The 55,261-nt window shown below is 42.2% G+C and overlaps 1 protein-coding gene across 1 annotated transcript; it reads left to right on the top strand.

Annotated features, from left to right (window-relative positions):
- The first annotated feature begins 7,994 nt into the window (after positions 1-7,994).
- On the top strand, positions 7,995-44,172 carry LOC121574022 (gamma-aminobutyric acid receptor subunit alpha-6). The gene is made up of 10 exons (XM_041886535.2): positions 7,995-8,254; positions 8,394-8,524; positions 8,993-9,060; positions 10,378-10,598; positions 10,874-10,956; positions 11,053-11,196; positions 11,571-11,723; positions 15,558-15,811; positions 17,422-17,675; positions 41,866-44,172. The coding sequence occupies exons 1-10, from the start codon at positions 8,220-8,222 to the stop codon at positions 41,876-41,878; spliced, it is 1,356 nt and encodes a 451-aa protein (XP_041742469.1). The 5' UTR covers positions 7,995-8,219; the 3' UTR covers positions 41,879-44,172.
- The last annotated feature ends 11,089 nt before the right edge of the window (positions 44,173-55,261 follow it).

The following is a 55,261-nucleotide window of genomic DNA, read 5'->3' as shown; positions in this document are numbered from 1 at the left end:
AAGGACCGTGTGTTTACAGATCCACGTGTTGCCTAATTACTCATTTTTGTTATGACACATTTTATCGTTCCAGTATGCAACTAATATGTTTTGTTTTACACTTTTCAAAGGGACGTTGTTACATGTAACTACACAGGGCCAGTAACACCAATTCCCAAAGTAGTCCCAGGGTTGATATGGTCTTGTGGAGCTTAATAGACTAGGAACTGGTAACAATATTTGGAACAAGGTACACCTTTCCATTAACAACAGGTTATTTTCAGTAACAAGTTTATTTCCATGTTATCACTTGTGTCAAAGGGTATATTGAATAGAATGTTATGTAAATACATTGTTTTTTGCAAAAGATACACGTGTAATTATAATGTACCTACTCAGGAGCAACTGATTGTAAATTGGAGCACAATAGGTTTAATCTTTTAAATTATTAGCTAGCTTTTAAATTACAATAACATCCTTTGCAGACGATTCTATTCTAACCAGGGGTGTATTCACACACACACACACACACACACACACACACACACACACACACACACACACACACACACACACACACATAGACACAGACACACACACACACACACACACACACACATATAGTAGGCTACATAAAGTGTAATACATAAAAACAACATCATCACATGATTATTGAAAGCAGTATCCAGAGAATGTGTGGACAGACTGGATTATTTTTTGATAAACCTAATGTGGGGAGTTTGCACCTGGTCACAGATCAGTGTATAGACCCCCTGTGGACATCTGACATGGCCAGGTACCAAAGTGAGATGGCGACGTGGCAGGATGCCAGGGTGGCACAATGAGGCTAGATGGTACTCATATCTTTTGAGGAATAGTTTTAGAAAACCCATCTTCTGAATTATAATCTTGATGTTTGGTGTATATACCTGTAGTATGTACAGTGCGTCATGTATCAACATTATAATAATTTTAAAAAACACAATGAACAGGTTTTGTGTATTTAAAATGCAGTGAAATGATGACTGCACTTACAGTGCTGAGTAGCCCTTTCTTGCGGTCAATGACCAAAAGCGCCCTCTTTGGTCTCATGGGTGGAATGTTATTGATATTTTTATATTTTTTTGATATTTTTTTTTAAAACCTATTTTTTTGAAAATCCAGTGTTTCTATGTCAAACAGTTTTGTTATATTTCAGTCTTCTGTGGTGTATATAAAGTGTAATATTGGGATGCAAACTCAAAACTGAATACATTTCAACTCTATATCTGACATGGTACAGGTGTCTTCTTTATTTAAGCCCATAACCATGTGTGTGAGGTGTATACTTTTGTTTCAAAGTGGATTTGTTTAAGACTTCCAAGAATCACTCTGTGTGACCTTGATTTAGCCCACTGCAGTAAAAGGTTATGTGTCCCTATCTAAATAGAGGGTCACAATTAAACAGCCCTAAAAGGTACATTTAAATAATGCCTCTCTTGACAAGATGTATAGTCAAAGTAGTCTTATAGTGATGAAATCAAAGAGCTTGACCAATTAAAATAGATAATCAGAGCATAAAAACTCAAAAGGACATCTGGTACTCTAAGGATCAATCATACTTGACTCATTGAATAAAGTCTAATTTCCAAAGCAAGTTGTTTTCAATATGAACTTGATGTTTCTCAGAACTGTTTCTCATGCCAAAAGATACATTGAATAGAGTAGCATATACTGTATGTACATGAACGTGCTGTTTCTAAAGTTGATTTGAAAACATTTGAAGAACTTCAATTATTGACATCAAAGGTTTTTGATATCTATAATATACATACCATACATCATAAAATGTATAGTATCCAAAAATGAATATTAGCTCCAAAATGGAAATGATAACCCCAATCTTGACATCTGTTAACATTCTTCAGCAGCCATGTGGTTTCCCCCCACTGTGACACCAGGTTTATTTGGCGATGACTATCAACAGTTTCCTTGCCAATGCCAGGAGTGAGCTACATTTTGAAAGTGTGGAAAACCAGTAAAAATGGAGACCATCAGCCATCCTCTATGCCTCATTAACTGCCGCCAATAAGAGGAGGCGCCACCTGCTGTTTCTCAAGGTCACAGCGCCCTTTACACTACACGACAATGGACACCATCGCCAAATCTGGGTTGAGTGTCTTGGGGTGAGTGTCAGCTTCAGCCACAGTTGGGAAGTATATCTGAGCGACCTTGCCAAACAGTGCCTTTTGGTGCCTTGGCTTCAAATATGGAGATTCCAACAGAGTGACAGGAGCTCTTCCACCAGCAGACCTCCCACATGAGATCCTCTTGTCAACATCTGCTCCTCACTCCTCCTATGTCCCCCCTTTTGCCCCCTTCTTTGCCCCCTCACAGAAGAGCCTTGCTAGGCTTACCTCAGAACAACCACTGCCGACACACACCACCTCTGCAGACTCTCTGACTTTGACTTGACTCACTGAGTTAATTTTTCTGTAACAGCAAGCCGTTACCAAAGATACTGTGTAATAAAGCACAATTGCCACATCCACTGTTGGTGGTATGTTAAATATAATACAGCACTACAGAATTGCTTCAGATTTTGTTAAGTATTACACACATACACTTTATACAGTTGGACTAAGATGTCAAGGAATAAAAACTTGGATTAAAAGTAGACATTGATCTAATCGAATTAGAGAAAGGATGTGATCTGGTGTTTATCCGGAGTCGATGTAAATAATTAAAGAGGTGATGCAGTAAGCAGGGGATATATAGTGCCTTGCAAAAGTATTCATTCCCCTTGGCGCTTTTCTTATTTTGTTGCATTACAACCTGTAATTTAAATTTTTATTTGGATTTCATGTAATGGACATACACAAAATAGTCCAAATTGGTGAAGTGAAATGAAAAAAATAACTTGTTTCAAAATATTCAAAAAAATAAATAACGGCAAAGTGGTGCGTGCATATGTATTCACCCCCTTTGCTATGAAGCCCCTAAATAAGATCTGTTGCAACCAACTACCTTCAGAAGTCACATAATTAGTTAAAAAAAGTCCACCTGTGTGCAATCTAAGTGTCACATGATCTGTCACATGATCTCAATATATATACACCTGTTCTGAAAGGCCCCAGAGTCTGCAACACCCCTAAGCAAGGGGCACCACCAAGCAAGCGGCACCATGAAGACCAAGGTGCTCTCCAAACAGGTCAAGGACAAAGTTGTGGAGAAGTACAGATCAGGGTTGGGTTATAAAAAAATATCAGAAACTTTGAACATCCCACAGAGCACCATTAAATCCATTATTAAAAAATGGAAAGAATATGGCACCACAACAGACCTGCTATGAGGGCCGCCCACCAAAACTCAGGGACCAGGCAAGGAGGGCATTACTCAGAGAGGCAACAAAGAGACCAAAGATAACCCTGAAGGAGCTGCAAAGCTCCACAGCGGAGATTTGAGTATCTGTCCATAGGACCACTTTAAGCCGTACACTCCACAGAGCTGGGCTTTACAGAAGAGTGGCCAGAAAAAAGCCATTGCTTAAAGAAAAAAAGAATTAAACACGTTTGGTTTTCGCCATGTGGGAGACTCCCCAAACATATGGAAGAAGGTATTCTGGTCAGATGAGACTAAAATTGAGCTTTTTGGCCATCAAGGAAAACGCTATGTCTGGCGCAAACCCAACACCTCTCATCACCCCAAGAACACCATCCCCACAGTGAAGCATGGTGGTGGCAGCATCATGCTGTGGGGATGTTTTTCATCGGCACTGACTGGGAAACTGGTCAGAATTGAAGGAGTGATGGATGGCGCTAAATACAGGGAAATTCTTGAGGGAAACCTGTTTCAGTCTTCCAGAGATTTGAGACTGGGACGGAGGTTCACCTTCCAGCAGGACAATGACCCTAAGCATACTGCTAAAGCAACACTCGAGTGGTTTAAGGGGAAACATTTAAATGTCTTGGAATGGCCTAGTCAAAGCCCAGACCTCAATCCAATTGAGAATCTGTTGTATGACTTAAGGATTGCTGTACACCAGCGGAACCCATCCAACTTGAAGGAGCTGGAGCAGTTTTGCCTTGAAGAATGGGCAGAAATCCCAGTGGCTAGATGTGCCAAGCTTATAGAGATATACCCCAAGAGACTTGCAGATGTAATTGCTGCAAAAGGTGGCTCTACAAAGTATTGACTTTGGGGGGGGTGAATGGTTATGCACGCTCAAGTTTTCTGTTTTTTTGTCATATTTCTTGTTTGTTATCTTCAAAGTGGTAGGCATGTTGTGTAAATCAAATGATACAGACCCCCCATAAATCCATTTTAATTCCAGGTAAGGCAACAAAATAAGAAAAATGCCAAGGGTGGTGAATACTTTCGCAAGCCACTGTAATTAGTATTGAAAGAGACTAACAGTCAATGACAAGAACATGTCCCAGAATAGCTGGCTGTAAAATAGGACATTCACTGGGTCACAAGCTGGGTACTGTAGTTTAGTGGAGAAGGGCCTGCTCCTCAGTCTGGTCTTTTACTAGCTTTTATTAAACTCATGAAATGCTTTGACTGCCTCTTAGTACACCACAGCACTAGCTAACCTTCTGCTGCTGGCCATGGTGCTGAAGTTTTAAAACTGCCTTACTTAGGTCTGTAGGATTATGCCACTGTCCATGGTGCTGAAGTTTCAATTGCAGTTGGTTGCCTTACTAGGGTATGTTAGAGTTGTGTTTCTGACCATGCTGTTGAAATGTACACTACTGAAGTTGATGGGGTGAATAAAGTTTTCCTTCATTCCATTCCACAATTATGAACAATAACATTTCATTGTATAAATATGTGATTTTTCCCCCTGGAGATGCTGAGTATGCCCACAACAGAAGTTGTTGTACTGACCAAAACAAAGTATCAAATGTTCTATTTTCCCAGGCAATTTGGCAAAGGTCTCTTTTACAAAGGTCAGGGAGTTATAAAAATGTTTCTGTGAAGCAAGAAACTGCAAGGCACTGAGAAAGCTGCTTGATTGAATTAAAATACTTCAAAATCAAGAGTTATGTGCGAACACTCAGACATTGTCAGAAGCTTAATGAAGGTCAGTTTGTCATCTCTGGAGTGACTCAGTTATGACACAAGTCATGTAAAATATTTGTATCTTCAAAAATGGAATGGAAAACCCTCACCTGTTGATATGTGCGATATCCTGGCTCAAAATGGCTACAGTGCAGAAATAAACATTGGTGATGGGTGTAGTTACCCCTCAAGTTACCCCTGTGCAATATAAAGTGCTTTGAGAGCTGTATAATGCACAATGTTAATATAATCCATTATTATCATTATTAACATGTACGCAGTGCAACTCTTAAGATTCAAGTGATCTGTTCAACGATCCAGTGATACCTTTTATTCAAACAATGCATATTAAATGTAATGAACTAGAATGAATGCTTCCCAGAGTAGGATATATTGTATTTGGACAATTAGCAATTAGGCTCCACTTGTGGGCCAAAATGCCTTTCAGTGGCACTATCTCTGACCATTTGGCACTTTATGACAGAGATGATGCTCCAAAGACCAGCACAGCTTAAAAATCACCATATCTATCTCTGCATCAGTGCACTCTGGGTCACCATCATGTGTGTGTGTGTGTGTGTGTGTGTGTGTGTGTGTGTGTGTGTGTGTGTGTGTGTGTGTCGGCCAGAGAACACGCCTCGGCCGCTTCAACAGAGATATGATGGTCATGGTTCTACCTCTTCTTAATGATATGTGGTTGAAGCCCCTGCTGTATTGCCTCCTGAACAGACCCCTAGTCCCATAATGGATGACATGGCTCATGTGATGAATAATGCTGTGCCCATTGCACGGTGCTTAAACCTCACTGCCATGGAGGTGGATTAGGGTAATGGCCCTGTGTCATTTCAATGGTGGCATTACCTAGCATGCCAAGCAGATTCACACCAGTGAAATCTGAAATAAGCTCCCTTCCTAAAAGGCATCTTGGCTCAGAGCATGGCTTCCATTAATGCTAAATGAATCATATTACACAGTAATGTTTACTATAATGTTGATTCAACCACTGCCCTTGCTGCCATCATTTCTACAGACACTCTCATCCAGAGCGACTTACAGTAGTGAGTGCATCAATTATGATACTGCCAGCCCCCCATAGGAATTGAACCCACAACCCTGGCATTGCAAGCACCATGCTCTACCAACTGAGCCACACAGAACCACCATCATTATCATAACTGTCACTACTATCACTAACAGTGCTTCTGCTGCTATCACCAGAGCCAGGAGTTTTTGCTGACCATGTGACCTTCCTACGGTCAAACTCAGGTCTCCTGCATGCCACAACACTGTGTTAGCCTGTGGAGCTAAAGCCTAGGCATTAGCTTGGGGAGCTAACGTAAGCCTCCAGGTCCTTACTATGATTAAAACAACTATATTATTGTCATACAAACATACACTGAGTGTATAGAACATTAGGAACACCTGCTTTTTCCATAACATAGACTGACCAGGTGAAAGCTATGATCTCTTATTGATGTCACCTGTTAAATCCATTTCAATCAGTGTAGATGAAGGGGAGGAGACAATTTAAAGAAGGATTTTTAAGCCTTGAGACAATAGAGACATGGATTGTGTATGTGTGCCTTTCAGATTGTGAATGGCCACGACAAAATATTTTAGTGCCTTTGAACAGGGTATGGTAGTAGGTGCCAGGCGCACCGGTTTGAGTGTGTCAAGAATTGCAACGCTGCTGGGATTTTCATGCTCTACAGTTTTCCGTGTGTATCATGAATGGTCCATCACCCAAAGGACATCGAGCCAATTTGACACAATTGTGGGAAGCAACATTGGCCAGCATCCCTGTGTAATGCTTTTGGCACCTTGTAGTCCATGCCCCGACAAATTGAGGCTGTTCTGAGGGCAAAAGGGGGTGCAACTCTATATTAGGAAGGTATTCCTAATGTTTTGTACACTCAGTGTATATTATCATGACTATTTCCTTGACCGCCCCCATTTAACACGTTTTATCATGTCTACATAGCCACAGCATTACCCACTGCACCACATCTTGAAGAAGATGAGGTGGGTGTACACCGTTCAAAGTGCATTTAGAACATTATATAACTTACATATTGAGTAAAATGAGACTAGGATTGTGGGGATTCATTGTATAAATCATTTATAACACTTTTCATGCTTTTTTAGAAAATATGTATGTCCGTCAGATAGATTATAAATATGGTGAATATGTTATGTAAAAGTTAAATGTTATGTAAACATTAAAATCTGTCTTCCATGTTTTGTACAGACTAAAACAGTAGAAGATAAGAACAAAAGATGTCTCAAATGTTAACAGAAAATCTAAGTAGAGATTGTGGCAGAGAACTTATTTGAACTAAATAGCATATCATATTTGACTGCACAAAACACTTTGTTCTCACATTTGCCTTTGTTCTGTATTAAATATTCCCCAATTTGAAATGAGACCAACTGTTACTGTACTTGTCAGAATAAATGTGTCCATACAGCTATGATTCTATCTAAGTGGTATAAAACAAGTAATACTTTTTTTTGTAACAGTCAAATTTGTGACAAATCCAAAATGAACTGACTTGGACAATGTCACTGCAGGTCAGTGAGAGTTTGGAGCCAGCCAGCCAGCAAACCCCCTCCTACTCCTGCCTTGCCACCACCACCACCAGCACAATCACATACACCATCCTAGGTTTATCTGCTTTGTATTTATTTGCTAACCCATGCAGAAGATTTGAACAAGCATACACAGACTGTTACAGCTAATGGAAAAAGCTGTTTGACCAAGGTCAAACTGTTATCTCCTCAACTTTGTTATGAATTAACATCTGTAGAATGCTCTCCACTACAAAAATGTAAACCATCTCTGGTGTAATCTCTTGCAGCAGGACATTTGAGCCTTTTCCAAATCTCCAAACCGGTCCTTGCTAATTCCCTGCCAAAACTATCAGTTGATTTCTTCCTTCTAATGTCCCATAATGCCTTATTCGATTATTGTCAATGCCCTCCGTCCCTGCTCTTCAGTCTCTTAAAACTCTTTAGTTTTTCAACTGAGCGAGTCAGATGAGGCGCAACCGCACTGGGGAAGTAGAGCAGGACTGGCGCAAAAACCCTCGCGCTTTACACTAAGCCGTGTGATCGGTGTTTTAAATGGTTTTAAATGATGGAATATGCAAATTACAACAGTTGACCAGGGATTTTAGGCTGTGAAGTGTTTATGAGGCATGGCTTTCGTTTTCACTTTCTTTTTTCTGTCCTGGTGAGTACAAGTTAACTATTCTTCTCCGACTTTACCATGTTAGGATGTTGATCGATGTAAATTATGCAACTTTGATGCAGTAACAAGTTGTACCGAGTAGAATAAGACACCAGATAATGAAGATGTACTTTGTTTACAGTGTGATCAATGTTTGGGGAAATAATCCGAAATCGACAGAGACTGATGGGAATATCTATTTGGATAACATCACGCGTATATTGGATGGATTACTAGATGGATATGACAACCGACTGCGACCTGGATTTGGAGGTACAGTAATGCACATTTTAGAATTCTAACACGTTGTTTGATAAGGTGTTAAATTCCAGTCTTCTCACTCAGTAGATAAAGTTGTACTTTCCACAGTGCTGAGGCACTTATGTTCCGGATATACCCTAATTCTTGGTCACTATCCGATCGTTGGAAGCTGCTTTTGGTGCACTTAATATAACTGTCGAATTTGTGCCCTAGAGTGTCCAGGCAATTCATTTACCCACTGACCTCAAGGTCTCTTTCATACAAAGGGCCAATCATACTAAGGGATGTTATTGTGCTGACTTGTGAGAGGAATATCCAACACTTCTACAGGTCTAGTAACTGTAAACTGGCAATGGGATATCATTAACAATAACATCGTTTTTATCTTGTCGATATCTTACATGCTTCCTTTTGTTTTTAGAGTGAAGATGTATGTTTATTTAGCTATGTCTTATGCCAAAACAACACTTATCTTTGTAGGTCCAGTTACTGAGGTCAAAACAGACATCTTTGTAACCAGCTTTGGTCCAGTGTCAGATGTTGAGATGGTATGTGGCCGCATTACTACTTTATCCAGTCCACTTCAATAACACAAAACTCCAGTGTTGCCATTTATGGATAGTTTAATACACACTTGTGTTATTACAGACAGATAATTGCTTGTTGCTCTCAGTCCTAGCATGTCCCTCCACAGTCTCAAGTCATGTTCCTACCAGCCTTCATTATTCTGGCATTTGGGCAGAATGTCATTAATGCAGCTTAGAGATTTTAATCTGGTTGTCAATCTCTGTCAGTGAGGGTCCCCAGCCTGCTGAGTGTTTTATTTCCTTTACAGACTATACCATGTGATACTACAGGCAGTATAGATAAGACCCTTCAGAACAGTAAAGCCATCCATTTCATCTAAAAGCATTCCCGGATTGAAAAAGCCATATCCATGGTTACCGTTTGGATCTTCGGTCATTTTTTTTCATGTAGAGGAGTTGAGAAATATGGACATGCACAGTAATTAAACAGATCACAAACAACACAGAGGGGATACTTTAAAATATGAAGTTTCTTTCCAAAACACTATATATCCATTTTCTGAAATATTGGTAAATTAACTTTTATTGATTAAAGAACTTGTTGTGTTTTTTCACTATCTAATCATGGCATGGCTTTGTTCAATGACAGACATGTATTTGTTTGAAATCTATCACTTGATGGTTTCATTTCAGAGACAAATAATCATAGTTTTTTGCAAAACGCTATATATCCGCCTCACTCTTTGAGAAATAAGTAGTACTACTAGGTTTTACACAGTCAAATGTATCAAATAACTACATTTTTCTATAAATAACTGTACAAATCATAGATTTGTGACATCAATATAAAAAAATATTAAACATTAATCAATGCTGTAATATGAGAAAACATTTACATTTGACATTTTAGTCATTAAGCAGATGCTCTTATAAAAGCGACTTACAGTTAGTCCATTCATCTTAAGATAGCTAGGTGAGACAACCACATATCACAGTCAAATATACAGTATACAAACATTCCATTCCAGCTAAACAATTGATATATAGCGTTTAGCAAAAAAAGCTACATTTAATACACACCTAAAATCTATTAATAAAAAATCTGAGAACAGTAATATTTAAACACATGAAGGTATCCATAAGCAATCATTTCTGGGAAAAAAAACACAAACGTGAAAAATAAACTCTTCATTTGCATAAATTAAATACGTTTACCTATTACTGACATTTGATAAAAAGAAAATGAGGTCACTGATATGCTGTTCGTACTGTACAGTATATGCCATAATTTGCATATTAATTGATTGCTGATTTGATTTCCAAACTACCATGTTGTAGGAGTACACCATGGATGTATTTTTCCGTCAAACGTGGATTGACCAGAGGTTGAAATTCGAGGGCCCCATCGAGATTCTGCGGCTCAACAACCTCATGGTCAGCAAGATCTGGACACCAGACACATTCTTCCGGAATGGCAAGAGGTCCATCTCTCACAACATGACCACTCCCAACAAGCTGTTCCGCATCATGCAGAACGGAACTATCCTCTACACCATGAGGTACTAATGAGTCACACAGCCATCCAGGTCCAGAATAGACCTGCGTAGTACTCTGTGTTCTACTGGCCAATCTGAGTATCATACAATCATGGGTATGGTTGAGCTATTTGTGCAATACACACAAACTTGACCAGGCATATTTCTATGAGTATTGCTTTGTTTTCAAAAGATGGTACTACCTACTGTATGCTGGTGTGATTAGTTATATATGATCATAGGTGAGCATTACTACTGTACATAAGGTGTGTCCAATACTCTTTGCCATTCCATTGCAGATTGACTATAAATGCAGAGTGTCCCATGCGACTGATGAACTTCCCCATGGACGGCCATGCCTGTCCTCTCAAGTTTGGTAGCTGTAAGTTGTCTTGATAAGCCTTAGTCAGACAGATGGTTCCACCAGGCTAGCTGGTGATTACAGACTGACTACAGAATCTTTATTTCTGCTGTCCAGATGCCTACCCCATGAGTGAAATTGTGTACACATGGAAAAAAGGACCACTGTTTTCTGTGGAAGTACCAGAGGAGTCCTCCAGCTTGCTACAGTACGATCTAATAGGACAGACTGTGTCCAGTGAGAGGTTAAAATCCAACACAGGTAAGAATGTATTCATTCACTCAATGCTTTAGTAATGCTTACAGAAATAGGCCTACAAATATAACTATGCTAACTAACAGTATGCATCCTGTATGCATATGGCTTTGCATGATTTCAATCTAAATACATGTTTTAATTCTAAATTGAATTTTCATCTGAATCTCCGCTTGTTTGGTACACATTCAAACTGGGGTATTTGACATGTGCTACAGTATGCATGTACTGTATGCAAGATGTCTCCCCCATGATGCTCGCTGTCTGATCTGTTATCTGTAACACAAACCAGTATTGTGCCCTGTGAATTGCTGATTTAACAACGTGTCTGTTACAAACTCTCTGCGTCACAGACAGAAATGTAATTTGTTTTCTGACAGGTGAATATGTAATCATGACTGTTCACTTCCACCTGCAAAGGAAGATGGGCTTCTTCTTGATTCAGACATACATCCCCTGTATCATGACGGTGATCCTGGCTCAGGTCTCTTTTTGGATCAATAAGGAATCGGTTCCTGCTCGAACTGTATTTGGTAGGCCTCCTGATCTCCACCATTACTCCCTCCATGTCTTGATTGGCTTGTCCACCATGCTTACATGTTGCAAGGTTACCCCTAAAGGTCACATTATAAGTTGAAGTTCCTTTGGAGTGATACAATAGAGCATATTTAAGATAACAAAACAACCAAGCTGGATAATACCAATTCACCACTCATTGCATGATCTATTCTGTATCCTTTTATGTAGATTGGGTGAAGATATAGTATTTTAATGTGCTTTTTTGGCAGAACTTGGTAATAGCTTGCATTCTATGGAGTGCTTCACTTAGTGGAGTGGTACTAGAGATAAAAGGCGGTAGCTCTTACTCCTTCTACCTCATGATCTTTATTTTCTCCAAAGTGGTGGAGCTGAATTAATAGTAAATAACTCCTACTCTGAAATCGGTCCTACCGAGAGGGTTGGGGGGGTGATGCTGTTTACTTGGACTCGTTCCGAGGACTTGCAGGTTCCGCTTGTTCCCATTACATCATGCAACACTTGTTTCAGCCTCTAGCCTCGGGAGCATGGAGCTCCTAAGTTTAATTTGCCATACATTGGATTTTCAATTTTAATTTCCTCAGTTACATTTTCATGAGCAGGAGTAGCAGCCTTTGTAGATTATGGCTCTGTTTGGAAGCTCGTCAGCATTTTGAAAAGCCCACACAGAAGTGAAAGATACCAATCATTAGTACGCGTTCAAGTTGGGCCCCACGTGAAACGCACATATGCGGAAAGTCATTAACCTCCCACATCCCACTGCTTTCATTTCACACAGTAGCGGGGGAGCGAGTGTTTTTAGTGTGAACATGGTGTGTCCTTTAGGAGGCTGTTGCATAAAACATATTGGATTTTCCAATATGACTCTAAGAGCTGAAAGTCCCCAGAGTTGAAGTTCCACAGACTTAATTGAGTGGGCCTAATTTGTACCTTGCGTTTATCCTTTAAAAGCACACGGATGCCTCAAGCTCTTCATTTCTTTCCCCTTCATTTTCTTCCTCCTCCTCTTCCTCCCTCTCTCTCTCTTTCTCTGGCCTCCTCTGCTTTATTTCCTGGCACGATTTCTCCCATATCCCTCTTCCCCAGTGTGATTAACAAGTGCATGAGTTTGACAGGCAGTGTTGGCCATTGGTGGGGGTTTTATAGAGAGTTGGTACTGTTGCTAACTTAATCAAGAGTTGTATACTGGCTTTCAGAGCTGAAGCAGCGCTTAAATACAGTGAAACCTGATTACATCCACTTAAGTGCCCTTTACATGTCCCACTTGTGCAAATGAACTGTGTAAATATCTAATTGATAAGAGTATAGCAGGGCAGTGGCCAATGGACCTTTTCTTTTTGACTGTTTTAGCTTGATGAAAACAATCTCTGGAAAATTATAGCTGTACCCTGTTAATGGACCATTATAGAGCATGTCCCTTTTGTGAATTAATAATGACTTGTAAGGGCCTCGATAGTGTGAGCCCAGTGATTCAAACTCGCATTGAATAAATGTGATGAGATTTATTACCATGAACACATTTTGTATCGATGTATGCATTTGTGAATCTCCACAGTGTTATTCACTGCTCAGATATCTGTTAACACGTTAAATGCAACGGATTGAGGCACAATTGCTTTGCCTGTTGTTGCTATTGTTGTTGTTATTGTGAACAAGATCCAATTTGTGAATATAAACAAATGCAGCCAATCAATTTCCATAGTAGCCCTGCCTCAGATGAGGTGCCTGACCATAATATTATTTAACACTCTCAATCAATGGCAATTAATTTTTACTCCCTTGAAACATAACTTGCAGTGAACCACTTCAAATAAGCAACTCCAAAGGTTATACAGATTGAAATTCGCAATACATTTATTTCGATATATAGGTTAAGTAGTTTATGAAAACTTTGGTAATCTATGAATATGTTTAGTCTCTTCCCAATGTTATGAGGAGATAAGAGTGTGAATTCCTGCACGTCTAGACAGTCCTGTCGGTGAAGTCACTTGGCAGTCCAATGAACCTTATCCAATACAAGTAGAAAGTATTTCAGAAGACATTTGTGCACACTGTATAGCACAGTAAATTACTTCATATAATCTGTGGACAGGACAGCCTTCATCAATTCATCTGTGTCCCATCCTTCTCATCATCATTACTCTCCTGCTCCTCCAGGCCTACTTGCAACTCAGTCATCCATTGTCTCCCTGAGAGGAAACTACACTACCCTGGCATCTCATTCCAACCCGCATCCCATTGATCACAATGTGTCTAACTCTAACCCATGGAAGTTGTGGTGCTCTGGAACTATCATCATCATCACTAAAAACAGGCCAACCCATGAACAGTAAACACCGTGGCTGGTATGACAAACTTAATCTACTCCAACCCTCCTCTGCTTTTAGAACCAAGTAAGAAATACCCTGCTGTGATTTCAAATGGATGTGTCCAAGTAATAACAGGAAGAGTAAAAGTTGACCCAAATGAAAAGTTTACCTCATTTATATGGATAAAAGTCAATTCATCTATTGATCCTGAGAGTCAGCAACCAAAAACATGGCTTAGTTTCCTCAGCTTAAGCTTAGTGTTAGCATAGTTGCGTGCACTAATCGAGTCCTGTGATACCATGTTTCCAAAGAGCATGCCTATATGACCTGACTTAAAGTTGATTTAAGCATGCTGTTAGGAACATACTGTATTAGCACAGGCCCTACCACTCCTGCGTTTGCATGCAATGATGTTAAGGCTAAGCTGTGGGTGAGTAAACTAAGCCATTTTTGTGGTTGCTGCCTCTCAGGATCAATAGATCATGCTGATAGTACACTGTGTTACTTTGAAAACCCAAACGTTGGTGAATATGTTATCCTGTATGACTCGCTATTGGTAAAGCGAATACACTTGACATAATAACTATTGATTTTCTTAAAGTAAAAAATATTATACTTTTTTACATTTCACTGGCCACTTGTTTACTCAAGTCTCCAAGATAAATATTTTATAGCTATACAAGTATCATTACTTATCAATAATACCAGAGCACATTGGTTTCTGAGAGATAGACATTATAATCAACTTTGTATAAAAACCAATTATGACCCTCCATCCAAAGGACAATGAAGACAAAGTGTTTAGCATTGAACTTGGACACACCATTTTTGAATGTAAGAGCAAGGTTAGTGGTTGAGTAGTGCATGTCTAGTCCTGTGAACTTGTGTGAAAATGAGGCTAGAGATTAAACATCATGCCCACAAATTCACCCTCTGGCCAAGTAGGGCATCAATTACCATCTAAATTATCAATGGGCTCTGAGGATTTTGTGCACTGTAATGCAATACTAATCTTCATTTTGTAGGTTGCTATTGATGAAGTTGTTACAGTATCTTCCGTTATTATTAACGAGACAGCCTAATCTGATGAACCCAAGACACTATTTTTGCTCAAAATGTTCAGTAATGTTAGATCAGTGTCTTGAGAATTACGGCAGAAATAATTTCATTCTCTGAAAATATATGATAAGATTTGATCTATTGGGTTCATAGAAATAACCATTTTCAGGCCAAATGACATGCTTGAATAGACTCTTAACCATTTCCCCTTAAGCGATTCCGTTGCATGTAAGCTCATGTGTGCTCACATTAAACAGCTTTAACGCAAACCACTGGATGGTTTCTTGTCAGACTCTCCAACCCCCTCCACTCCATGCCCTGACAATCACTCAACAAGATGATGGGCCTGGTACCCTGGAAGCCCAGCCAGTCAACCCTGGGGCTCTGGGAGACAGACAACAAAATGTATCCTCTATCCAGTATCTCTGTCTAACATCTCTCTATGTGCCCTGTGTATCCCAGGCATTACCACTGTGCTAACCATGACCACACTCAGCATCAGCGCCCGCCACTCTTTGCCCAAGGTTTCCTACGCCACGGCCATGGACTGGTTCATTGCTGTATGTTTCGCCTTCGTTTTCTCAGCCCTCATCGAGTTTGCCGCAGTCAACTACTTCTCCACGCTGCAGGCCAACCGGGAGCTCCGCAAGGCGGCCGCCATCAAGGCAGCCCAGGAGGCTGCAGAGGCCGGGAGGAGCGACGGGGAGTCCTCTTCGGTAATCCACCCCCCTCCTCCCTCCCTCCTCATCTTACACTCCTCCCTCCCTTTCCCTTTCCTCCCATCTCTATGTCCCTCTCAACCCCCGCCTCCTAGTCTATGATAACAAGAGCATTTGACGAGAAGAGACAGCCAGTGGCTTCATGAACGCGGTTGCAGCAGATTATGTAAGACGAATAGATTAAGGGAATATCCAGGCAGATCATTGGAGGCTCACGAGAAGCCTTCATGCTGGAGGGGAAAGGCAAGCCCAATGCTTTGCGCTTCTGTGGGAGAGATACTATTATTAGGTGGCTGCACCAACTACATGAAGACCTACATGTAGGTTTTCACGTAACAAAATTACTAAATAGTCAATCGGAGAGGAGCTCTATCTCGCCATCTGTCACCATTTTGAATTACTATCTCTCTAAAAGGCAGCCAAATCTAAATGACCTGTTTAAATGTTGACTGTTTATGACTGGTTGACTGGTTGTTGACTGGATAAGATGTTGACTGGTTATGACTGGTTGACTGGTTGTTGACTGGTTAAGATGTTGACAGGTTATCACTGGTTGACCAGATGTTGACTGGATAGGATGTTGACTGATTATAACTGGTTGACTGGTTGTTGACTGGATTTTGGTGTTGTTGACTGAGTCTATCAGCTCTTCCTTAGCTGAATACTAAGGACTGTTTATATTATACACTGATTTAGCTGTGTGTCAGCATGCTAACACTCCATTTGTTCACCTGATTGGTGAAATTGGATTAAAGAGAGGACACAAGCAAAATTGATAGGATAACCTGTGTATTATGTTGCACTATAAATCCTGCATTTTTCATCTCATGAAAAAAAAAAATATCACGCGGTATTGACATTTCATGAGGTATCCCATCAAGCTCTAGCGATATTAAGTCAGTATGCAAAACAATGTTATATAGTGTATCTACTGTATAAGAATTTGCTCTGATCATTGTGGGATTTGAGCCTGAGAGCCAGCAGAGGATTCAAGCCTGTTGTCATTTCAGAAATAGCTGCAATATTAAAGCAGCATGAGCCGCATGCTCCCTGCGTGATTTCTCACCTCCGTTGGACTCACACAGCATTCAGCAGCTGACATTTGCAGCTCCAAACTGCTCTGTGATGGAAGCCAGTTAAACCAGTGCCAGCGCTCTCTCTCTACCCCACACCACCTCTCACAACCCTGCCTCAGTCCCTCATCCCCAGTCCACACCACCCAACCCTGCCTCAGTCTCTCATCCCCAGTCCACACCACCCAACCCTGCCTCAGTCCCTCATCCCAAGTCCACACCACCCAACCCTGCCTCAGTCCCTGCTCCAGTCACTCTGCTGCACTACAGTAGCCAAATGCTATTAAATATAAAACGTTGTATTGATGAATGAATCAATGACTGTATCTTTTATGATTTTGTGCATATGCCATACGGCTCTGTGTTGTTATAGGAAATGGGTTCAATTAAAACTGCATTATGCCAAAATAAAACCCAATTGATTTCCTATTTTAATCTTAATTGCCAATGACTTACTGTTGTGCTGGTCATAGATTTACTGTGCAGACCTGTTCTCTCACTCACCTCCTCCACCCACCTTTATGCACTATACAGGATGCCAGCAGTATGCTGAAGAAGAGGATGAACTCCACGCCTCACTTTGAGAGGCCAGCAGAGGTGTTCCCTAACCCTCCAGTGAATGCCCAGGCCTTCCTCCAGCAAGGCTCAGCCATGCCATCCAACAACTTACTGACAGGCACCAGCATCATAGACAAGTACTCACGCATCCTCTTCCCTCTGTCGTTCGGGGCCTTCAACCTGGTCTATTGGATAGTCTATCTTACCAAGGACACCATGGAGATGACAAGGTAAAGGTGATACATTTTCTAATGGCTACTGTAAATGTTTGGAAGCTTGCTACAAATGACGGGAAAAAGACAGTTTGAAGCAATTTCAAGTGCACTGTAGACAGTATGTTCAGGTAGGCCATTTTGATGTAAGAAGTAGGATCTATTATAGCAGGATGATCTATAGCAAATCATATGACCTTTTCTGTAGCCCACTCATTGTGACATGCATGTAGAATCCATGTGCTAATAGTTTCAGTTTTATGTCATATTCTTGGAACTGGGGAAGGAATATAGTTAAATTGTCCTATTATATGCATATAAAATAGAAAAGACAGGGCTACATGATGAAGAGGGACAATTTCACGGTAACAGAATTACACTGAGACTTTTTACTTTAGCATGTATCCTAAACAAAAACCATTGATTACAAAGTTTAACAAACCATACAACTTTATGCACAAGGACTACTTTGAACAATTTACACAGAACATTTCACAAAACACATTTACTGGAAGAACTGTGCAGATGCAAAGTTTGGTAAGAGAATTATGGTAAAATCTCCCTCAGTTTTTTATGTGACCACGTTTTCCAAAAACTCTTAAATATCTGCTCCGAATTAAGATTCGGCACTGCATCTGGGACCGAACCCAGATGCAGTGCCTTAGACCGCTGCGCCACTCAGGATGCCTAAGGTGAATAGACTTAAAGTGAAACGTGTAGCTCTCGTCAGGGGTGCAACTTTAGTTTTAGAAGTGGGGGGGCCCATTCTTTTTATTTTTATATATATATTTTTTTTCAATCAGATAAACACTCCAAACAGCCTACCAGACCGCTCGGAGGCGTCTGCATGGTCCTAAAGTACACCGTTGCCTTGTTTTGTATCACATTCCAATGATAAAACTGAGGGAGACATAAATGCAATTTCAAAATGTCCTCCCCGTCCCCAGTGAAAGTTGCACTCCTGGCTCTCGTAGTCGATAAACTGTACATTGATAACCAACTGTTCCGAGACACCAAGTCTACTCCATGGCTGTTCTAAATAATACAAAGTTCCCATAGAGGAGTCATTAATGGAACACTAAATACCATCCATGTGATTGTAGAAACAAAACAAAAAAGGAAAACAATAAAATACAACAATTGATAAAGAAATAAACTACAAATACACTATCCCATTCATATAATTAGTATTCAACTTTCTATTCATAGTATTTATAAATAGATAAAAGACAGCATTAGAAGAAAGGAGAATTACTGAAAGAATACATATTCAAATATAAGGAACACAAAAGTACTTAAAAGCCCGAAATTAGGTAGGAATCAACATGGTAGGGATAAAAACACAGCAAACAGAGGACATAGAAGACACAGTATGTGGGTATGTGCGGGTGTATTGTGATGGAAGATGAGATGTGTTTTCTTGTGTTTGGAAAAGTCTGGAGTTAAGTAAAATGTGTGTCTGTGAGCAGGAGTTGTGACAGAGAAAGCTTTACATTTTGTGCAGAAATGTGATATACATTTTAAAATAGATTATAAATATAGTTTATTTATTGTCTTATCATGATGGAGCTGTCCCCAACCCTGTACCTTAGACCCACCTGAACGACCCACACACTAAGGAAATCCTTATCTGTTTTATAGGCCTACTGCAAGTAGCCTATATGCAGCAAAGACAGAAAGATAAACGCAGTCAGAGACCCACTAAAGCAGCACCGCCCACTCAAGATTCTGAGCCTGCATGGCAGGGTTGAAGTGGACATACTCTGTATTCATATCCCGAAATAAAGAAATGATCTTTCTAAAATACATTTTAATAGAAAGTTGGCAAAAATAGATAAGATCTTGCTACTGTGGAAAGGAAAATACCTGTCTATTTGTGGAAGGCAACAACTGTTGGTGCAATTATTAGAAAATGGAAGAAGTTCAAGATGACGGTCAATCACCCACGGTCTGGGGCTCCATGCAAGATCAAACCTCGTGGGGCATCAATGATCATGAGGAAGGTGAGGGATCAGCCCAGAACTACACGGCAGGACCTGGTCAATGACCTGAAGAGAGCTGCGATGCTTTATGCTATAAACAAGCTGTAAAATACCTGGGAAAGACGTGACTCCGATGCATATGGGAATATCATTGTTTTGTTTCTTTGACATTCGGAGTCTGACTTTGCTTGGGAAGTAATCTAATTCTGTCACAATCAATTGAATAAGCTATTCACTTTCTGCACAATAGAAGATGTTTAAACCCAGACAGCTTTTAGGGAAACACTTGTGACATTCTCTCATTGGGTTAAGCCGCGGAAGAAGAGTAGCTAGCTGTTAAACCTTACATTTTTCTGCGTCGGTAGGCCTAAGCTGTCTGAGGTGGAAAGGTAGGCCTATCTTCTGAAAGTACCATGCTCAGATTCCTAATGACGTCTCAGATTTCATTATTTACAAACAGGGACAGTTTCGTTGCAAAAAAGACACACTGATCTGGCATTGGATAAATTATATATCTCTGTCCATTCTTAGCCTGTAATTTCAGTCAATTGTGTGGTATTAAAAAAAGATTCTGCCAATATGTAAGAAGAATTATAATTGCATGAAATGTTTATAAAAGGCATTTTTTTCTCGGACCTGCACATTTGATGATAGATTCATGCAATGCTTTTACTATAAAGGAGACCTTTCCACTCCTACTCTTGTCCACGGTGGTCTGTGAACCCACAACCTTCTGGCCCGCAGCCCTGTGCGCTATCAAAATCCCCACGTAGCCATATAATAATAATAATAATAATATGCCATTTAGCAGACGCTTTTATCCAAAGCGACTTACAGTCATGCGTGCATACATTTTTGTGTATGGGTGGTCCCGGGGTTCGAACCCACTACCTTGGCGTTACAAGCGCCGTGCTCTACCGGGACGAAGAAGTGTGTAATCACAATTCCCATGTAGCCATGTAATGCTTACAGGACGAAGAACAGTTTCTAAAACGGAATATCTAAGGCTCTGGTCTGTCCAGGAAGTGTAGGTAAAGGCTATCCACTTTGTTTTAATTATTATTTTGGGTATAGGGGAGGTTCACTTGTATTTTTTTCAAGCGTTCAGGGGTGGTTTAGGTAAAATATATTTTCTCCATGTAAACCTTATTATAAATAACATTCACTTCCTTACAGTAGGCAAATATAGTTGGCAGGGGTCTTTACAGTACATCTACATTATTGTGTTTTGATGTATTTCTTATACCTTTTAATACTTTTTCTGGTATTTGTTTTCTAAGACCCCTTTTCCATCTGTTTGACCTGAATCAAAGCCTTTATGTATGCCATTTAAAAACATGGAAAATGGTTGAAAAATGTATCTATGCCTTCATTTCCTCAAAATACAGTTGAAGTCGGAGGTTTACATACACTTAGGTTGGAGTCATTAAAACTCGTTTTTCAACACCTCCACAAATTTCTTGTTAACAAACTATAGTTTTGGCAAGTCGGTTAGGACATCTACTTTGAGCATGACAAAAGTAATTTTTCCAACAATTGTTTACAGACAGATTATTTCACTTATAATTCACAGTATCACAATTCCAGTGGGTCAGAAGTTTAAATACACTAAATTGACTGTACCTTTAAACAGCTTGGAAAATTCCAGAAAATGTTGTCATTGCTTTAGAAGCTTCTGGTAGGCTAATTGACATCATTTGAATCAATTGGAGGTGTACCTGTGGATATATTTCAAGGCCTACCTTCAAACTCAGTGCCTCTTTGCTTGACATCATGGGATAATCAAAAGAAATCAGCCAAGACCTCAGAAAAAAAATGGTAGACCTCCACAAGTCACTGCTCCAAAACCACCACAAAAAAGCCAGACTACGGTTTGCAACTTCAAATGGGGACAAAGATGGTACTTTTTGGAGAAATGTTCTCTGGTCTGATGAAACAAAAATAGAACTGTTTGGCCATAATGACCATGGTTATGTTTAGAGGAAAAAGGGGGGGCTTGCAAGCCGAAGAACACCATCCCAACTGTGAAGCACAGGGGTGGTAGCATCATGCTGTGGTGGTGCTTTGCTGCAGGAGGGACTGGTGCACTTCACAAAATGGTGGCAAAATGGCTTAAGGACAACAAAGTCAAGGTATTGGAGTGGCCATTACAAAGCCCTGACCTCAATCCTATAGAAAATGTGTGGGCAGAACTGAAAAAGCGTGTGCGAGCAAGGAGGCCTACAAACCTGACTCAGTTACACCAGCTCTGTCAGGAGGAATGGGCCCAACTTATTGTGGGAAGCTTGTGGAAGGCTACCCGAAATGTTTTATACAAGTTAAACAATTTAAAGGCAATGCTACCAAATACTAATTGAGTGTATGTAAACTTCTGACCTACTGGGAATGTGAGGAAAGAAATAAAAACTGAAATAAATCATTCTCTCTACTATTCTTCTGACATTTCACATTTTTAATATAAATTGGTGATCCTAACTGACCTAAAACAGGGAATTTTTACTAGGATTAAATGTCAGGAATTGTGAAAAACTGAGTTTAAATGTATTTGGCTAAGGTGTATGTAAACTTCCGACTTCAACTGTATGTACATACAACTAGGAATAAAGTGACAGATAGTAAATAGTAGAAGCAGCATATGTGATGAGTCAAAAAAGTTAGTGCAAGAAGGGTCAATGCAGATTGTAGCTATTTGGTTAACTATTTAACTAACTATTTAGCAGTCTTATGGCTTGGGGATGGAAGCTGTTCAGGGTCCTGTTGGTTCCAGACTTGGTGCATCGGTACCGCTTGTCGTGTGGTAGCAGAGAGAACAGTCTATGACTTGGGTGACTGGCAAATGTTTAGGGCCTTCCTCTGCACCGCCTGGTATAGAGGTCCTGGATGGCAGAGAGCTCAGCCCCAGTGATGTACTGGGCCATACGCACTACCCTCTGTAGCGCCTTGCGGTCGGATGCCTAGCAGTTGCCATACCAAGCGGTGCTGCAGCCAGTCAAGATGCTCTCAATGGTGCAGCAGTAGAACGTTTTGAGGATCTGAGGGCACATGGCAAATCTCCTGAGGGGTAAGAGGCATTATCATGCCCTCTTCATGACTATGTTGGTGTGTTTGGACCATGATTGTGTTCAACCCGTTCAACTACAGCCCTGTCGATGTGAATGGGGGCGTGCTTGGCCCTCCATTTCCTGTAGTCCACGATCAGCTCCTTTGTCTTGCTGACGTTGAGGGAGAAGTTGGTGTCCTGGCACCACAAATCCAGGTCACTGACCTCCTCCCCATAGGCTCTCACAGTCTTCAGTGATCAGGCCTACCACCGCCGTGTTGTTAGCAAACTTAATGATGGTGTTGGAGTCATGCGCAGCCACGCAGTTGTGGATTAACAGGGAGTACAGGGGGGGGGGACTAAGCACACACCCCTGAGGAGCCCCCGTGTTGTAGGTCAACGTGGCAGATGTGTTGTTGCCTACCTTCACCAACTGGGGGCTTACCATCAGGAAGTGTTCAGTCCCAGGGTGTTCAGTTCCAGGGTCCTTAGCTTAGTGATGAGCTTGGAGATCACTATGGTGTTGAACGCTGAGCTGCATTCAATGAACAGCATTCTCACGTAGGTGTTCCTTTTGTCCAAGTGGTATTACAGACTGAGTCAGGGAGAGGTTGAAAATGTCAATGAAGACACTTGCCAGCTGGTCAGCGCATGCTCTGAGTACGCGTCCTGGTAATCTGTCTGGCCCTGCGGCCTTGTGATTGTTAACCTGTTTAAAGGTCTTACTCACATCGACTATGGAGAGCGTAATCACACAGACGTCCGAAATAGCTGGTGCTATCACGCATGATTCAGTGTTGCTTTCCTTGAAGCGAGCATAGAAGGCATTTAGCTCGTCTGGTAGGCTCGCGTCACTGGGCAGCTCGCGGCTGGGTTTCCCTTTGTAATTCGTGATAGTTTGCAAGACCTGCCACATCTGGTGAGCGTGAGAGCCGGTGTAGTAGGATTCGATCTCAGTCCTGTATTGATGCTTTGCCTGTTTGTTGGTTCATCGGATGGCATAGCGTGATGTCTTATAAGCGTCCGGGTTAGTATCCCGCTCCTTGAAAGCGACAGCTCTAGCCTTTAGCTCAGTGCGGATGTTGCCTGTAATACATGGCTTCTGGTTGGGATATTTACGTACGGTCACTGTGGGGACGACATCGTCGATGCACTTATTAATGAACCCACCACATTCATCGTAGCACACTATGAGCAAGTGCTTCAAATAACAATGTAGCGCTGTTTGTGACATAAGAATAAAAGAACACACCCTGGCATCACATTTGTTGGATCAAGATGATGGCCGGTGGGAGATCATAAGTTATGGAAGTGTGACACAAACCTGGTGTAGGTTTAGGTCTAATTCATATCTGCTGTTCTCTCTGCACCATCAAAGTTGAAATATGACTGCAAGAGTATGCATCAGGGTATTTTGACATACAGCCATACAGCTGTCTTACATCCCCTCAAGGCTTCATTGGCTAGACCTTATCTGATTCATGGCCATAAATAGTATAATCTTTACTTTTTGTATACACTCACACAGGTGCATGCATGAACAGATGGTACTCATGCATGGACAATACACACAGACACTCTCACTTCTTATATGGCACCTGAAGCTGTCAGCCACAACACTGTAAACATTCTGTATGGAGTCATATTAGCATCACATATAATCCAGCCACCGCATGGCTTCTGAGAACGGTGTGTCAAACACACATTCCCGTGTCAGAGATTGCTTTCCTATTAGAGTAGGAAGCATTAAGAAACCTTACGCTCTTCTTCCCTTTCACCTAACAGCATACAATTGATCCTTGAATGTTACACTCGACAGGCTGCCAAGGTAGAGTGCTGCTTTAAAGACAACAGTTGCCTCATGTCAAGGCAAGTGGATCGAAATGAATATGCGCTTTTGCGTTTATGAATAGTGGGAATACTGTACATTCACATTGAAGGAGGTAGATCTGTTTGTTTAGGAAATAGCTCTCTGGTTGAGGAAATCACCCCAGTATTGGACATGTGGAGGATATATGTTGAATAAGGTCAGCAGAGAGGAAGCAGAGAGGAAGCAGTGGGCCTACAACAGACCCACGTTTGGAAAGTCTGTTTAGTAATACAATCCTTTCTATATTTTGTCTCAAATCCCCCCCGTCATAATGACCAACCGTCCTGCCTACCGGCACAGTAAGATGAAATTGAATTATATTTAACTTCTGGCTTCCCAAAGACTGTTTTTGTGCAGCCTAACACAATTGAAAGCAACGCTAGGGTATGTACATGCACCCACGTTGTTAAAAGCACTTATATGTATGTTTTTCTGCAGGGAGAAAGAGAAATGAGAAGCAATAATGTTAGCATGGAGGGTGGCAGGTAGCCTAGCGGTAAGAGCGTTGGGCCAGTAATCGAGAGGCTGCTAGTTCAAATAATCTGTTGATCTGCCCTTGAGCAAGGCGCTTAACCCTAATTGCTCCAGGATTGCCGTCAAAAATGGCTGATCCCTTGCTGGGACCCCACTCTCAGGGGGAGTGGGATATGCAAGAAACACATTTCCACTACTGGGTGATCTGAAAAGTCATAGTCAATCGATCAATCATATACTAATACTTTTAGCAAAAATGTTTATTTTCAATTTACAATCTGTAGAAACAATGAGAATAGAAGGGTTCAGAACTTTTGTAAAACATCACAGTACAGTTGAAAAATAAATGGCAAATAGAAATCCAATATGGATGGTGTTAAGAGATAGATGGGAGGTGTTGAATGGAGTTGAAGGATGGGACTAATAACAACTAACAACAACTAATAACAACAAGATAATTAATGTAAAGCATACTGTGTCCATAGTAAGTATATAGGTTATAGGTTGAGAGTTTTTGTGAAAGAGCACAGTTAGAAAGATATGGCATATAGAAGCAAACCGGATGGACATCATGAAAATGATCGGAGAGGTTGAGGGTAGAGGAAGCTCAGGAGTAAAAACAAACAAAATATAATTATTGTAAAATTGACTGTGTCCATAAAATGTATATAGTATGTACAGTGGGGAGAACAAGTATTTGATACACTGCCGATTTTGCAGGTTTTCCTACTTACAAAGCATGTAGAGGTCTGTAATTTTTATCATAGGTAGACTTCAACTGTGAGAGATGGAATCTAAAACAAAAATCCAGAAAATCACATTGTATGATTTTTAAGTAATTAATTTGCATTTTATTGCATGACATAAGTATTTGATCACCTACCAACCAGTAAGAATTCCGGCTCTCACAGACCTGTTAGTTTTTCTTTAAGAAGCCCTCCTGTTCTCCACTCATTACCTGTATAAACTGCACCTGTTTGAACTCGTTACCTGTATAAAAGACACCTGTCCACACACTCAATCAAACAGACTCCAACCTCTCCACAATGGCCAAGACCAGAGAGCTGTGTAAGGACATCAGGGATACAATTGTAGACCTGCACAAGGCTGGGATGGGCTACAGGACAATAGGCAAGCAGCTTGGTGAGAAGGCAACAACTGTTGGCGCAATTATTAGAAAATGGAAGAAGTTCAAGATGACGGTCAATCACCCACGGTCTGGGGCTCCATGCAAGATCTCACCTCGTGGGGCATCAATGATCAAGAGGAAGGTGAGGGATCAGCCCAGAACTACACGGCAGGACCTGGTCAATGACCTGAAGAGAGCTGGAACCACAGTCTGAAAGAAAACCATTAGTAACACACTACGCCGTCATGGATTAAAATCCTGCAGCGCACGCAAGGTCCCCCTGCTCAAGCCAGCGCATGTCCAGGCCCATCTGAAGTTTGCCAATGACCATCTGGATGATCCAGAGGAGGAATGGGAGAAGGTCATGTGGTCTGATGAGACAAAAATAGAGCTGTTTGGTCTAAACTCCACTCGCCGTGTTTGGAGGAAGAAGAAGGATGAGTACAACCCCAAGAACACCATCCCAACCGTGAAGCATGGAGGTGGAAACATCATTCTTTGGGGATGCTTTTCTGCAAAGGGGACAGGACGACTGCACCGTATTGAGGGGAGGATGGATGGGGCCATGTATCGTGAGATCTTGGCCAACAATCTCCTTCCCTCAGTAAGAGCATTGAAGATGGGTCGTGGCTGGGTCTTCCAGCATGACAACGACCCGAAACACACAGCCAGGGCAACTAAGGAGTGGCTCCGTAAGAAGCATCTCAAGGTCCTGGAGTGGCCTAGCCAGTCTCCAGACCTGAACCCTATAGAAAATCTTTGGAGGAGCTAAAAGTCCGTATTGCCCAGCGACAGCCCCAAAACCTGAAGGATCTGGAGAAGGTCTGTATGGAGGAGCTGGCCAAAATCCCTGCTGCAGTGTCTGCAAACCTGGTCAAGACCTACAGGAAACGTACGATCTCTGTAATTGCAAACAAAGGTTTCTGTACCAAATATTAAGTTCTGCTTTTCTGATGTATCAAATACTTATGTCATGCAATAAAATGCAAGTTAATTACTTAAAATCATACAATGTGATTTTCTGGATTTTTGTTTTAGATTCCGTCTCTCACAGTTGAAGTGTACCTATGATAAAAATTACTGACCTCTACATGCTTTGTAAGTAGGAAAACCTGCAAAATCGGCAGTATATCAAATACTTGTTCTCCCCACTGTATACAGGGCGGTCTGAAGTTTGCCATGAACATTTGAATGATTCAGAGGAGAACTGGGTGAAAGTGTTGTGGTCAGATGAGACCAAAATCGAGCTCTTTGGCATCAACTCAACTCGCCGTGTTTGGAGGAGGAGGAATGCTGCCTATGATCCCAAGAACACCATCCCCACGTCAAACATGGAGGTGGAAACATGCTTTGGGGGTGTTTTTCTGCTAAGGGGACAGGACAACTTCACCGCATCAAAGGGACGATGGACAGGGCCATGTACCATCAAATCTTGGGTGAGAACCTCATTCCCTCAGCCAGGGCATTGAAAATGGGTCGTGGATGGATATTCCAGCATGACAATGACCCAAAACACATGGCCAAGGCAACAAAGGAGTTGCTCAAGAAGAAGCACATTAAGGTCCTGGAGTGGCCTAGCCAGTCTCCAGACCTTAATCCCATAGAAAATCTGTGGAGGGAGCTGAAGGTTCGAGTTGCCAAACGTCAGCCTCGAAACCTTAATGACTTGGAGAAGATCTGCAAAGAGGAGTGGAACAAAATCCCTCCTGATATGTGTGCAAACCTGGTGGCCAACTACACGAAACGTCTGACCTCTGTGATTGCCAACAAGGGTTTTTCCACCAAGTACTAAGTCATGTTTTGCAGAGGGGTCAAATACTTATTTCCCTCATTAAAATGCTTATCAATTTATAACATTTTTGACATGCGTTTTTCTGGATTTTTTTGTTGTTATTCTGTCTCTCACTGTTGAAATAAACCTACCATTAAAATTATAGACTGATCATTTCTTTGTCAGTGGGCAAATGTACAAAATCAGCAGGGGATCAAATACTTTTTCCCCTCACTGTATATATATATATATATATATATATGCGGGAAAAAAACATGGGGGATTGGAAGTGATGCAGACAATTACATTGATGGAAGTTACAATCTATCTGCAATATTAAAGCTGATCTACCCCCGAAAAAGATTATGTAAAAAAATAAAAAAAATAAAATAAAATAAAACAAAACAAAAAAATTAAAAGATTAACACATTTCCAATTCACACCACACACTTGTACATGTGTGAAACAGGACAACTATAAGCACCCCCTTTTTTTTCTTCTTTTTTTACATTAATACATAATTAGGTTCTCAAATGCACATTGCAATTTGAATATACAATTATTAAACTTATCAATAGCAATATGCAATATACAAAATGCATACGTGATTAAGCTATGCAAATATAGCAACAAGATAACATTATTAATGGTCAAATGTAGAACACAGTAACATGTGGTGTGGTGTGGTAGGCCAATGCTAGAGCAGGCTAAATTGGCAGTGGCTATTTACTGTAGCATATAACATGTGGGTCATACATCAAACAACAGATAAACTCATAAAGTTAGTAGGCAAACAAGCCAGCAGTATTAACCAAAAAGTAGGCCTTAATTTAAAACAAGTGCATGAAAGGTTGAATCAAAATGGCTGTTTGACAAGGACTATTAGCATTAGCAGCCGAAATGTCAGACAAAACTAAATGTTATTATTGAGTGAATTCCTTTTCTGTTTCTTTCCTCAACGTAATAACATTTTGTACTTACGTTTCCATTGACACATACTTTCTTCGATTGTTTTGAAGAGTTTCATCTGAGCGTTTAGTGTGCTCTCACCTGTCTGAGTTCGCGAATGACCCAAATACTAGTGATGCTACGTTTGATACCGGAGCTCCGAGGCATGCGTTGAAATCGCTAAACACCGTACTTCAAAGCAGTGTGCCGATGCCTGTATCACTTTATCTGTTGTTTGATCAATGATGTCCAAAGCTTTGTTTTGTTGAACAACCACCTGATTGGCTTGGTATTGGTTTCAGTAGAAGACAAATAGGCTTCACTGCACACGCGCTACGGCTGCTCTAAAGTCTTTTGACCAGCAAGTGCCACTGGTGTTCACCGTGTTGATCAAAGCCTTGAGTAATGAACCTACTTTCGACACAATTGGCTGGAAAGCCTCAATGCTTCAGAAAGATGCATTTCCCCATCACTACCGAATACAGGGGATGCGCCCGCAAACTTGTGTTTTTACTCAACCATAGAGTTTGCTAGAGGGCACACCTGCCACGAATGCCCTCTCTCCACCTCCATCCTCAGACTGGGGGAATTCTGAACAGTAAGGCAGCACAATCTAAACATTTGTCTTCTGATATGGGGTCCTAACTTCCTCATATCGTACCTGGCTGTGTGGTTGAGTGGGTCAAATTCCAAAAAAATGCTTCAACTTTCACTCCATAATAAAGGTGGAATTTCACAAAACATATTCTCCCTAGGATCAATTCAAACTTGAGTTATGTTGATTTAACATGACTTAAGTCTATATTTTTTTGAGTCCATGTTAAGTCGATTTATCTCAAGTCTGAATCGGTCACTCTTTTTATATTTGATGCTGCCTTTTACATGCACTGAAACACCAAAAACTGTTTTCACAACACTCACTTAAAACTATATTGTTCAGATTGAAGAACCACTTTGTTTGTTTCAGAGTACTTCCATTCTGTTTTGAAATACACTGCTCAAAACAATTTTTTCCACGTATTTATTTGGACAGTGAAGCTAAAATGTTTAATTTGGCTCTATACTCCAGCATTTGAGATCAAATGTTTTATATGAGATGACAGTACAGAATGTCACCTTTTATTTTAGGGTATTTTCATACATATCTGTTTTTTTTAAAGTTTTTTTTTTGGGGTGGGTAGATCAGATTAATATTGCAGATAGATTGTAACTTCCATCAATGTAATTGTCTGCATCACTTCCAATCCCCCATGTTTTATATATATATATATACTGTACATTCAGTGTATCATAACACTTACATTGGGTTTACATGGATGACTCAAAACTTAATTCAACTGAACAACAGCAAAACAAAGGCCCTACTTGTTCGCACCCCCCACCAGGTCCAACACTCACCAATAACACACCTCACCATTGCAGGACAGAACATCCCTCTCTCCCCCTCAGTTTCCAATTTGGGTGTAAAGCATGATTCCTCCCTGACCTTTAACAGCCACATCAAACAACTGTATGAAGTGTCATCTTATCACCTCAAGAACATTACTAAACTCCGTCCCACCCTCACTCAGTCTGATGCAGAGAAGCTCGTCCATGCCTTTATCTCCTCAAGGCTGGACTACTTCAACGCACTTTTCATCGTGATCCCTGGCAGGAGTCTCCAGAAGCTCCAATACATCCAGAACAGCACTGCCAGGATCCTGATGAGAGTGTGGAAACATCATCACATCACCCCCATCCTGGTAACTCTGCACTGGCTCCCTGTCTCATTCCGGATTGAATTATAAACCCTCCTGCTGACTTTCTGGTGTATTCCTGGCAATGCCCCTCCTTATCTAAAATAACAGCTCTCACTCCATAACCCCACCCGCACCCTCTGATCAAGCGATAGCCTACTCCTTCACGCCCCCAGGACCAAGCTCCGCTCCTTGGAGTATGGAGCTTTCAGCTTGGCCGCCCCCAGCCTCTGGAATGCCCTCCCGGACCACCTGAAGGCACTACAGACTCTGGGCTCCTTTAAAACAAGCCTAAAGACCTTTCTCTTTAGGAAGGCATTCTGTTTATAGATGTGCTCCTTGTTGTCCTTGTCACTTGCCGCGTCAGCTGTGTTCTTTGTGTCAGTTGCCCTGTCTAGTTGTGTCCATTTTTCAATTTTTTTCAATTTGGTTTGTATTTTTATTTTATGCACTTTCATATTATTCTGTATGATGAAAAGTGTTTTACAAATGTAATAAATTATTATTATTATGATAAGTTATTATTAAATTCAAACACCCTCCAACACCAGATCTCAGCATAGGTGCACTACTTTTCATGGTTTTACTACACAATGATGGTGTTTTGAGTCTTTCTATTTGAACAGTGTACTGTTAATCGACATACTCACACAGAGAGCTTTAGAACACCAGTGGCTCGACACCAGCCATTAACCTGGGTGTTCTCTTGCTTTACTGAGAGCATGCCTGTTTTGTATAGTGTATTTTTCTCACTGAATATAAATGTAAGGTGCCTCAGGCCTTGTGAGAGAAGTCAGATTACGTGACAGTGATGAGAGCTGTCAAGAGCTGACTAGGGTTTCTGACATTTCCTTAACTGTTGCTATTGATTGATGTGGAATGTAAGCGACCAAGCAGTTAGCTACATACGCAGTAGGCAGCGTTGTGAAAGCCTAGGGGGCTCGAAAGCACTGTGATCAAAAATAGAACAACAACCAGTGGAGGAGCCATTGAAGTCAGGCTCTCAGGATGTGTGGATAGTGTGTGCATGGTTCATTCCCCAAGTGCCAGCCACTGTACGCTTTCATCTCTCTTTTTTATAAAACTGCATTACACTGTATGGTTTTCCACATTGTCATGATGTGACTTTCATCATTGTGATGACTATTATTTATCGAATAATTACCTACTATGTTTAATTGTTCATGTAACAATTAACTCATTAGGAATTTGGGGCACCAGGGAAAATGTTGTTTAACGAGTTACCATTCCCCGAATTAACTCTAACGATATCTAGATATCTCTTATCATTTAACAGTCATTTATTAATCATTTACCTCATATCAGTCTCATTCTGAATGTCGTAGACTCTTTACGAACCCTGGTCTTACTGATCATTCCGTACCACACAAATGGACTTAATTTTTATTTACTAACTAATTAAAAATGATAACACAAGATACAAACACGTACATGGTATAGGTAGGGATTAGAAACTTAATACAATGAAAACAGGTCCCTAGCGGACTAACACAATATGACACTTGTTACAAAAGATGGCGAGTCTGAGCTCCCTCGGGCGTAGCTAGTTACAAGGCAAAAGTATTATCATCACTAAGCTTAAATCACATTCCTATCTTCACGAAAACATCGTCTTCCTCCTTGATATTTTCTACACAAGGTAAAGGAAGTAAACCTGATATCCACAGTGTAAAAGCTCTTCATGTCACAATGTTTTCCTTATAACACCTTTATACCATTTTTAATGACATCACAAAATAGACATTAATTTTCCATATTCCATTTCTCATCATTCCCAACGTTTGGATGTTGAAATATATTGTCCCAATGTTCATTGTTGGATGTTGAAGTTTTTGGGAGGCAAAAAGTCTCTGAAACAAAGGCATTCCTTTCACCATACTAGAATGCCAGAGATAGATTCTCCTCCTCTCTCATTTATGGCAACATGCTACCACCCACCAACCTAACCTTTGGCAGTGGGTGCTGTACATTTATCCTAACCCACATTTCTTTCTCATCTCTTGAACGCCCCCTTTTTAATTTATGAGAAATAAATAGCTTTTTCCGTTGATGCCTGCCTCCAAATTGAACGCAGATATCTTTTATTACAAAAGTACTGCTGAAGAGGAGCAGGGAGAAAGACCCTTTACTCAGTTCATCACGCAGACAGGAATAAATATCTCTCCGGGAAGCAGAAGGGTGGAGGTGTATGTTTTATGATTAATGACTCATGGTGTAATTGTGATAACATACAGGAACTCAAGTCCTTTTGTTCACCCGACCTAGAATACCTCACAATCAAATGACGACCGTATTATCTCCCAAGATAATTTTCTTTGGTTATAGTCATGGCCGTGTATATCCCCCCTCAAGCCGATACCACAACGGCCCTCAAATAACTTCACAGGACTCTATGCAAACTGGAAACCACATATCCTGAGGATGCATTTATTGTAGCTGGGGATTTTAACAAAGCAAATTTGAGGAAAAGGCTACCAAAGTTCTATCAACACATCAACTGTAGTACTCGCGCTGCTAAAACACTCAACCACCGCTACTCCAACTTCCGGGATGCATACAAGGACCTCCCCCGCCCTCCTTTCGGTAAATCTGACCACGACTCCATTTCACTCCTCCCTTCCTATAGGCAGAACCTCAAACAGGAAGTACCAGTGCTAAGGACTATTCAACGCTGGTCTGAGCAATCGGAATCCACGCTTCAAGATTGTTTTGATCACGCGGACGGGGATATGTTCCGGGTAGCTTCAGAGAATTATATTTATGTATATACTGATACGGTGACTGAGTTTATCAGGAAGTGTATAGGAGATGTTGTACCCACTGTGACTATTAAAACCTACCCTAACCAGAAACTGTGGATAGATGGCAGCATTCGGGCAAAACTGAAAGTGCGAACCACTTCATTTAACCATGGCAAGGTGACTGGGAATATGGCAGAATACAAACAGTGTAGTTATTCCATCCGCAAGGCAATCAAACAGGCAAAACGTCAGTATAGGGAGAAAGTGGAGTCGCAATTCAACGGCTCAGACACCAGACGTATGTGGGAGGGTCTACAGACAATCACGGACTACAAAAGGAAAACCAGCCACGTCGCAGACACCGACATCTTGATTCCGGACAAGCTAAACAACTTCTTTGCCTGCTTTGAGGATAATACAGTGCCACCAACGCGGCCCGCTACCACGGACTGTGGGCTCTCCTTCGCCGTGGCCGATGTGAGTAAGACATTTAAGCGTGTTAACCCTCGCAAGGTTGCCGGCCCAGATGGCATCCCTAGCTGCATCCTCAGAGAATGCGCAGACCACCTGGCTGGTGTGTTTACGGACATATTCAATCTCTCCCTATCCCAGTCTGCTGTCCCCACATGCTTCAAGATAGCCACCATTGTCCCTGTAACAAGAAAGCAAAGGTAACTGAACTAAATGACTATTGCCCCGTAGCACTCACTTCTGTCATCATGAAGGGCTTTGAGAGACTCGTCAAGGATCATGTCACCTCTACCTTACCTGCCACCCTAGACCCACTTCAATTTGCTTACCGCCCCAATAGATCCACAGACGATGCAATTGCCATCACACTGCACACTGCCCTATCCCATCTGGACAAGAGGAATACCTATGTAAGAATGCTGTTCATTGACTGTAGCTCAGCATTCAACACCATAGTACCCTCCAAGCTCATCATTAAGCTCGAGGCCCTGGGTCTGAACCCCGCCCTGTGCAACTTTGTCCTGGATTTCCTGACAGGCCGCTCCCAGGTGGTGAAGGTAGGAAACAACACCTCCACTTCGCTGATCCTCAATACTGGGGCCCCACAAGGGTGCATGCTCAGCCCCCTCCTGTACTCCCTGTTCATCCATGACTGCATGGCCAAGCACGCCTCTAACTCAATCATCAAGTTTGCAGATGACACAACAGTAGTAAGCTTGATTACCAACAATGACGAGCCTACAGGGAGGAGGTGAGGGCTCTGGGAGTGTGGTGCCAGGAAGATAGCCTCTCACTCACCTTCAACAAAACAAAGGAAATTATCGTGGACTTCAGGAAACAGCAGAGGGAGCACCCCCCTATCCACATCGACGGGACCGCAGTGGAGAAGGTGGAAAGCTTCAAGTTCCTCTGCGTACACATCACTGACAAACTGAAAAGGTCCACCCACACAGACAGTGTGGTGAAGAAGGCGCAACAGTGCCTCTTCAACCTCAGGAGGCTGAAGAAATTTGGCTTGGCACCTAAAACCCTCACAAACTTTTACAGATGCACAATTGAGAGCATCCTGACGGGCTGTATCACTGCCTGGTACGGCAACTGCACCGCCCGCAACCGCAGGGCTCTCCAGAGGGTGGTGCGGTCTGCCCAACGCATCACTGGGGGCAAACTACCAGCCCTCCAGCATCCGATGTCACAGGAAGGCCAAAAAGATCATCAAGGACAACAACCACCCGAGCCACTGCCTGTTCACCCCACTGTCATCCAGAATGCGAGGTCAGTACAGGTGCATCAAAGCTGGGACAGAGAGACTGAAAAACAGCTTCTATCTCAAGGCCATCAGGCTGTTAAATAGCCTTCACTAGCACATTAGAGGCTGCTGCCTATATACATAGATTAGAAATGACTGGCCACTTTAATGTTTACATATCTTGCATTACTCATCTCATATTGTCACGATCGTTATAGGAAACAGACCAAGGCGCAGCGTGATATGCGTACATCTTTTAATGAGTACTTTATACAAAATAACAAAACAACAAACGATACGTGAAGTCTACAGGTTCACCAACACAAACCTATACAGAACAAGATCCCACAATAAACTAGTGCCAACCGGCTGCCTAAGTATGGTCCCAATCAGAGACAACGAGAATCAGCTGCCTCTGATTGGGAACCACCCTGGCCAACATAGAAAACACGAACTAGAACGAAACATAGAAAATACAATGTAGACACTTACACACCCTGGCTCAACATTAAAGAGTCCCCAGAGCCAGGGCGTGACAGTACCCCCCCAAAGGCGCGGACTGCGACCGCGCCACCCAAACTCAAGAGGGTAGGGGCCGGGTGGGCATTCCGCCTCGGAGGCGGATCCGGCTCCGGGCGTGACCACCACTCTCTCGCTACCCCCCCGTAGCGCCCCTGGTCTGGTCTGGCCCTGCTGGCCGGAGCTGGACTGGACACCGGTGGAGCGGATTGCTCAGGCTCCGGTGTGGAGCAGGAACGGGCCGGACCGGGCTGACGACGCGCACCCCTGGCTTGGTGCGGGGAGCAGGAACAGGCCGGACCGGCTGACGACGCGCACCACAGGCTTGGTGCGAGGGGCAGGAACGGGCCGGACCGGGCTGGCGACGCGCACCACAGGCTTGGTGCGGGGGGAGCAGGAACGGGCCGGACCGGGCTGGCGACGGTGGAACAGGCACGGGCTGTGCCGGACTGACGACGCGCACCACTGGCTTGGTGCGGGGAGCAGGAACGGGCCGGACCGGGCTGACGACGCGCACCTCTGGCTTGGTGCGGGGAGCAGGAACAGGCCGGACCGGCTGACGACGCGCACCACAGGCTTGGTGCGAGGGGCAGGAACGGGCCGGACCGGGCTGGCGACGCGCACCACAGGCTTGGTGCGGGGAGCGGGAACGGGCCGGACCGGGCTGGCGACGTGCACCACAGGCTTGGTGCGAGGGGCAGGAACGGGCCGGACCGGGCTGGCGACGCGCACGACAGGCTTGGTGCGGGGAGCAGGAACGGGCCGGACCGGGCTGGCGACGCGCATCACAGGCTTGGTGCGAGGGACAGGAACAGGCCGGACCGTACTGGGAACACACACCACTGGCCTTGTGCAGGGATCAGGAACGGGCCGGACCGGACTGGTAACACACCCCAGTACCTCTCGCCGTGCCTCTACACTCTCCTTCCCCCTCATGACCAATGGCCCCCGTAACCTGGTGGCCTCCTCTCCTAGTCCGCAAACTCGCCCTGTAGTTGCCTCCAGCAGCCCCGTCGTCCATGCCGTGTGCCCCCCCCCAAAAAAATTACTTGGGGTTGCCTCTCGCTTGTCCGACGACGGCCCGGTTGGCGCCGAACCTCCTCTCTCGCCAGGGCCTTAACTTTTGCCCATGGCCCTCTGCCCGCGAACATGTCCTCCCAAGACCACCATTCGCCCACCTGGGACATCGCCAACTTCTCCAGTTCCTTACCCGGCATTTGCTCCTGAACACGCTGCTTGGTCCTTCTTTGATGGGATCTTGTTCTGTATAGGTTTGTGTTGGTGAACCTTTAGACTTCACGTATCGTTTTGTTGTTTTGTTATTGTGTAAAGTACTCATTAAAAGATGTACGCCTATCACGCTGCGCCTTGGTCCGTTTCCTTCGACGATCGTGACACATATGTATTTACTGTAGTCTATACTATTCTGCTGTATTTGAGTCTTTGCTGCTCTGACATTGCTCGTCCTTATATTTATTTATATATTCTTAATTCCATTGCTTTACTTAGATTTGTGTGTATTGGGTATATGTTATGAAGTTGTTAGATATTACTTGTTAGATATACTGCACTGTCGGAGCTAAAAACATTTCGCTACACCCGCAATAACATCTGCTGAACACGTGTAGACCAGGGAGGTTTTCCAATGGTTTGCAAAGAAGGGCATCTATTGGTAGATGGGTAAAAAAAAAGAAGGTGAAGTTATTAATTACACTTTGGATAGTGTATCAATACACCAAGTCACTACAAAGATACAGGCGCCCTTCCTAACTCAGTCGCCGGAGACGAAGGAAACCGCTGAGGGATTTCACCATGAGGCCAATGGTGATATTAAAACAGTTACAGAGTTTAAACCCCTGTTTAGGGGACCTGCGTGGTTCTGTTACCGGTTCCGAACGACATTTTCGCTTGTAGATCTGTGGACACCATAGATAGAAATGGCATGCGTTGAGCCATAGCCCTGGTTCCCACGTGACGTAGGAATTGAAATCTGAAACCACTTGAAGCTGGGATGTCCCTCCTACCATTTAATTTGCTCTTCTGACTGTCCATCAACTCCTGGCTGAACCCTACATCACAGGCACTGACAAACCACATGCCTGCAATCGTTACATCGTAGTGCAGTAGGAGAGCGTGGTGTCATCACTGTAGCACATTCAGAGATCGATTAGCCAATAATAGTTTTTAAAAAAGCATAGATTTGTTTGTCATAGATGGACAACATTAAAATGAGATGAAATGCAAGTTCCTAACGAGTTCAGGAAGCCAAGCTAGAGCTCTGTGAGATGTTCACAGCGATGTGGACAGACATTTTGATCAAAATATGCACATTTTCTCTAACACTAAACATACAAATGTGTATTTTACAGTTATAAGAAAGGTGAAATCTTATATGCTTTCTAAATATAGTATAATCAAATTATAACACAACTAACTATTAGTAATTTTAAGCCTTATTCATACAGTTTTTTTGAATAGGAAATACATATCAAATATTTCATATTTTCATATTTGTATCATATTTCTATTGTGTACTTGAGCTTGTGTCCTCAAAAGTGACTACACCTCAGCAATTTATAAGTTTTTCCAGAAAGGTGAGATTTTAACCTTTCTTGGAGTATGCAGCATTACTAGTTATTGTTTATGGCCCTCTCATGATAAATAATTTATTTGGAGGATTACGTTGATTACATTTAGTTACATTTAACTGGTTTTAATGGCAGGGATAGGAGATAACTGCGGATGGATCAACAACATTGTAGTTTACTCCACAATACTAACATAAATTACAAAGTGAAACAACTTATTATGTGACTTGTATAGCAAATTTTGACTCCTGAATTTATTTAGGCTTGTCTTAACAAAGGGGTTGAATACTTATTAACTCAAGACATTTCAGCTTTAAATGTTTTAATATATTTCTTAACATTTCTAAAAAACATAATTCCACTTTGACGTTATGGGGTATTGTGTGTAAGCCAGTGACACACAATCTCAATTTAATCAACTTTAAATTCAGGCTGTAACACAACAAAATATGGAAAAAGTCAAGAGGTGTGAATATTTATATTCCAGAATTACGTTTCTCGTTCTGATGTTTCTTAATTTGTTTATTTTTATTTTTGGGATTTGTGTGTATTGTTTTGTATTGTTAGTTATTACTGCACTGTTGGAACTAGAAACATAAGCATTTCGCTCCACCTGCAGTAACATCTGCAAAATATGCGACCAATAAAATGTGATTTGATTTGATTTGTTTGCAACAAGGCACTAAAGTAAAACTGCAAACAATGTGGCAAAGAAATGTTCTTTTTGTCCTGAACACATTTACATTTTAGTCATTTAGCAGACGCTCTTATCCAGAGCGACTTACAGTTAGTGAGTGCATACATTATTTTTTATACTGGCCCCCCGTGGGAATCGAACCCACAACCGTGTCATTGCAAACGCCATGCTCTACCAACTGAGCTACATCCCTGCCGGCCATTCCCTCCCCTACCCTGGACGACGCTTGGCCAATTGTGCGCCGCCCCATGCGTTATGTTTGGGGCAGATCCAACACAACACATCATTGAGTACCACTCTTCATATTTTAAAGCATGGTGGTGGCTGCATCATGTTTGGTATGCTTGTCATCAGCAAGGACTACAGAGTTTTTGAGGATAAAAATAAATGGAATAGAGCTAAGCACAGGCAAAATCCTAGAGGCAAACTTGGTTCCGTCTGCTTTCCAACACACTGGGAGACAAATTCACCTTTCAGCAAGACAATTACCTAAAACACACGGCCAAATTTATACTCCAGTTGCTTACCAAGATGACAGTAAATGTTCCTGAGTGGCCTAGTTACAGTTTTGTCTTATATCGGCTTGAACATCTATGGTAAGACTTGAAAATGGCTGTCTAGCAATGATCAACAACCAACTTAACAGAGCTTGAAGAATGTTTAGAAGAATAATGGACAAATATTGTACAATCCAGCTGTGCAAAGCTCTTAGAGACTGACCCAGACACAACTCACAGCTGTAATCGCAGCCAAAGGTGATTCTAACTCAGGGGGTTGAATACTTATCTAATGAAGTGTTTTATTTTCCATGATTTTTTACATTGTTATATATATTTATTTTTTTACTTCGACATTACAGAGTATTTTGTGTAGATTGTTGACAAAAAATGACAATTAACTAAATTTTAATCACACTTATAAAGGGGTATGAATACTTTCTGAAGGCACTGTAGGATTGGGTCTCACTAGTGCCACCGGGAATCCATAGTGGGCAATACCTAGCCTGAGTACCAGTCTCTTTAGCTAACATTCCACTCCTTGCCACTCCTTGTGCCAAAGCGACTGGCCTTTCTACCTTTTTCAAATATTAACATTCTATCATTAATGAGCTTGAGGATAACAGAGGAGTTGATCCTGATTCGATAACCCTCACAGCTATTCTCTAGTCACAATGATTATCCAAATATTGGCACTCTATCACTTTATTTTCTCCACAGAACAAGTTGGTATATGGTTGCTAAGCAACCATTTTTGGTTTCTCCAGATGAAACCAGTCTGTCAAAAGTTGCTAGCGCAAATCTAAATTCTCAAACTATGTACATACTGCAATTCAAACCAAAAAACCTCTTTGCTTTGATTTTAAGCATCAAAATACAACTATTTACCTAGCTTACAGTGAATTATTTGTCTTTGACTTGTTATAATTCTAATTCTATTTTCAAGGCTCCACATGTTGTCATGGAAAATATGAATGTTATTTGCAACAACCAATGAGCAACTCCGCCGTAAATCCCGCTGTATATTGAATGTTGAGGAGCTTTGGCAATGACATGGAGTGGCAAGGAGTGGAATGTTAGCTAAAAAGACTGGTACCCAGACTAGTTGCTACCTGCCTTGTGGTGGCTTTTTAATGAATAGGGCCATCTAGGCCAGACATCAAGGAAACACATTTGCTGCAAAAGGCTTCTGTGAGCCCAGTGCTCACTGCTCATGTCTGTGCAAGTTGAAGCTACCTACTGTATAGGCGATAAGCTCTCTTCTTTATTGCCCACTGGAGTGCCAGACTTGAAAAACAGCTATTTTCTGGTCTCTCATAAAACAAAACCACGAAATCTAATTTCTAACTCAATTCCTATTTTCTAGCAAAGGCCTTTGCTATAGCTTCAGTTTAATGATAATGAAATTACTGCATCTCAGGCAGATAATATAGAGGGCCAGTAAAACTGTAATCCTAATTTTACATATTTCTCATTATAGCCTCAGGGGAAAGTATTCACCCTACGCGCGTGTGTGTTTGTGTGTGTGTGTGTGTGTGAGAGAGAGACTGTGTGTGTTTGTGTCTGAGAGAGTGTATGTGTTTGTGTGTGTATTTCCATGCACGTGTGTGTATGTGTGTGTTTACATGCATGTCTGTGTGTTTATTCAGGCAGAGCAATATGAACATTTATATGTTTATATGTACGATAACAAATAGTTTGCCATGACTGCTCACTGCGAAAGTCGTCAGGGTTGTCAGGGTGAATTCCATTTCCCATCTCTATTATGTGGAGATTTTTCAAAAGGACATCGTGCTTGGCACAGCATCCCCCTATCTTGATTAGTCAGTGGTTTTCCAAAGAAGTAATCTAAGACAACATAAAGGAATCTATTCCTTCATAGTGTTGTAGTCCACACAGATCAATAGAGTTGTGGTTCTGATTACATTTCACAGATGCACACTCCCATAGGAAACCGGAAACAGGCATTCTTGATAACACCAAATGCAGTACTACACGGTTGAGGATGGCTGTGCTCTCGCTCAGAATAATCCCTTGGTTTGACACATAGACAGAGGAGGCGTAGGTGTGAAACACCTGGCAGAGTTTCCCAGGGAAGGAATGAAAGAGGTGGACTAGTTTCGCAAGGTCTTTGTCGACAACCCATGAGCAAGGGACTGATTTAAATAATAAGGGCCCTTCATGCCAAACCTGGGAGGGAATCAAACTAGAACACCTTCAGTATGGCGGTTCACACTGCTGGCTGGCTGCTGGGCCATTTGTGTGTGCTAATACACACTCCATCACCCTCCTGCGTTCACAAGATGACAGCAGAGCTTTATTTATTTTCAAAATGCGTCACGTTGCCCCCGAACATTCCCCAACCTCCTCAGTACACCCTCTACTACACACACAGCAATGTCTCTGTTAACTGGACTGTAGTTATAACCGCACGTTTCTGTGTTCTAATTTTCTCTCCTTTTTTCTTTGTTACAGGGACAGCGTGTGAGCCCCGTTTGGAGTGAACCCCCTCACTGATATCACACAGATGCACACGGATGCACACGGATGCACACGTGCACGTGCGCACACACGCGCACACACACATACACACACAAACAAACACAAGAACACTGGATAGATGACAGAGAAGCTTGCCAAGGTATTTTTTTTTTAAATGCTGCCTCTGTACATTATGTTTTTAGTTTTTTACTTTCAGTGTGTGAGGATTTGAAGGGCTTTGCCAACTGTTGACCTGGGAGCTCAAGTTTCCTCATAGCTTATGGGCCTGGACTCTCAGTCTATTTCAAGACAGGTACTCAATCTCTTTCTCTCTCACACATCCCCTCTGTGTCTTCCCCCTGAAGAGACACAATGTGCATTGGCACTTCTCTTTCAAGTGTAATGCCCTTTCCCGGTCCCTGCCTGAAATAGTGGGACTTTCCAAAAAGTAGCTGAGTGTCTGCCACAGGACTGGAGGCAGCGGAGGCACTTTGTCTGTGTAAAACAATACACGGCCTGGCAGCGTCTATCCTGGACAGTACTGGAACACACCTGAGGGGAGTACTGTGCACTGCCTCCACTCTGACTGACTGACTGACTCTCTCCTCCCAATTTCAACTTTGCCATCTCTCTCAATTTTTCGGTTCATTGGCCTATTTTCACTCCTCTAATGAAAAATGTATTTGGTGAAACCAAATCGTCAAAGGGTTGTTATTGGTTCCTCACATACATTTTAATATTCACAGTTACTCAAAAGACACACATACAGACACACACCCAAAGACACACACATTCACAGGGACAATCTTGTAAGACAGTCAAATCCAAATAAATGCGAGGGTCATCGGTCTCTCCACGCAGGTCAAAGATCAATCACAGGGCCTGTATTTGTTGGCATCCATCAACTCAAACTAAACCCTGGACGTTAACGAATTCACAATATTCTCTCCTTGCTAGCTTTACTTGGCTATGTTCGGCGTATCTGAGAATAAAAATATAGTTCCCTGGCAACAGCCCGCCTCTCATTCAATGGACATATTCTTCAATGTCAGTGTTGTTTGTTTTAATGTTTTCTATTTTTGCACTTGTATGTAATTGCATCTGTCATTATTGGACATGAAAGGATGATAAAGTGGTTTGTGGTTGGCAATTGTTCAATAAATGACAGCTTTACATTTAATTTAGAACTGAGTACTCTCACAAGCAGTTAAGCATCATGCCAAATTTATTCATTAGCTTCTGTCTGGATTTACATATAATTATGTACTATTTCCAATTAAAAGAAAGAGGTAAATTATTAAATCCACAGAGTAGCGCCATCTAAATATATCCAACATTCATATATGTGTGTTTATTGGTTATTCATGACTGTGTCTTTCCACTGGCTGCCTCTCTCTGCAGCACATATTGCAGCTTATCAACACACTTATCAACACCATCAAGCATCTGGTTCAGTTTTTTATGAAGTCCATTAATATTCCTCAAGTTGTTTCACCTTTTTACATTTCTTTTCATGTTCCCCCCAGATATTGTAGTGATCTTTTGCTGAGGAAAAGTAGATGGACTGCATTCAAATGTAACCTTCCTCTCTGCTTTTGATGTGGAGTCTGAGGAGACAGAACATTTATGCTCTGACTATACTGGCAGGCCCTGGAAGGGACTTTTTGACAGTTGTCTCTGAATAAGACTGTCTGAACCTAAAGAAAGAGGCAGAGGAGTGACTGATGTATAGCCCTGACTGTTAGCCCTATTGAGGTGGTTATTTAGTTTAATTAAATGGAAAAGGAAGATGGAGGGATCTGTATTGATGACCTTATTGATTTTCTCCAACCTCAACCTGCCTGCTTATGTCCAACTCACTGGTCTCTATGGGGGACAAGCACTAGCATGACCTGTGACCCTTCAGTGTCCTTGTTAGGGGTTTGGAGTGTTGGGGTTGTGTGTATCAAAGATCATGACATCTACCGCCCCCTCAACATTATATTTCACCACAGGCATGAGTTACATTGATTCTTAGCCACTATTATTCCCTAGTTTTTATTCACAGGCTAAGCAAATGTGAAGGGGGAATATGAAGCAGCATTATGGTAACACATTGGTCTTTGTGCATATGTGAATATTTCATGATCAATGTAGTTATAGATATTTATTTTTATTTTCTGTCTTAAAAATCCTGCTTGATATATGGCTATTATGTTAATTATTTGTACTGATCTGAAATGTATTGCAGCTTTTGTATATACAGTGTCTTGCAAAAGTATTCAGACCCTTTGGATTTCTTCACATTGTATTGTGTTACAAAGTGGGATTAAAATTGATTTAATTGTAATTTTTTGTCAACAATCTGCACAAAATACTCAGTAATGTCAAAGTGAAAGAAAAATTCTAGATTCATAAATATTAAATAACTAAAATATAGTCGTTGCATAAGCATTCAGCTCCCTGAGTAAATACATGTTAGAAATACCTTTGTCATCGAGTCTTCTTGGGTAAGTCTATAAGAGCTTTGCACACCTGAATTGTGCAATATTTTCCCATTATTATTAAAACAATTCTTCAAGCTCTGTCAAGATGTTGGAGATCATGGTTAGACAGCAATTTTCAAGTTTTGCCATAGATTTTCAAGCAGATTTAAGTCAAAACTGTAACTTGGCCACTCAGGAACATTCACTGTCTTCTTGGTAAGCAACTCCAGTGTAGATTTGGCCTTGTGTTGTATGTTATTGTCCTGCTGAAAGGTGAATTCCAGAAGTCTCTGGTGTAAAGCAGACTGAAGCAGGTTTTCCTCTAGGATTTTGCCTGTGCTTAGCTCCATCCCATTTCTTTTTATCCTGAAAAACAAGGTAGTATTTGCTGATGTCAAGCATACCCATGCCATTATGAAAATAAGGAGGCAGTTACTCAATGATGTGTTGTGTTGGATTTGGCCCAAACATAAGGCTTTGAATTTAGGCCAAAAAAGTATTCCTTTGCTGTGTTTTTTTTTTTTGCCGGTATTACTTTAGTGCCTTGTTGCATACGGCAGGTAGCTTGGCGGGTAGGAGCGTCGGGCCAGTCCCCGAGTTGACAAGGTAAAAATCTGTCGTTCTGCCCCAGAGCAAGGCAGTTAACCCACTGTTTCCCGGGCGCCGATGACGTGGATGTCGATTAAGGTAGCCCCCTGCACCTCTCTGATTCAGAGGGGTTGGGTTAAATGTGGAAGACACATTTCAGTTGAATGCATTCAGTTGTACAACTGACTAGATATCCCCCTTTCCCATACAAGTTTTGTACTCTTCATATATTTGTACTCTTCTTTTCACTTTGTCATTTAGGTAATTATTCTCCCATCACAGCCATTGAACTCTTTAGCTGTTTTAAAATCACCAATGTTCACCATCGTAACATTCCTGAGCAGTTTCATTCCTGTCCTGCAGCTCAATTCAGGACGACTGTATCTTTAATGTGTCTGGGTGGTTTAATCCACAGCATAATTATTAACTTGACCATGCTTAAAGAGATATTCAATGTCCGATTTGTTATTGTTACCCATCTACCAATCACTGCCCTTTATGAGGCTTTCGAAAAGCTCCCTGGTCTTTGTAGTTGAATCTGTGCTTGACATTTTTTTTTAAATCTTAATAAAAGAAGTGAACTTTTTCTTCCACTATGACATTACATGGTATTTTGTGTAGATTGTTGACAAAACAAATGGCAATTTAATCCATTTTAATTCCACTTTGTATAACAATAAAATGTGAAGGAATCCAAGGGGTCTGAATACTTTTGCAAGGCACTGTAATAATATTTTAGTAAATTATTCTGTGCACACTCATTATATTCTCTATTTAGCATATTGAAACTCATTAGGTTTTATTTTCCCTTGGACACACCGTTTTTATTGCCATAGAAAACAATATTTTGGTGTTCAGATGTTCTGTTGTTTTATTAACAAACTCCTCATAAATACTTTCCCTCAGGATTGTGTGTATATTATCATGCTTAATAAAGCCAAATTATGTTTGTGTGTTTCTTTCCTTGTCAAATGCACAACCCACTTTGCAAAACATGATGTATTCCCTTTCAAGCAATCAGATAGAAATGTACTGTAGAGTTGTTTATGGGTACCGTGGCAAGCCAAAAAATATGTACCTTCAGCCCTTTTAGTAGGAATGAAACAAAGTAACCGAGGTTAAAATAAACCAGTGTAGTACATCTTAGGCGTATGCATTTTTAATTCATGAAGGTATTGAAGGGGCTGTTCCTACTGTATATGAAGCCCCAGTCTCCTTGTATTTCTATATCACAACATCCTGAAAGCAGCCGCAGGGCAGAGGAGTGTGAGCGAGTGCGAGAGAGAGATTTCCTAAATTCACTTGTCCTCTGGTCCAGACCGCAGGACGCTCATACGCTCCAAAGCACTGGGTCACCCTCCTCTCTGGTCAAAAAGGGTAGAGTGCCACCTATTGGTGCGCTGTCTGTATCCTCCTACAACACCTCCTCCTCCGCTCCGCACAGGCTCACCATATCCCTTACACACACACGCAGGCCTTCTCGTAGGCGTTACATATGCAGGCGGATGGAGGAATGTCGTTTTTTGTGTCTACTTTCTGTTTTTGAGGTGAACTTTTGCTAAAGTAGGGGAACTTTTAGTTGTAAGGTGTGCTGCTGTGCCTTCTGGAGCTAGACTGATATGTGTAGGTGGATAGAGAGCAAAGAGAGAAGCCATTATAATCCCTGACCCCGACCCCCAAAAGAAAAGAAGAAAAAAAACACACACAGTCAGGCACAGAGGCACAATCAGTGGTGTGGATGGGAGGCAGACAGACAGTAGAGAGCTGCTGTTGTGTCTCAGGCTCTGTCACACTGAGTATTCTGATGATTTCCACAGGCTTGTCAGAGGCCACCATATTAGGCCCATCATATTCACTCAAATGTCAGACTGTCACATGCAGTCTGATCCATCAGCTTCCCTGATACTGTCAGAGATAGAGAGAAAGGGGGAGGATGAGCCAGCGGAGGAATAGAGAGAAAGAGAGGGAGAAAGAGAATAATGAATAAAATAAAATAAAGCATAGATGCAGAACTCCCACTCTCTCGTGCCTGAAATGCCAAGCTGGTGCTTGAAAAACATGGCTGCAAACCTTCTCAATCCAGCGACATCAAGTGTCTCATGCACGGCTACACATAGCCCAGCGTTGCTTTCATAATGACATAGCGAAATAATTAAACGCCAATAATTTGTGGAGCTGTTTGTTCATATTTGAAGGAATTACCACTGTATCATCTGTGTATGGATCATCAATTCCATTTCTGCTCAGAGATACTCAACCCCATGTGTAAATACTGGCTCTGTGTGTTTGTTGAAACTGAACGTCCACACACTAAGAGTTGGAGTCGGTGTTGATGGATGTCATCCTAAATCACACATTTTAAATAGGCCAGCCATGTTCATCACATTGCTGTATGTGCTCATGCTGAGCTATCAACAATTATAGTCGTGCATGAGTTCCTTTTGATAAGACAAATAATTCCTGTTTTAATGTATTATAGAAAAAAACTCACGAGGCACAGTCGCAAATAAACTCAAATCAGTGACAAAGGGCCTTGTTCGATAGGCTCTACAGCTTCACACTCCCTTACAGTGACGATGGTAAGAGACGGGGGAAATTCCGCTGCTGATTGAAGAGGCTAGGGTTCCCTCACAGTGATGTCTGATATCAACCGCCCATTACTTTATAGTGAGGTTAGATAAGCTCATGCTGCATGCAGGAGACTAGAGGTCCTGTAGAATGAATAGTCTCTGCACCTCTGAACTCACTGAACCTACCTATTAGCTACATTGGCCTTATCCTCATTGAGACATCCTCCCTGTTTTGCTGTGAGAACCAAAATAACCTGGTGTGTGCGTATTTTGGCCTAATTGAAAGTAAACAAAGCCGAGAGAGAGAGTATACTGTATCAAATCCATTGCTCTAAGAAGTATTCTCAGGTAAATGCCTGTAAATCCACGAGGGGGCAATTGACCTAGCAGGGTAGAGGTGAGGTACAAGGTGACTCTCCCCCGGGATCCGTCTGTTGTCTCTTGTTGAGGTAATGAGGCTACCGTTCTCATAATTGCCTAGCACTTAATACTTGCATAACAAGTGACTGACTATATTAGCTAGCTAAGTTATTATATATTTTCATAAACAATCAAATCCCTGTTAGTCAGCAATCAATGTGTCATATGCATGCCTAATGGTCTACTGAACGCTGTTGCTCCAGGACTCTAGGATCCTGCACTGCCAGGGTGCCGGTGGAGCGTGGCTCACAGCGGTACCCAGTGGGGACGGGCACCACACGGCCCCGCAAGCGTAGATGGTTAGCATTTAGCGCCACATGGCCCTGCAAGTGTAGACGGTTAGTGTTTAGCCTGGAACCACTCTGTATGTGTGAGGTACTCATAAACACATGGTGGGAGGCCTTGCTTTCCAGCGTATGATTAAAAGCTCTTCTGATGCCATGGCAACAGTTTTTCTTTTCTGGGATCCAGAGAGAGAGCTGAATTCAACCAGTATGCTGCGTTGCCGCTCCGATCTGCTCTCCTACGCTGTAGTTAAGCAGAGGGGGTGCTTTATGCATCTGGGCCTCCAGGCTCCCCCTAGCATGTGGAGACAATCAAGGGATGGCTTGAAGTGATTGGAAGCATTAAGGATGCCTGAGAGGGTATTGATGACTCACCGCCAAGCCAGGTGTCTTGGCCGGGGGCCTGTGTTGGGGACAACCAGTGTTCTGCGGAAACGAGGGCTCATTAAAAGCTGATCATTTTATTGATCGTCAGAGCGATCTGATTCACTGCTGTCCATTCAAAAGCCCTCATCCCTTTTAGGGTCTGTGTTTCCAGGCTGCGATTAAATACAATGATAGTGCAGTTAATATTGTAGATATACACTGAGTGACAAAACATTAGGAACACCGGTTTGAGTGTTTTCAAGAACTGCAACGCTGCTGGGTTTTTCACGCTCAACAGTTTCCTGTGTGTATCAAGAATGGTCCACCACCCAAAGGACATCCAGCCAACTTGACACAACTGTGGGAAGCATTGGAGTCAACATGGGCCAGCATCCCTGTGGAACGCTTTCAACACCTTGTAGAGTCCATGCCCCGACGAATTGAGGCTGTTCTGAGGGCAAAACGGGGTGCAACTCAATATTAGGAACATACATTTTGTGCAGTCAGTGTATATGGAAAGTGAAGGTGAAGAAAACCATCATGTTAAGACCTCCTACCATACATCTAAGCTGTAGGATTATTGGATCATCCATGACCCAGTGAAAATAGTCTAGTGCTGCACCTTTTGTTTTGATCCAGCCTCAAACCTTTACGCTTCAGTCTCATCTCTCCTCTGATACGATAACTGGATAGTGAAGTTAAAGCAAGGAGAGCTCCCTCTCTCTTAAGATAAAAAGATGGCCTGGGAGGTTAGTGGGGGTAATAGAAAAGTCAAACACTTGTGCAATAACCACAAGTAAGCAGCTTACTGACCCACAAGGCACAGATTATGACTATATGGCTGCATTCTATGAGTAATCTCTGAAACATGAAACAAGTACTGACGGAGGAGGGTAGAATCAAGTTAATGATGTACTGTAGGTCCAAACAGTATGGAACATGACAGATGGTAGATCGTAGTTGCAGATTACAATAAACATTACATAATGAATGTGACCACACTACACTGGGAGGTAGATAGATGCTGCACACAGATCCACACAGCAAAGAGTGCTTGACTTTCTTTGATTTTCTCTCAGTTTTCTTTGTTGCTTGTCTTTTACATATCTTAAGTGGAAGATTGATGACAGTTTGAACAGCGTGGACAGAACCTATTCTAATGAAAGCGCAGGAGCATCCCCTTGGGTTTAAGGCACAAGTTGGATGCGTGACAGGGCACAGTTACTCCTCCAAGCAGCCCTGCCACAGCCTGGAAGGGAGGGAGGGGAGAGAAGGGAGGGCTGCAGAAATATTAAACATAAATAAGGTCCACTCCACATTACCATGGAAACACAGCAGAGCGAATTAGCTGCTCCATCATTTCCAGCTAACTTTGAGTTGGAATTCCAACACCTAATGCCAGCTGTTTGTTCAAGCAATCTTTTTTTTTTAAACACTCACCCTATGTAATTAGTTTGAGAGATGCACAATGCAATGGTCTAGCTAGCCTTTTATACTGCGCCATTCTCCTACAGCATCAGAGGGCCAGTGTCACCATTGCGTAACATCCTGGCCAAAGTGTTTGGCGTCTATATGTTAACTGAACGTTTTTCTGGGCAATTTCTCGATGCAAAAGCCCCTGATTGCTCTGTGCAGCCCAGTGACAATAATTTAGTGCTTACATAAAGTCTTCCCTGTCTCACTGTCAGGATGTCCGAGGAAGGTCAGTGGAGCGCATGCATGGATTGACCGTGGTGCGGAGAGGGCCGTCTGGAAGGAAACTGAAACTGAATCCAGCCCTGCAAGCCCTTTTTCCTTGTTGAATAAAATACATTCAATCCCCTCAGTTAAGTTTGTACAGTGCAAAGAAGAAGAATAAAAAATATATTTATGCATATTACATATTCTAATATAATATTTATAATATTAACATTGCTGATTACATATACAGTGCCTTCAGAAAGGATTCACACTTCTTGAATTTTTTCACATTTTGTTGTGTTACAGCTTCAATTTAAAATGAATTAAATTGAGATTTAGGGTCAATGGCCTACACACAATATCCCACAATGTCAAAGTGGAATTAGATTTCTAGAAATGTTTACAAATTAATTACAAATAAAAAGCTGAAATGTCTTGAGTCAATAAGTATAAAACCCCTTTGTTATGGCAAGCCTAAATAAGTTCAGCAGTAAATATTTGCTTAACAAGTCACATAATAAGTTGCATGGACTCACTCTGTGTGCAATAATAGTGTTTAACATGGTTTTTGAATGACTACCTCATCTCTGTACCCCACACAAAATTATCTGTAAGGTTCCTCAGTTGAGCAGTGAATTTCAAACACAGATTCAACCACAAAGACCAGGGAGGTTTTCCAATGCCTCGCAAAGAAGGGAACCTATTGGAAGATGGGTAAAAAAAACTAAAAACAGCCGTTGAATATCCCTTTGAGCATGGTGAAGTTATTAATTACACTTTGGATGGTGTATCAATACACCCAGTCACTACAAAGATACAGGCGTCCTTCCTAACTCAGTAACCGGAGAGGAAGGAAACCGCTCAGGGATTTTACCATGAGGCCAATGTTGACTTTAAAACAGTTACAGAGTTTAATGGCTGTGATAGGAGAAAACTGAGGATGGATCAACAACATTGTAGTTACTCCACAATACTAACCTAAATGACAGAGTGAAAAGAAGGAAGCCTGTACAGAATAAAAATATTCCAAAACATGCATCCTGTTTGCAATAAGACACTAAAGTAATACTGCAAATTAGCTTTATGTCCCGAATACAAAGTGTTACAGTGAGAGAAAAAAGTATTTGATCCCCTGCTGATTTTTTACGTTTGCCCACTGACAAAGAAATGCTCAGTCTATAATTGTAATGGTAGGTTTATTTGAACAGTGAGAGACAGAATAACAACAACAAAATCCAGAAAAACGCATGGAGGTAAGCTTGGCTTATATGGTGTTGAGTAAAGCTTAAACCATGTATTTAGATTGTAGGTAGGTAGATATTGTAGTTAGGTATTGTAGGTAGTTTATCTAGGTAGTTATTGTATTTTATTGTAGGTAAATATTGTAGGTAAGTATTGTATTCCACTGAGCCCGGTGAAGCACGAGGCTAGCTAACTCACTACCTGGACCAATAAAGCTAGCTAGCTAGCGGGTAGCTACTGGTAACTAATAGCAACTGTGGATAGTTGTTTCCAATGTTATTTCACGCTTAAGAGTACCTGTAATTATGCCAGCTAGCTACCTACCATTCAGTTTTTCTAACCTCATTATCTGAAGCGTTAACGTTAGGTAGTTAGTAGCTACTGTACTCGAAATGTAGCTACCTGGATAGCTAACTAAACAATAGCTGGAACGACCTAACTTTAATATTTGGAGACGCTTTCTCTCCGTTGGGACAGACGCGAACTGGCTGAATCGATTCAGTGGCTAGCTTTGCACTTAACTGGCTAACAGTAGCTACTAAGGGTAAGTTATAACCTACATTTATTTTTGTTTTGTTTTTACATACTGGTAACCAGAGTCGTTCAAGGGAATTCGGGACATGGGTGACTAGTTAACGTTAGCTTGGCTCTCTGTGTGTTCGTGCCGTGGGAGGAGGGGTTATTTCGTTGGCAGAGAGCAATGGCTAGCTAGTGTGCTAACTATTCTAGCTAACTAACTGGCTGAATAAGTTGACGACGTACTCACTCAAACTGTCAAAACTAACCCAAAACTTTACACAACGTTAGACACGGACACGAATGATCTGCTTGGCGTGTTAACACACTGGTGGTTTGTTGTAACCGAGTATTGGTGCTAAACCGTGTTATTGGAGGCTGGCATGCTAGTTGGCTTTGGCGTCATAGGATTCGGTGCCCTGGACGGTTTTCACGGAAGAATACTGTACCAAGTTAGCTAGCTGAATAAACTAAGTTAGAGTCTATTCCTAGAAAACATTGAACCGCTGTAGTTTACAACAATTATAATTTCTAAAGTGGAAGTTGGGAGAGTTATATTTGAGTGTTTCAGTGAAACGTAAGTGAGGGAGGCCCCACTCTCTCGCTTTCCCAGATGTTTAGTTCATTTCATTCCGATCTCCTTTGCATTATTGTAGCCTTTTTCTGTAGCCTGTCAACTATGTGTCTGTCTATCCCTGTTCTCTCCTCTCTGCACAGGCCATACAAACGCTTCACACCACGTGGCTGTTGCCACTCTAATCTGGTGGTCCCTGCGCGCACGACCCACGTGGAGTTCCAGGTCTCTGGCAGCCTCTGGAACTGCCGTTCTGCGGCCAACAAGGCAGAGTTCATCTCAGCCTATGCTACCTTCCAGTCCCTCGACTTCTTGGCGCTGACGGAAAAATGGATTACCACAGAAAACACTGCTCTTTCCTCGTCTAACCATGTGTTCTCGCATACCCCGAGAGCATCTGGTCAGCGCGGCGGTGGAACAGTGTCACGAATTCCGCCGAGGCTGCTCCTCCTCCTTGTTCGGGCAGGCTTCGGCGTTCGTCGTCCCCGGAGTACTAGCTGCCACCGTTTGATGTTATCTATGTTTGTTTGGTTTTGTCTGATTAGTGCACCTGTTCCATATCACGTATTGATTATGTCACCTATAAGTTTCCTTTGGTTTTGTTTGTAGTTGTGTGTCGTTGTACGCCTGTTGGTGTAGGTTATTTGTTTTCTTATTGTTAGTGCTGTTTGCACTTTACGCACTGTTTTGCGTATTCGCTCGCCTCCTGTTTATGAGGCCCGTTGGATTTGTATTTTGCTCCTGTGACTATTAAAGTTGGATCGACTAAGCTTCTGTGTCCTGCGCCTGACTCCAACACCGCGTCCACATCAGCCTTTTGACACACAGGAATCCTCATCTCTCCCAAGTGGACATTCTCTCTTTTTCCCCTGACCCATCTGTCTATCTCCTCATTTGAATTCCATGCTGTCACAGTCACTAGCCCATTCAAGCTTAACATCCTTGTCATGTATCGCCCTACAGGTTCCCTTGGAGAGTTCATCAATGAGCTTGACGCCTTGATAAGTTCCTTTCCTGAGGATGGCTCACCCCTCACAGTTCTGGGTGACTTTAACCTCCCTACGTCTGCCGTTGACTCATTTCTCTCTACCTCCTTCTTTCCACTCCTTTCCTCTTTTGACCTCACCCTCTCACCGCCCCCCCACTCACAAGGCAGGCAATACGCTTGACCTCATCTTTACTAGATGCTGTTCTTCTACTAATCTCACTGCAACTCGCCTCCAAGTCTCCGACCACTACTTTGTATCCTTTTCTCTCTCGCTCTCCTCCACCACTACTCACTCTGCCCCTACTCAGATGGTAATGTGTCGTCGCAACCTTCGCCCTCTCTCTCCCGCTACTCTCTCCTCTTCCATTCTATCATCTCTTCCCTCTGCTAAATCCTTCTCCCTCCGATTCCTGATTCTACCTCCTCAACCCTCCTCTCCTCCCTTTCTGCATCTTTTGACTCTCTATGTCCCCTATCCTCCCGGCCGGCTCGGTCCTCCCCTCCTGCTCCGTGGCTTGAGGACTCATTGCGAGCTCACAGAAGAGGGCTCCGGGCAGCCGAGTGGAAATGGAGGAAAACTAGACTCCCTGCGGACCTGTCATCTTTTCACTCCCTCCTCTCTACATTCTCTTCCTCTGTTTCCGCAGCTAAAGCCACTTTCTACCACTCTAAATTTCAAAACTCTGCCTCTAACCCTAGGAAGCTCTTTGCCACCTTCTCCTCCCTGCTGAATCCTCTTCCTCCTCCCCCTCCCTCCTCCCTCTCTGTGGATGACTTCGTCAACCATTTTGAAAAGAAGGTTGACGACATCCGATCCTCATTTATTAAGTCAAATGACACCGCTGGTCCTGCTCACACTGCCCTACCCTATGCTTTGACTTCTTTCTCCCCTCTCTCTCCAGATGAAATCTTGCGACTTGTGACGGCCAGCCGCCCAACAACCTGCCCGCTTGACCCTATCCCCTCCTCTCTTCTCCAGACCATTTCCAGAGACCTTCTCCTTTACCTCACCTCGCTCATCAACTCATCCTTGACCACTGGCCATGTCCCTTCCGTCTTCAAGAGAGCGAGAGTTGCACCCCTCCTCAAAAAATCTACACTCGATTCCTCCGATGTCAACAGACCAGTATCCCTTCTTTCTTTTCTCTCCAAAACCCTTGAGCATGCCGTCTCTAACCAACTCTCCTGCTATCTCTCTCAGAATGACCTTCTTGATCCAAACCAGTCAGGCTTCAAGACTGGTCATTCAACTGAGACTGCTCTTCTCTGTGTCACAGTGTCTCTCCACACTGCTAAAGCTAACTCTCTCTCCTCTGCTCTTATCCTTCTAGACCTATCCGCTGCCTTTGATACTGTGAACCATCAGATCCTCCTCTCCACCCTCTCCGAGTTGGGCATCTCCGGAGCTGCTCACTCTTGGATTGCGTCCTACCTGAAAGGTCGCTCCTACCAGGTGGCGTGGCGAGAATCTGTCTCCGCACCATGTGCTCTCACCACTGGTGTCCCCCAGGGCTCAGTTCTAGGTCCTCTCCTATTCTCTCTATACACCAAGTCACTTGGCTCTGTCATATCCTCACATGGTCTCTCCTATCATTGCTACGCCGACGACACACAATTAATTTTCTCCTTTCCCCCTTCTGATAACCAGGTGGAGAATCGCATCTCTGCATGTCTGGCAGACATATCAGTGTGGATGT

Source organism: Coregonus clupeaformis, chromosome 9 (assembly GCF_020615455.1).
Source record: "Coregonus clupeaformis isolate EN_2021a chromosome 9, ASM2061545v1, whole genome shotgun sequence".
NCBI classification, from domain to species: Eukaryota; Metazoa; Chordata; class Actinopteri; order Salmoniformes; family Salmonidae; genus Coregonus; species Coregonus clupeaformis.
The sequence above is the reverse complement of the archived record's forward strand: the minus strand, read 5'-3'. Positions and strand labels throughout refer to the sequence as shown.

Coding starts and splice junctions, on each gene's coding strand:
- LOC121574022 (XM_041886535.2), top strand. CDS start 8,220: ATGGCTTTCGTTTTCACTTTCTTTTTTCTGTCCTG. Junction 11,197..11,570: donor GAGGTTAAAATCCAACACAG/GTAAGAATGTAT, acceptor GTTTTCTGACAG/GTGAATATGTAATCATGACT. Junction 15,812..17,421: donor GCGACGGGGAGTCCTCTTCG/GTAATCCACCCC, acceptor TGCACTATACAG/GATGCCAGCAGTATGCTGAA.